Source organism: Arabidopsis lyrata, assembly GCF_000004255.2.
Source record: "Arabidopsis lyrata subsp. lyrata unplaced genomic scaffold ARALYscaffold_8, whole genome shotgun sequence".
NCBI lineage: Eukaryota > Viridiplantae > Streptophyta > Magnoliopsida > Brassicales > Brassicaceae > Arabidopsis > Arabidopsis lyrata.
The window spans coordinates 7,030,052-7,102,140 of NW_003302548.1; the positions used below are offsets into that span (position 1 = coordinate 7,030,052).

The 72,089-nt window shown below is 38.6% G+C and overlaps 2 protein-coding genes and 3 long non-coding RNA genes across 8 annotated transcripts; all 5 read right to left on the reverse strand.

Moving 5' to 3' along the window:
* Positions 1-18,066: 18,066 nt before the first annotated feature.
* Positions 18,067-19,399, reverse strand: LOC110231073. The gene is made up of 3 exons (XR_002334158.1): positions 18,856-19,399; positions 18,278-18,735; positions 18,067-18,200 (listed from the first exon to the last, which is right to left on the reverse strand). It is a non-coding gene; the product is annotated as an uncharacterized LOC110231073 (long non-coding RNA).
* A 1,064-nt stretch (positions 19,400-20,463) lies between these two features.
* LOC9301629 (tetracycline resistance protein, class E) lies at positions 20,464-27,970 on the reverse strand. Its single transcript, XM_021035686.1, has 14 exons — positions 27,590-27,970; positions 27,216-27,327; positions 26,663-26,778; positions 23,613-23,735; positions 23,325-23,527; positions 23,100-23,175; positions 22,749-22,835; positions 22,571-22,651; positions 22,287-22,319; positions 22,062-22,115; positions 21,926-21,967; positions 21,625-21,703; positions 21,458-21,528; positions 20,464-20,792 (listed from the first exon to the last, which is right to left on the reverse strand). Exons 1-14 carry the CDS (start codon positions 27,761-27,763, stop codon positions 20,724-20,726), a joined length of 1,320 nt encoding a protein of 439 aa, XP_020891345.1. The 5' UTR covers positions 27,764-27,970; the 3' UTR covers positions 20,464-20,723.
* Positions 27,971-29,450: 1,480 nt separating this feature from the next.
* LOC9301630 lies at positions 29,451-32,644 on the reverse strand. The gene is made up of 6 exons (XR_002334155.1): positions 31,856-32,644; positions 30,890-31,105; positions 30,683-30,812; positions 30,298-30,594; positions 30,011-30,226; positions 29,451-29,926 (listed from the first exon to the last, which is right to left on the reverse strand). It is a non-coding gene; the product is annotated as an uncharacterized LOC9301630 (long non-coding RNA).
* Positions 32,645-32,958: 314 nt separating this feature from the next.
* LOC9301631 lies at positions 32,959-34,122 on the reverse strand. Of its 2 annotated transcripts, XM_021035745.1 has the most exons (4): positions 34,036-34,122; positions 33,848-33,947; positions 33,430-33,773; positions 32,959-33,310 (listed from the first exon to the last, which is right to left on the reverse strand). In XM_021035745.1, the coding sequence occupies exons 1-4, from the start codon at positions 34,077-34,079 to the stop codon at positions 33,283-33,285; spliced, it is 516 nt and encodes a 171-aa protein (XP_020891404.1). In that variant the 5' UTR covers positions 34,080-34,122; the 3' UTR covers positions 32,959-33,282. The 2 variants fall into 2 exon arrangements, with proteins under 2 accessions (XP_020891404.1, XP_020891399.1); XM_021035740.1 differs by having other exon boundaries at positions 32,959-33,773.
* Positions 34,123-66,572: 32,450 nt separating this feature from the next.
* LOC110227474 lies at positions 66,573-67,705 on the reverse strand. 3 transcript variants are annotated; one of them, XR_002331173.1, is made up of 4 exons: positions 67,412-67,687; positions 67,145-67,284; positions 66,903-67,039; positions 66,573-66,830 (listed from the first exon to the last, which is right to left on the reverse strand). It is a non-coding gene; the product is annotated as an uncharacterized LOC110227474 (long non-coding RNA). The 3 variants fall into 3 exon arrangements; XR_002331171.1 differs by having other exon boundaries at positions 66,903-67,304; positions 67,412-67,705; XR_002331170.1 differs by having other exon boundaries at positions 66,903-67,284; positions 67,412-67,699.
* Between the last annotated feature and the right edge of the window lie 4,384 nt (positions 67,706-72,089).

A 72,089-nucleotide genomic window follows, 5' to 3' on the forward strand; every position in this document is an offset into this window, starting at 1 on the left:
GTAATTGCTATAACTGTTTAGATATAGCCTTCTCTTCACTCCGGCCAAGTTTTGATTTCTTGTGATCCGTTTCAGCCTTCACTTCAGTGACAGGGTTTCGGAGTTTGTGTGCTGCCATGAAACACATCCGAGAATTTTTCTGACTGCCCCAAATTGTTTTCACGCCATTAGGGGTCGGGAACTTGACACACAGATGATATGTTGATGCGACAGCTCGCATTAGATTTAACCACGGGGTTCCCATTATGACGTTGTAGATGGTAGGTCGATCGGTGACTGAGAAGTTGACAATCTTTGTTACCCCGCCGGCTCGGACTGGTAGTTGGATGGTCCCAAGCGTCATCAAAGTTTCCCCTGAAAATCCGAGGACAGGCCTCGGGGTCGGAATCACCTGTGACATGTCGATGTTCATTCGTTGGAGCGTTTCGCGAAAGATCACGTCAATGGTGCTGCCGGTGTCAATTAATACTCGGTAAATATCGTGGTCTCCTATCGCTAACGTGACGACGATTGGATCGTTATGCGGCATGTCGAGCCCGTTTGTCTCGCTTTCTTCGAACGTGATCACGTCGTTAGGTCGATCGAGGCGTCTCGTCCAGTTGCTTGGCGTCTCGGCTCGGCGCTGATAAGCTTTGATTGCCGCTACGGTGTCAGGACAGTATGGTGATCCACCCATTATGGTAAGAACCTTCTGTCGCGTACCATCTCGATCTTCGTCTTCCGTCCCTCGGGTTCTTTTCTGAGACTCCTGGTTCCTTGGTTCGGGATCTCTTCCCGGGTTGGTCTGCTCGGGCTCTGGCTCGAGGTCCTTAAGAGTAACGTTTGTTCCGAGTTCTCCAGCTAGGAATTTGGTTGCTAACTTGGCTCCGAGGCTTCGGCATCTCGAGGTATGATGGCCGAAAATTTTGTGGTGTTCGCAATATTCTTGATCGTTGCTCGGTGGCTGATCCCTTGTCCAAGTGAAGGATTCTCTTCCTCGCCCACGGCCTCGGCCTCTACCGCGGCCACGGCCTCGGGGCGTGTCAATCTGGTAGCTATGGTATCCTGAGAAATTGCGCCCCTCGTGATGCGTATACGTACCGCTCTCACGCGTCTTCTTCTGGACTGGAGGTGTCGCTTGGGCTTTCTCAGTTTTCTCGGTTTTCTCGGCTCGGGATGCCTGTTTCGTCGGCTCGTGCCTCTTTGCTAGTAGCACCATTTCTTCTTCGTGGGCGACGAAATCCGAGGCTCGATGCAGCGCGTCACGAATTGTTGTCGGTTTAGACAGGTTCAACTCTTTCCTGAATTCTGACTTGTACCAGAGAGCTTTCTTCAAAGCCGAGAGAGCTGCTACATCTGTAATTCCTTCGAGTTTGGCTAGCGTTGATTTGAAGGTCTTGAGGAAATCCCTTAATGGCTCGGTGGGCTGTTGAGACAAGGACCATAGATCCGCGTCGGAAGTTCCGGGGTCGATGAGCACGGAGTATTGTTTGAGGAACAATGTCGACAGCTCGTCGAAACTATCAATCGAGTTTCGTTCCAATCTTGAAAACCACTCTAATGCGGGTCCTTTGAGGTGTTCCACGAACAGTAAGCACAGACCTGCATCCTTTTCCCCGGGCTTGAACCTGGCTCGGGCCACAGATATCACGAACGATTTAATGTGGCACTTCGGGTCGGTTGATCCGTTGTAAGAGTCGATTTTGAACTTTCCCAGGTTGGACATCGTCGTCTCAGAAATTCTTTTGGTGAAAGGCGTATTCCGAGATTCTTCCAAAATTCGGTCAATGTTCGGCGCGGAGGATGAGACGCTATGTATCTGGGTTTTGACGAGCTTCATATCGGCTTCTGCCTTGGCTAGGGAGGCCCGCATCTTGCTTAGCTCGTCTTCTCTTTCGGATTCTTCGGCCCACCTTATGTTTTCCTCAGTTTCTTCATCATCAGTGAGATCTGTTCGCTCGGCGGAGTTAGCTCCGGCTCGGGTACGCTCATCTTGCAGATCATCTGGTTCGTCCGTCAAGTCTACTGCGTCCGGCTCGGTGGGATCATCTTGGTTCTCGCGCCGGGCAGGGTCGGCTCGGGTTGCGACTCTGGTGTTGCCGGTTGGTGTCGCGAACGTGATTCTCGTTGGGTTGATACCAGGCAAGTCCCTCCGAGCTCGTGGTGGCCGAGTCTGGAAACGTGTGGTTTTTTGTTGCCCGCGTGTTGCGATTTCATCGACTCGCTGCGCCAAGGTTTGGTTGGCTTTCTCTTGGTCGTCAGTTTTCTTCTGGAATTTAACCATCAGATCTTTCAGTTCGGCTAGAGTCGCTAGGATCGTCGGATCGGCGGGTTGAGGATTCTGAGGGTTCGGAGGGTTCGGGATTCCTCCTCCAGCTGGTGGCGTCTGACGACCGTCTTCGTTCATCATGCTTTTCGGTAATCGAGTTCTGCGTCTTAGGGTAAGAGAATTCTAAAGTATCCCCACAGACGGCGCCAAACTGTGGAAGTCGAAACTAACACAATCGAGATTTGTCTAGGGTTTTAATTTAGGGATACGATTTGCGGGAATTCTCAAAGAACGACAGAATCAATTGATACCAAAGATGGCGTTCTTGATATTATTAAGAAAAAGATGACTTTGATCGTACAAGAGTTTGATCGTAAAAGAAAAAGGTGTTTGTGCTGCGAGAGCTTTGCGTAGTGTAAATTCTAGAGCGATATTGCTTGTGCTTTCGTTTGAGCCTTGAATCTCTTTATATAGGGATGATAAACCGCCTCTCCAGCGATATTCTCGGAAGATTTCCATTTATCTTGAAGTCGGCCAGAATATCGCGGGTTTAGGACAATTTCCTTATTCTTCGGAGTTTTCGGAAGATTTCCTAATTTGAGTTGATCCTTCGCGATTCTTCCTTATCATTTCCGAGAAACTCGGAAATGATCCTTCTTTTTCGGAAATGATAACTTGCTTGGAAATGATACCTTTAGAGAAGAATATTTACTAAGTCTTTGCTTCGGGCGATGATGAAGACTTCGCCTCGGAGAACTTGTGTAACCGGCTCGGGGACAAGAGAGGCGTGGCCTAGGCTCCCGAGGGAAAGCGGCTCGGGTTCACGGAAAGAGCCAGCTCGGGGGTCTCGACACGAAACGGCTCGGTTTCCCGAAGTGAACCGGCTCGGGCATTTGAAGGGAGCCGGCTCGGGTTCACAAGCCTGCTGTCAGACCCCGAGCAGACTATGGGTGTTCCCCGAGGTGATCGATACGATGACCCGAGGCGAGAGGCAATCTGACCCGAGGTGAATGACAGTCCGACCCGAGGTAAATGGCAGTTTTCACCGAGGTGTCTTCAGAAGTTCCCTGAGGCGTTCGAGGTTCGGCTCGGTGCTATGGGATGAAATCCGACCCCAACATTTACGGTAACCCTAAACACTTTAACTCCACCACCAAACACCAAAAAGCCCCTTTCATACCAAGCGCCGTCTACTCTGAATGATACCTCCTAATGAGAAAGCTCACGCCAAACACTTAATGAATTTAAAGAGTTGATTGACGTGAATTCATGGTTTCTGTAGGTTCGAAGCGGATGGACAAGGATGAGAAAGGTGTAGGATGATTATGCGGATGTTCTAACGTGAATTTTGTTTTCAAGTGGTCTGTAGATTATATTCAAGATACGGTCACTGATAACAGGAGAGTTCCCGTGATTTTCAAACCTCTCCACCGGATTTACTCTTTTGTTTGCTTGAGGGCAAGCAAAGTCTAAGTCTGGGGGAGTTGATAACATCGTATTTTTGCCCACTTTTACTATGCTTATGTTAGGTTTACCATGGAGAAATCAAGAGATATTGGAGACTTCAAGGCAATTTTCATGTATTTGTGCTTCAAGAAGAGTTTAGGAGTTTCTAAGCAAAATGGACCAAAAGACGAGCAAAACCCGTTTCAGGACAGATTCAAAGCTCCAGAAGTTAGGCGTCCGTTGGAGTCCTTTCTGTGAAGCAGATTTGGAGATCTTGGACTCTATGGAAAGCTGGAAGAGTCACGATTACTATGGAGGAAGAATCAACTCAATCCCAGCTGCCAAACAGAAGTTACAGACGATTGAATTCAACCTGTCCGAGACCGGTCGCAAGGCGTGCGACCGGTGGTGGAACCCTTGTTGGGACCGGTCACAGCCCCACGTGACCGGTCTGGAGCATCTTGGTGAGCACGGTCACAGACCCTTGTGACCGGGCTTGGCCAACTCGTCCCCGCACTTATCGAAACTACGTAGTTTTGCCGAAAAACCCTAAACCGACCTTGTGGAGCCCTAGAAGACTTGGAGACCTATAAATACACCTTGAGGAGCCCTAGAAGACACAAGCCGGCCTCTGGCCGCACCTCTCTCCATAGAACTTGGCCTCTTGGCTGCAAGTTCTCTCTTTCACTTTCACCATAGATCTAAACACTTTTCTTTCATAGTTTCTTCGTTGTTCTTCATTCTATTGCTTCAAGAGAGATGGATCCTTCTCTTTGTATCTCATAGATAAGTATTCTGAACCCTTTTTACTTCTATATTTATATTTATGAATTTATTTTGCTTTTGCTTTCATCTTTTCTTATAGATCTAGGATTTTGTTGATGGGATTATCGTATTGATTTGTTTAGTTGCTGGATGAGGTTTGATGAGGTTTCCGGCGACTTTCCGGCCAAATTCCGTCCAAATGGCTGAACGGAATTGTCGGGTCATTAGTACAATGGAAAGCTGGTAACGAGTACTACAAGATGGTATACTCATACGTCAAAAACGGAGTTAAATTGAATGAGAAATAAGGGTGTAAAGTGAGCAACTTTGGCTGAACCAAACCAAACCGAACCGAACCGGGCTGAGCACGGGTGCGGGTTTTCGGGTCGTCGGATCGTCGTCTTGTGGGCTGTCGGGCTTGTGGACCATCGGGCTTGTGGGCGCTTGGGCTTGCTGAGTATTTTTGGCCCAAATGTTGAGAGTTGCATCTTATGGAAATATTCCATATTTTGGCAAAACTTGGAGTTTACTCCAAGTAACTTGGGGTTCACTCCAAGTAACTTGGAGAATACTCTGAGAATTTTCTCTCAAAGCCTACCTCTCTCTACTATATAAAGAGGCCCAGCCTCTCATTATTTCTGAAGCTCTCAAACAGAAAACACTCACAGTTCTAAAATCTCGCCTCTCTCTGCCTTCTTAAAAGTAAGTCTCTAGTTTAGTAGTTTCGAGAGTATATTGTAGATCAAGTTCGCTTGAGTCTATTACTCGTGTGCTCGGGTATTAGTTCGTGATCGGTTGTATCCTGGGATTCATAAATCGTGATTGCCCGAAAGCACTTACGGCCGATTTATTGAATTAAGGAAAAAGATATCATATCTCGCCTCCGTGATTTATGTTATTTAAATTACATTTTTAATTAATGTTGTTGTAATTCGTTTCTGTTATTTTAATAAAATTCGCATATTTTCTCAATTAGGATTTTGTGCTCCTACAAATTCAATTTTTCCGGTTTGATTATTTTCTCCGGTCATGCCACTAGAAAAGTTCCAATTAATCCGAAAACAACTTTTAAAACAATTTGATTGATCATTAAAGAATTGAATAGCAATGTTTAAGCATAAGCCAACAACAAAACTCCAATAAAAGATAATAAAATCCTAAATAAATCTTCTCTTAAAACGATTAAACCGCCCACTCCAACATGAACTTGTATGACCTTGGAAATTTAATTTCAAACGTAATCTTTCTCAACATCAAGCCCTTGGTTTTCTACGACGTATACACGAGGTCGTAAAGCTTGTCTCTAACGAGGTGGTTGGTTTCCCTCGTTTTCGTCCCGTTGATTTCCTCCTACATGACGCGTAGTGCACTCCCGTGCATAGTGGCCCGGCTGTCCAATCTTCCTGCAATTATTATTACCTTCCGGTTCACCACACTGATGAAAACACTTGCCTGAATCCATCCAACAAACTCCTCCATGCTGCCTATTACACCTGGTACACTTGGGGTAACAGTTCTGACTTGATTCTGCATCACGGTTATCCCATGTACGTTTCTGAGATTCAACTCCCTTTGTTACCTTTGTCTGAGCCCTCTTGAGATCCCTGGCTTCTTTTTCAAGTCCTCTCTCCATCGTAGCAGCCTCCTCGGCTAACTCAACCAGGCTAGTGCATGCTGGAATGGAGGAACGATTACGAATATCAGCATTCAATCCCCTCATGAATCTGCGAATCATGTCCTGCTCTTCGAAATTCCTCACACAGAATCTCCTTAGGCGAGTGAACTCCTCATCATACTCTCTAACAGTCTTTGTGCCCTGACAAAACTCCACAAACTCATGATCTATCTGGTCCATAGCCTCCTGCGGAAAATACTTGTTATTGAACTCCCTCAAGAAATCCTCCCAAGTAGGCACATATCCAACATGCAATCTCCTCTCAATATTTCTCCACCAATAAACTGCTTCTTCCCTCAACTAGTGCACTGCAAGATCCTTCTTAAACTCCTCTAGGCACCTCGATGTCCTGAAATTTTTCTCAAGTATTTGTCTCCAATCATCAGCCCGAACCTGATCAAATCCACCATAGAAGTACTATGTGCCCATTGTATCCAAGAGTTTCATCGTCTCAAATTACTCAGTCCGTGCTAGCGGTGCCTGTGGCTGCTTATGCTGAGGCACCTCAACCCTAGGTACTTGTAGTGGTGGTTGATGGGGCTGAGGTGCAGCAACTCCAGGTGCTGGTGGTGGTGGGGTGCATACATAGATCGATCCAGAATCTCACGCATCATATTATGGAGCTCCTGCATCTCTTCATGATTTGCTGCAATCGCTGCGGCCTGAGCTGTTGCTTGAGCCGCTGCAGGTATCTCACCGACATGTGGCTAATCTTGCCCAACAGCTGGTGCATTCCTTACTTGGTTCCCTCTGGTGTTTGCAGGACACTGCTCTTCTTTTTGGTGCCATTCTCTGTTCACACAAGATCAAACATAAGAACCACTTCGAAACTAAAGCTTTCTAGAATAACTTTAAACACAAGTCTTGCTCATTTGGTGCTTTTTTTTTTTTTGAAAAAACCCCTCCCCTTTTATAAAATATTGAAAACATTTTTTTTATAACATACTTTTCTGAAAAATAAATCATTTAAGATTTATTTTTTCATTTTTTTTCTATTATTTTTACTATTTTGAAACTTAGAATTCCCAGTCAGAACCGGATTGACTTTAACCTCCGCTCTGATACCATTTGTCACACCCGTCTCCCTCAACACTGAGACGGAGTGCGTTCACCTTACTTATCTTCCCTTTATTTCACTTTCTTAATTCATCAGGTCATATTTTTCCGGAAATCCTTTCTTTAATAAAAACTCAATAGAAACATGTTTTAAAATACTATCATAAATAGTTGAAAACCTTTTCTCAAACATAACTAAAAACGAGTTTAGAAATATAAGCAAATAATGGTAAATTAAAATAAACCCGAGATTCCCAAAATACACCACAAGCGAGACGGACTTGCGCGACTACTCACAATTCCCACCGTGACGTAGAGAAAAAGGGGAAAAAAGGGGTGAGTAAAGAATTACTCAGTGAGAGGATCCTCTCCGCCCACTGGAAATACGATACACAAAACTACCTTTACACAACAATCAACAATCACAGAAAAAGACACAACACTCATATAATCTGCACCACTATGCAAACTATAACATAAAATTCATTCTCGCCCTTAGCGAGATCTACACATCAATACCAGGTTCGATCATCTCCACTGACCTTTGAACCTATCTCGTTCCACTGGACTCTTCAGTCTTTTAGTGAGCTACAAAGAACCCGTCAATTCAATGTAGACCAGTTTCCACTTTTCCACTGTTCTACTTTTCATCATCTCAAAAGATTGTAATTCCACTTTCTCATATAACACATATAACTAAAACAATTATCATATAAACTAAAACAATTAACACAATCATCCTATAAAGCTTGTCATCTCTGTGACATTAACACAATCATCCTATAAAACTAAAACAATTATCATATCATCAATCCTAATTAACAAGTCATTACTACTAAGAAAACAGATCTAATCCTATGCAAGTGAATCATGAAGCATAAAAATAGAAACTTGTAATCACATCTCCGCAGATCACACCATCACCTTTGCCTTTTGATGACGAAGAACAGCTCACTTACGTATCCAAACAAACGCACTAGTAACTTCACAATGGACCGTTAAATTCTTAATCCCACCGTTGCATTTGAAGATTGCTATACCACGCAGCTCTCCCCAAACTTTCAGCTTGATCGGATAAGTTTTGAACCTCGAAACACTGCCCCAAAGAAGGTACCTAAGATCTGTTATTTTAGGGTTTTAGATTAACCAGTTGCAGGTGTTTCTTGCGTACAAAGCAAACGTCATAGCGGTTAGGCATTTACCTTTTCTGGTGACAACAACGGCTCCGGTTGCTTCCCTGACACTCCCTCTAAACGTACCCACTGTCAGCTTGTCCTCCCCTGCTCCGAGATGGCCGGAATATACTCTCTAAAAGGCCAACTTGAATATGAAATATGTTACTTAGTTAATTCTGGGTTCAGAAACTGTGATTTTTCGTCAACTTTAAACATGTTTTCCGGATGGAATATACCTCGTAACAACGATCTGTTGGTTGATGTGACTTCCTTGCAGCGAGATCTATCCAGCGACACCAAAATTGTGATCTGGTTCTTTCAGATCAGACGGGAAAAGTTTCACCAACATCTTTACTTGACTGATCTCTCCTTCCTCTTTTTCCCTCGAAACACAATTAATTTGAGATGTAAGCCACCAATCCTCAAGAAACTAACATAGACTAACATGAGGTTAGGCATCCTTATCCAATGAGCCAGTGACGAACAGTGATGACTACGGCTCAACGTTACGGTTCGTGAGGAGCAATTCGTTTCTCTCCACTTGTTCTTAATCGAAAACACAACTACACCCATAAACGACAGCTTTGAACTCAACAAGGTTGGGTGACGATGACTTGAGATCAAGATTTAATGAGTATTTTGATTGGTGATGGTGATGGCCAGAAGTTGCGGCAATGACGACGAAGAAAACACTATATACACACATACATACACGTTCTCTTTTGGTTTTTGGTTTTAGTACAGGTTCTCTTTGCCTTTGTTGGGCTTGTTTGGGTCTTACAATTCTCCCCCACTTATCGAGAATTCGTCCCCAAATTCAATTTTTCCAGTTTGAATATACAATCATCATTCAAATATATCTTATTTAATAAAATATGTAACATATAGGTATGCTCGACTTAACCTTAAACTATGTTAAAAGCGTTACAACATAAAATTCAACATAACACCAAGTTTCAGCTTGGTTCTCCATCAACCTAAGAATAGAACCATGCACCACGAATGCTCCTGCAGAGCTTCAGGTCTATCCAACCTCGTTTGTCAAATCAAACAATAGAACTTAGCATCATATACTTTATACAAATGTGCCATAGAAACACGAATAAAACAATAACTTACTGTTAAAATCATGATCCAACTGTTAAATATTTAGTTGTCGTACTATTAAGAGCTCCACAAATTTTGGGCGAGATTGATGAACGTTTCGACCTCCAAACGTTGCCTTAAATAAGCCTTCACAGATTTTCCTTTTATTTTGTCTCTCTTTACGCTGACGAGATCACTTCCTCCTCCATCACTTTCCACGTGAGACCTCACTGCTCCTCTTCTCCACCCAAGATTCTCTGGTAGGGTTTGTTTTGGTTCGAACTTTCTTTCTTCCGTCCATAAGGGGGACGACGATATGGACACATATACAAATACATACATGAATATACATATACTAAACAGAATACAACAGCCACCACCGGAGATGTAGGCCACTGTCAACGGAGCAGCCGTAGCCATTGTATAGGCCGTTAAAGGTAAGGAAACCCTAGATCTATATAGTAACTTGTGCATGAAATCTCTGGCCTTGTCTTATGCTTTGTTGTTTTGTTTGCTTGTGACTGTTGAACTATGAGGACCTAGCCACTCTGAGCTTGAACCACCTCGTCTAGCTGCTAAGGTGACCCATCGATAGTAATCACCGAGAAAGGTATCGGCCCGTCTCATTCTCGTGTCGTTGATGTTGTGTTGTTTAGATTATTGAACCGGGATCTTAAAGCCAATCTAAACCAAGCGATCTTACGTGTGTAATTGAGTTCTTAAACCAAACTTAATTATCGTGAGTTAATTGTGGTATTGTGCAAACGTGAAGATGAAGTTGGAATTGTTTATACCAGAGTCGATCATGTGATTATGGATTATGGAGTTGAATTTTAGTTGTTATTTGATATAACACGGATTTTACTGGTTTTAACCGTGATTTACGTGTTAAATTTAGAGTCTTTCTGTTGTTTCTAGTGTCTTTCTGAGTCTTTTCAGGTTTTGACACGTTCGGGACGAAATTGGAGAAAAGGAATCATTCTGGAGCTAAACCGAAGATTTGGAGCAGAAGAGACGAATTCGGTTCGAACCAAGGCATGAGTGTCGACCGACACCCTTGGTGTCTCGACACCATACGCGGCCCAGCAAGGAATCTCGACGGTTTAGAGTTTTAAAGCCCGCAGAATTTATCCAGAAGACTTCCCTATTTGCAATTTTAGTCTTTGCACGTTTTTGGAGACTTTATAAATAGTTTTTATGGTTTTTCTGTTTCTTTACCCGGCAACTTTTGTCTTTTGCTTCTGTAATTATCTGTGCTTGAACCTTTTGGAATATAATTGGAGAGAGCAACTTTTCAGAGATTCATTACCTTGTTAGAGAGAAGATTTCTTCTAATCCCTTTTCTTCTTTTGATTTCGTATTCTGCAATCTATTCAACATGTTATCTGTTTCATTAATTATGTCTGAGTAATCTCCTTGTTAGGTTTAGGGATTCTCATTAGGGATTTAGATGAACTAGTAAATCAATTACATGTTAGGATTAATCCATAGTGTTCTTCATCTAGGTTGTTCTAAATGCTTGTTCTAGAGTAGCTAACTAGAACTTGATCTTAGGATAGTATGTATTTGATCCGAGAGGGCACCTATTACTTGAACTACTTTAGATGAGCCTAGTTTATAGGTGTATAATAAGAATCGGCCTATCTACTAAGGTGAACTTATCAAACCTGAATTTAATGCTATTCTAGATTTAGGAATTTGCATCGAGAGGTGGAATTACTGATATTAGGCTTGTTAGTTATCGCATCGAGAGGTGGTTAGCTATTCATTTGTGATTTGAGTTCAAGAACGGTTCATTAAATAATCCTAATTAATTTGCTAGATTTATTAATAGTTTATTTCCTGAGAATTTTCCTAAACCTGATGCTTTAATCTATTGACCCTTTCACCCGATATCATTGCATGCTATTGTTCTATTTTAATTTTAATTATTTCATTTAGCCTAATTTCGAGACTTATAACTTATTGTGTGAACAAAAGAACTTTGTGGAATTCGATCCATAAGTAGTACAATTTGATCTCTTATTTCAGAGAGTAGGCTTTAGGATCAATTTGACATGTATCAAATTTGGCGCCGTTGCCAGAGTTCTTGGGAATCACCATTAAGTCTTGTTTAGAAATTTTGTCTAGATTTTGATTTTTTTTTTATACTTACGCGTTTCTTTCTTTTGTTTTTCTTGTGTTTCAGGTGCATGCCTAATCGCATAACTCGGAGCAGCAAAGAGAAGAACCTCGTCAATTTGTCTACACTCGACTTGGAAAAGCTAGAACGCACCAACCGCAGAGCTCGCAAAACATCAACAATGGTTCATGGAGAAATTAGAGCTGATGAAGAAGGGGTTTTGAGAAATGATGATGGACAAGCCTACAATGAGGCTGGACAGAGATTGGATGATCAAGGGATTGTCATCCCTGAGGATCTGATTGTGGATGATCCTAATATCCACAATCCTGCCGTTCCACCAGACGCAGTGGTAGCTCACGTCGATGGTGTCGCTCGACACCACCAGGGTGTCGCTCGACACCAACCTCCTATGGATGTGCAAATCCGAGTTGGCCAGCAGGGCCAACAACAACCGCCTGTTGCGGTGGCTCGTTAGATGACTCTGGGGATTACAACAGGCCAGACCTGTTCTATGCTAATCGATCAGCGATCGTACCTCCCCCATTCCAGAGACATGACTTCGAGTTGAAACCCGCATACTTCACTCTTGTGGGTCAACATCCTTTCCATGGCTTCTCCACTGAACAGCCTATGGATCATATCGAGCGATTTGAGGACTTGGTATCTAGCATTAAGGCTAATGGAGTTTCGGATGACTACCTTCTCTGCAAGCTCTTCCCATACTCACTTGCTGCGGAAGCAGCTTCTTGGCTAAAGCAGTTGAAGCCAGGATCTTTGACTAACTGGCAGAGTATCAAAATAGCTTTTCTCAATAATTTCTACGATGATGGCAAGTCTGAGGAGCTGTGCAACAAGTTATCTACAATCACTTAGGGACCAGCAGAAGCATTCAAAGCTGCTTGGGTTTGATTTAAGGAGTACCAACGAGATTGCCCTCATCATGGTTTCAGTGAAGTTCAGCTTATCGGTACATTCTTCAGAGGAATAGATTAGAGATACCAGATGGCTCTTGACGCTGCGAGCAATGGTAACTTCAACACCAGGTACCCCATAGATGCTGTAGCTCTCATTGAGAATCTTGCATGTGGCAACAACACGAAGAACGCGGACTTTGAGAGAAAGAAGATTGCAGGCACAATTACTGGTTCTCAGTTCGTAGAAGTTAATGCAAAGTTGGATTCAGTTCACAGCCTCCTCACGGGAAAGAAAGCTGTTCACTTTGCTGCAGAGGTTGAGACTATTGAGCCAGAGGAAGAATCTGAAGAAGGAGTGTTCTACAATGATGGACAAGGATACAGGAAGTTTGGGCCTCCTCAAGGTAATTTCGTTGGTCAGCGTTTCACAGGGAATCAGAACAACTCTGGCTTCAACAACAGGTCAGCGTTTCAGAAGACATATCCGCACACTAGTAGCTTATAGAGGACCTACGGGAACACAACTTACCAAAACCCACCTGCACCCACTCCCGAGAGTAAGATGGAAACAATGCTTGAGCAGATTTTAGAGGGGCATACCAAGCTTACAGTGGAGTTTAATGGGAAGTTTGATGCCATCTACACTGATTTGAATGGCAAGATTGACACTTTGAACACTCATATGAAGAAGCTCGGTGTTCAAGTTGCTCAAACTGTCGCCGCTGTTAAGCGACAAGATGGTGTTCTCCCTGGTATGCCTGATGCAAATCCCAAGAGGACATGTAATGTGATTCTGATTCGTGATGGAGATGATGTCTGGGAAGAGTTAGATACTGAAGACGAACTCGAGCTCGCAGCTGCAGATCCAGTGTCGAGCGCCACACGCTGGTGTCGCTCGACACCCGTCTGTTTCCCATGGAAAACGACATTTGACGAAGACTCGTCGATCGACACAACCTCCAACAGCTCGACTCCACTCCTCAGTTTCGACCAACACCATCAGGGTGTCGATCGACACCATCCATCCTTCGAAGAAGTTTCGATGTTTGACGGAGAGTTGCGACCGCTACAGTCTCTCCCAGCCCGACACCAAGCTTTGGTGTCGACCGACACCGCCTGTGTGTCGATCGACACTCTCTTGACAGCAATCCAATCTCAACTTCTGAAGGATCGAGCAATCACGATTCGGAGAAGTCGACAACTTCTGATAGTGTCGACTGACACTCATCTAGTGTCGCTCGACACTGGGTCAAAACAGCTCCTTATGCACTTGTTTTTCCACCTACCAAGCATGTTTACACGCCTCCGGTTCCTTTTCCTAGGAAGCGTCACTCTAAGCAGGAGATTCAGGATGCTCGCTACAAGGCCATAATGGAGAAGATCTTGGCTTCTATTCCTAAAGTCAATCCCGAGACATCTTCTCCAACACTTGATCGCTATGTCAAGCGTTTGGTGAATAATGGTATTTGTTCTGAGGAAGCTGCTTTGCTCACCAAGGACATCAGTTTGATTGTGCTGCAGGAAGCTACGAAAGAGCGGAAGAAGAAAGTGGTTGTGTCTGAATACGTTAGCTCGATTATCCAGAGTCGAATGTCTGAGAAGCTACATGATCCAAGAAGCTTTGTTCTTGATTGTTCCATCTCTATAAGCCGGTTCAAGAAATCATTATGTGACCTTGGCTCTGGCATTAATCTTATGCCACATTCAGTTGTTTTCTGTCTTGGTATGACGTCTTACAGGCCGACAAGAATCACTTTGCTTCTCGCGGATCGTTCTAAGCGTATTCCCGAAAGAATCTTGGAGGATGTTCCTGTGAAGATTGGTGACTCTCTCATACCTGCTGATTTCGTAGTGCTGGACTACGATGTCGAACCCAAGGATCCTCTTATCTTGGTTAGATCCTTCTTAGCCACAGCTGGTGCAAAGATTGATGTGAAGAAAGGACAGATTTCGTTGGATGTTTGTGATGTGAAGATGGATTTCGACATGAAAGGACCACGAACACCTCTAATTCTCAGTGATAAGTCCTTCTCTGTTGAATCTACAAAATAATTTGAGAAGGAATTGCAATCTACTACGCCGAAGGAACCCGACAATGCTCAGCTCACCATTCAGCCTCCTGCAGACGGACCGGTGTCGATCGACACACCTGTGTCGATCGACACCCTCGACGACCAGAGACACCGCTTTCAGCAAACGTTGCTCACGAGACTGCAAACACTGCCACAAGTTCGGGAGCTGTTCCTGAGCCATACAGATCACCTCGCCCACGCTTTCCACGCCTTGATCAGCAAAGGTATTGTTCATCTCCTCCTCATCTCTTACCTTCTTCAATTAATACTTCCATATCTTCGAAGAAGGCTTCACAAGTAAACGAGCCACGAGATTTTCGAGTGCTTGTTTCTTCTGTTGATGATGCAGGACAAGGAACTACGGACGCTGATGCTTCTACAAGTTTCTTTTCTTTTCTTTTTCTTTTATTTTTATTTTATTTTCCTTTCTTTTTCGCTAACTCCGGTTTGAATGCCACTGGGGACAATGTCGTTTAAGTCTGGGGAGGCACTTACTAATTATGTTTTTCTTTTTGAGTCTTATTCTTATTTTTCTTTTTCTTTTGAGTCGTTTTATGGAGTCAAAATTTTGTTAGAAATTATGATCTTTTCTCTAGATTATTGCCTGGCTAGTTTAATGCTGCAGATTCAATTCAATCCAACTAATGGAAAATCCAGAGAGTTAATCGATAGACCAGAGGATATCCATGTTTCCAACACAATCCGCTAAAGCCTGAGCAAAGTTTATGCTCTTCACCTAATCTGTAAGGTTAGTATTCGTAGAACTTGACTCCTCGTTCATACATGATAAATGAGACCAATGTGGAAAAGAATGGTACTCCTCTCCCTTATTCTAAAATAAAAAAAATAAAAAAAAAATAAAGATTGAGATGATTTTCTTTTGGAGTAAAGGGATAGGAAAATTTCCCGTGATCTCATTATTTTACTTGAAGAGGAATGATCACACGAAGGTTGGATGCGAGGTTAGGAAAATTTCGATGATACCATTATTCGCTTACACCTTTGAAGCTAAAAAAAAATGGTTTGAAAAGGAACAAGTCTAGGAGAGAAAGAGTACCTAAATATGTTGTAATGGTTGATTTGTCATGGTATAGTACGGAAATGAGTCTAGAAGGTTCTTGAGTACTGATTTTATTGATGGGATTTATGCGATGAGGGCTATAGGATATAGTTGTGGAATTTGGTTTGGAATTTGGAATGTTGAGAATGCTTGCGGAGAATTACATGGTGGTTAGGATTTGATGCGATCTGCTAGGCATTTGGATTTGGTTTGAATAATCAAGGTAATAGGCTAGAGAAATTGGGAGTTTCTATGTTTTCAAACTTCTTCCACGGGTTCGGTTTTTGCGTTTTGCTTGAGGGCAAGCAAAAGCTAAGTCTGGAGGAGTTGATATAACATGGATTTTACTGGTTTTAACCGTGATTTACGTGTTAGTTTTAGAGTCTTTCTGTTGTTTCTAGTGTCTTTTTGAGTCTTTTCAGGTTTTGACACGTTCGACGAAATTGGAGAAAAGGAATCATTCTGGAGCTTAACCGAAGATTTGGAGCTGAAGAGACGAATTCAGTTCGAACCAAGGCATGAGTGTCGACCGACACCCTTGGTGTCGCTCGACAACATACGCGGCCCAGTAGAGTTTTAAAGCCCGCAGAATTTACCCAGAAGACTTCCCTATTTGCAATTTTAGTCCTTGCACGTTTTTGGAGACTTTATAAATAGTTTTTAGGATTTTTCTGTTTCTTTACCCGGAAACTTTTGTATTTTGCTTCTGTAAGTCTATGTGCTTGAACCCTTTGGAATATAATTGGAGAGAGCAACTTTTCAGAGATCCATTACCTTGTTAGAGAGAAGATTTCTTCTAATCCCTTTTCTTCTTTTGATTTCTTATTCTGCAATCTATTCAACATGTTTTCTGTTTCATTAATAATGTCTGAGTAATCTCCTTGTTAGGTTTAGGGATTCTCATTAGGGATTTAGATGAACTAGTAAATCAATTACATGTTAGGATTAATCCATAGTGTTCTTCATCTAGGTTGTTCTAAATGCTTGTTCTAGAGTAGCTAACTAGAACCTGATCTTAGGATAATATGTATTTGATCCGAGAGGGCACCTGCTACCTGAACTACTTTAGATGAGCCTGGTTTATAGGTGTGTAATAAGAATCGGCCTATCTACTAAGGTGAACTTATCAAACCTGAATTTAATGCTAGTCTAGATCTAGGAATTTGCATCGAGAGGTGGAATTTCTGATATTAGACTTGTTAGTTATCGCATCGAGAGATGGTTAGCTATACATTTGTGATTTGAGTTCAAGAACGGTTCATTAAATAATCCTAATTAATTTGCTAGATTTATTAATAGTTTATTTTTTGAGAATTTCCCTAAATCTGACGCTTGAATCTATTGATCCTTTCACCCGATATCATTGCATGCTATTGTTCTATTTTAATTTTAAGTATTTCATTTAGTCTAATTTCGAGACTTATAACTTATTGTGTGAACAAAAGAACTTTGTGGAATTCGACCCTTAAGTACTATAATTTGATCTCTTATTTGAGAGAGTAGGCTTTAGGATCAATTTGACCTGTATCATTATTAAATTATTAGATTTCTTTTGGTTTAATTATTAAACCGGGTCTAATTAATTTAAATCAAAACTTTGGATTTGATTGGGTTTAGGAGATTAAATCATGGGTATTAATTATTTTATTTAATCTTTGACCGGTTAATTCACCGATGCAGACCAAGATCGTTGCTAAACCAGATTGATGATGTTGTTATCCCTAAACCGTGAATTCAGAATTGATTGGCTAAGGTGAGGACTAGTTGATGTCTTTTTCATATACCGATATGTTTAGGTAGTTAGTTTAAGGTTACGCTGATCATACTTATCTACTTAACATTTTTAAAGTACAAATTTGTTCAAAGCCAATCGGGTCGGGTATTTAGTAAGATTTTGACCCGGATTTTTTTTTGACCCGATTCATTGGCCAATCACAGCTTTCGGATCCTTTTAAATAAGACTTGCCAAAAAAAATCAAGTAATTCGACTCAATATTCGCTTATTTACTTTCCTAATCTACCAAATCCTAATAATGTGTAAATGACCCGCATTAAACGTTAGACCTACACTTATGAGACTTTCCTAAAACATTAGCAAAGATTTCAGAGTAAATATTGCCATTTAATTAACCAAAATATTGTCTAATTATATTCTCTAAATCTCGACTAATTACTAAACAAATCTTCTAAAATATATGATCTAATCTAATCCTAACCATAAACTACTACGCAATATCCTAATTTTGCCTAAATTCGTGAATCATTCATTTTGATAAAAATCAAGAAGATATGATAGCTAATATATCAAATATTTTTTGCTTCGGCTCCAAGATTTTCGAGCCAAAAACCCTAACATTATACTTCACTATAAATATCAAACCTCTCTATCATTTCTAACACATCCAGCAATTCACAGCAAACGACTAATACCTTTTTTTTTTTTTACAATGTCTCAATAGTCAATGAGACGTGTATAAACGGGTTTAGGAATCGAGCCTTCAGGAAACCCCAATGCGATTTCCACACCTTGAAGCATCCCAGCTCTAACTTTCTATTTCGTGACTGTTGGGATGTTTTCCTATGAGGAAAAGAGGAAGGAAAACCATTTTATTTCTATATTTTTACATTATTTTGTATAGCTTTGAAGAAACTAACTTGAGAAACTTTGTTTACTACTGAAAAAAGTCCAACAATGTGGAGTTCTGCCATTTTCAAGCTTTGCAGAGTTATTTTCCATCGAAGACAATGATTCAACTCTTTTCACAAAATCTCCCGCGCAGTTCACTGTAGGAAGAGGATCATCAAAAACTGCTAAAAGATTTAACTCAGATTTAGCTCAAAGAAACTGTGATTTCGTATAAATTAACATACTATTCAAATGCATACACATAAGTATAGATTCCGTCCTAATCGATAAAACAAAATAAATATTATGATCTAAAACAAAGTCTGAGAATCTATCCTTCTAGAATGATGATTTATGTATTTCTGACACCGCATCGAATTCGTATAATTCTTTCCCGGATTAAGATAATCGATGTTTTCGTCTCCAGTCTTCTTTTTGTGTTGGATCCTTCACTCATGTCTACCTTAAATCATTGTATCCGTCTTATCTTTGCAATAATTCACACCCAATTGAAGAAAGATAGGATTTGCATTAGAATTTCAGAAATTATACAGATTTGTGAACGAAACATATGAAGAAAAATTGATTGTATAAGGGTATGACTTACCGGCGATCTATAAAGGTACAACTAAATCGATGTGAATTACATAAGTCTCCAAGAAATCCCCAAGAAGGATCTAATCGGCGAAAAGAGATTATGGAAGAACATCGTTCCGCATGTTGTAAGAAACGTCTTTTTGTCTAATTGCAAAACTCATCAATTTGATGATCACTTGATAAAATTGGAGACGAGATTGATAGAATACTTAAGTGAAACAATTGATGAAGCAATTTGAAGTGAGAAGCTGATGAAAGATCCGATCTTTTGGTTTTGTGCCTTTTGTGGTTGCTTATTCAGATTTGTTGAAGGTTGAGTCTTCGATTAAGCTTGCATTGAGCAAGAGAAGACGATTAGATATGAGAGTGAGAAGATGATGATGTAGAACAATGAGACTAACAAGTAGAGGAAGACGAAGTATTGGTCATTGGTCGCAAGAGAGAATCGTGGGAAGAAGGAGAAAAAACAACAAAGGGAAGTGGATTTATGTTTCTATTGTTTTGGGCTAATATGACTAATGGGCTGTTATGTTTTTTGTTAGACCCAAGTGAAAAAATGTGTAATATAGAGTTAAAGTACTCCAGCATTTTTTGTTTTGTTGTGAATTACATTCTCTGTTTTACATTCTAACATTTTTCACACAAATTAAGAAAAGTAAACAAATTTCATTTCTACCCCTTATTAATACACTAAATAATACCATCTCTCTAATTAATAAGCTAAAATAGTGAAGTTAAAAAAGAGAATTAGTCTTTAAAACTGTATTGAAAACACAAAACGACACTCTTTATGAAACGAGATCAAAACTTTAAAACGACACTCTTTGTGAAACGGAGGGAGTATATTTTTTATATAAAAATTGTTATTATCAATATTTTTAACTTGATAAACAAATTTAAATGATCGCAAATAATGTGATGGAATGGGTTAGGGTTTTCATATATACCGTTATATAGTTTTTTACGGGTTGGTCTAATAGTATATTATAAGTAATGGGAAGATATAAAATAGCGTAAATTAATAAAAAAAAATTATTTATTGAAAATATATAATGTAAACAGAAATCAGATACCAATAAGACATAGGAGTTTGTTCTTGGTTATTCTTCAGTTGTGCCCAGAGATCAATTATAATAATTATCACGGGACGGAGTTATATTACGGGACGGGTTTTGATCGATATTAATATATGACAGTATACTACGGATAAAATCCTATAACTAACAATCAGAATACAATTATACAATATTAAACACAAAATATAACAAACAATATTAACTAAACAAATACAAAAATTTAAATTTTTAGTTACACAATGAAACCCCGAGGTGTACCGCATGGTAAATTCACCATATAAAAACCAAATATTGTTACACTTAAAATATCACAGAGTTACATCTTATTAAAAACCGTACAGAATCAAACTTACGTTACGGTACCAATAAAACAGAAAAAAATTAATACATCAAATTCATCAGTTTATAACAAAATAAAAAAATAAAAATAAAAATTTACCCGCGGTGTACCGCGGGTCATATCCTAGTATGTTACATTATAAGTAACATATATTTGGGTGGTAATTGTATATTATATTTATACGTATTTATACACAGATATATACCTATTTATAAAATGAACTAGTATTTTAGAAATGAAAATAAAATGATACAAATATTGGAGCTTTTTCGTTGCTTTAGATATCTAAATTAACTTTGAACCAAAAATATAAAGAAAAGAAGACATCTAAATTAACAGGAACGACCATCAAATATGGTGATTCCCCTAGGAGCTATTCCTGACTTTGGAAATCGTAAAACCATACACAATATTAAGGGTTAAAATAATACCAAGAATCGACTGGTGATATTTAGAACTGTATTATGGAGATCCCATATCCGATATTGGAGTTGTTGCTCTGATCATGAGGCTTTGGATGAAAGCTATAGTCTACAAAAATAATAAAGTAACGAACATTATATAGATCATCTTTCTTAGTAATCAAACCAACCAATGTAATATAATTAATCTGAGGAATAGATTGAAAAAGTTTCTATGTTTCATATACAATTTCATTTTAAGTATCATACTGGATTCAATAAAACAATTCTTTACTTGGACAACAATATTATATTATTTAAAATATATATTTAAATATATCAAACTATTTAGCTATTTTCAAAAATACATAAGCAAAACATTTAGCTAAGTTTAATACTTGTACTCATATAACATAGTGTTTTTGTTTACATGCATTGACTTAAAATATACTAACATAAATTTTATTAACTCTATTTATCCACAAAAATAAGAATGAAAACCCCAACCCCAAATAACATTATAATTGAACGTTAATTTTATTACCCCTTAATTTTAAAAGGTTGAAATGCAGCATCGTTTGGAAGTTTTGGACTAAGAGAGCGAATGGTGTTTCTAATTATGTTAATGTTCATTCAGTTGAGGGTATCAAATACAAGAACGGTAATAAATCTGAATATTAAACAGAGCTAAAACCTTTTCCTTGTATTTTTCGAAAACCTTTAAGTAAAGTATATTACCATCGAAAAAACTTTTCCTTGTATTTTTAGAAAATGCAAAAAGATAAAGTATATTACCATCATAAACCCCGCACACATTATACTGAACCCTAGGAAATTAAATGGAGCCCTTTCAGATAGAAACCAATCTAAAACAAAAAGTACCTGTGTTAGTAGCAAGTGTTGCATTTCTATCTTAATAAGTAAATAGTATTAATAAACAAGAATTATGTAAATAGTGAAACCTGTTAGAGGTGAAAATGCAAGCGGGGAAATGACATTTGCAAGGGAATCTATGCTTGAAATAATCCCTTGGGCTTTCCCCTGAATAGGTTACCATTAGTTAGAGTTTGCATAGACCATTTAACTAAATTTGATAAGAGTCAAAACCAATTTCACAAAAATTAAATAATAAGGTTCGATTTCATGTAAAAATAACAATATTTCTCATGTAAGCCACTAATCTTTTATCTAATCCTACTCCCTTTTTTTCATTCTTTGAATCATTTATACTTCTATCCGTTTTCTAAGCCAAGAGTTAGTTACCTGTTCATATGATGCTACTTGTTTGGAGACAATGCTTCGCATCTGTAAAGTTGAATTGTTGAATTACAATATTTTTCAAGATATAATTAAATTAATTATAAACTCGCATAAAAATATATCTAATATATAGACTTACACATGAATGTGGAAATACTGAGAAAAGTGAAAATATGGCTGCCATATATGGAACCTGTGTGTTTTAAATTATCTTTAGCCAATAATTGATCTCACAAAAATCTACACAAAATTAGATACACTAAAGAGGCAATTCTTATGAACGCTAAAATGATATAACAAAAAAAATAAAGTATCCAAAATGAAAAGGATGAAAAGTATTTTCTTAAAACGATATAATTAATACCCATGAGGACCATGCCACACATATCAAGAACATCTGCAAAATAAAAGATTGCAACATATAAGAAAATGTTCATGAAACCAAATTTAAGGGCTCATAATTTAGCTCATTCAGCTAAAACTATATTGGATGTTGTTTTCATAAACTATATATTTTTTGTTTAAATTAGTTAAGCTATTATTGTGAAAAAGAAGAAAAAAAAATATGAAATACAAAGTTTAGAGAACAAAAAATGGTGGGAAAAAAAATAACTGCGGAAAAGAATAAGGACAAGACACAGTTCTTACATGGGCACCACCAAAGAAAAGACCAATTGAGAGCAGTCTCTCCTCTTTTAAAGCAGGAACTAGAATGGGCATAAAAAGCAACTGTGAAATAACATTTCTTTGTAAGTTAAACAATGTGAAAAAGACTAATAACCTCCCATAAGTCGCTACAAAAGTAAGCATATTAATTGTTATTTACCTGTGAAATAGATCCGGTTGCGCCTGATATGATCATCAAGTCTGCAAACTGGTCTTTGTTAAAGTGAAACTTGGCCTTTAAATAGTACTGTGTGAAGCAATCGACAAAAATAAAAATCATTTATTTTATTAGAAATAATATCTAGAAATGCAAAATCTAATATAAATTATTAATTTTTACTAATTATAGTTTTATGAGCTACGTCATACACTAGTATCTGCCAGTTATTGTCCCTTACTAGCATTTCAAGTTACAAATGAAAAGCATGTTTCATTATTTTTTGTGGATATATTTACGTTAAAAACCAAATAATAGTCATTTATTAGCCGCATCGCATAGCTATAAGCTTACCATAGATGAAGCATGTAGACCTGCCTCAGCAAGACTACTGCAGAATGATACCATCGCAACTTGAAAAAATGGAACGCTGGAAAATAAACCTAATTAAGAAATCTATGTAAATTTTATTTTAAACTAAGAGGATAAAAATTAGTTGATTTTTTTCACTAATCATCAATCCTCTCTGATCACAAGTTATAAGTTAAGAAAGAAAAAGTAAGGAAAAAGAAAACACACCTACTTCTCAATAGAGATGCCATTTCACGTACCGAATGAATTGCTCTAAATATTCTATTTCTATGTCCAGGACAATCTTCAAGTAAAGAGGAACTCAATGTCTCGCTTATAACAATAGGAGCACCGAGGCTATTGTCTCGGATCGAATCCGGTAGGAAAAGCCTCATATACAACAATGATAAAATTCCCATTCCTGTTGCGACCTAACAAGTCAGGATATCGATGATCTTAACTGAAATATACTAACTATACATACACATATATATAACTCCGACTATATAGAGATACCTGATATGTCGCAGCAATAGATAAAAATCGAGCACAAAGATTGGCACAAACGAATGCGCATGATGTAATTCCGGTAAGTATTGCAAACGCGGAGCCTCGTCTCCTTTCTGATACATTATCAGCCTGAAAATTCGCCCAAAAAACTCTCATAAATTTTTTTGGAGTTCTCTAAAGATTTCATCAGTTATTCAGTATTAATATTTTGAAACTTTTAGATTTTCCTACCTCAACAATTTTATCTCAGAAGAGGTCATCATTTACATTAAAATCCTAAAAACAATTAGCACGAAGGATATGCTATTTATAATCAATAATAGAGCATTACAAAGATTGCTGACGAGAGAGTTCGAGATAAGCGATACTCGCCATTGACCCCTACTTTTTCATATTACAAAATGTCTTTAGTTAAATTATTCAAAATGACAAAGGAAACCATATTGGTCTATAAATTTCTAATTTAATGACTGTTTAACTAGTTGAAATGATGTTTTAGTTTTTTAAACAATTCTATTTAGAACCTGAATGGAAGGCAACGTTGAGAATATTTTTAAATAATAGACTACAAGTCTTGTTTCTATTTTATTTTAAATAGCATTGTTTAAGGAACTAAAACATCATTTCAACTATAGTTGAAAAAAAAACAATGCTATTTAAAATAAAAATCAAGGCTTGTAGTCTATTATTTAAAAAAAAAAAAAAAAAGGTTGCCTTCCATTGATGTTCTAGAAAAATGACAAAGAAAACCATATTATTGGCCGTTTATAAATTTCTAATTCAACGATTGTTTAGCTAGTTGAAATGATATTTTTGTTTTTTAAACAACGCTCCTTCAAATAAAAATCAAGACTTGTCGTCTATTATTTAAAAAAATTCTCAAAGGTTGCATTCCATTGATGTCCTAAAAAAATGACAAACAAAACCAGAATGGTCTATAAATTTCTAATTTAATGACTATTTAACTGGTTGAAATGATGTTTTAAATATAAAGCAAGACTTGTATTTAAATCAATTATCAAGGTTGCCTTCCATTGATGTTCTAACAAATTTGTATGAATCTTTAATTGCTATGAACTATAACGTGAACTAATGGACTTCTCATGAAACATTGAATTGAGTTTCGTAATTATGGCTACCCTAACAAGTCTCCTTCTCCATCTTTAAGTCTAATGAAATATTTGTAATCATTATCAGCATTTGAAAAAGAATCACTTTTAATTGTATTTCTAAAAAGTAATTTTTGAAGTTGAACCCGATAACGAATTATTTACTCTATGGACATATATTTTTATATAATCTAGAGTGATCCGGATCAGCATTGAACTAGGGTCCATGACTACAACATGACCCCATCACAATCAATTTAAGTCGTATGACTAAATCCTAGAAGCGAACCAGCCTGACAGAGAAAGGTTGTCCTATTGAGGCTTCCATTCGTCCTTGGCATCGAACTAGAGAGGTCTGCTTTAACTTGTTTTGCAGTGACCAGACAACACAATCATCCGACATCAGATACGTTCCTAATCCTTGCTTCCTAATTTCAATATTATATCTGTTTCTAGTGGAATTTGAACCTAGGGAAAGAGCGAGTTTATCCCTTACCCCAAATCCATTTGTCACTACGTCACACACAAGAAACCGTTTACTATGTTGTTTAAAAGTTGAGATATGTTCCAAAAACATAACTACGTGAAGCTTAATGAATTTGCTATAGACTTCATAGGAGTTATTTCGAAAATATATTATTTTACATTCGCTAGCTATATATGACTTAAATATTGCTATAGTAATAGTATTGTTTTCATTTAATATTTGTGTAAATTAAATGACTTATTTTTTAATGTTCTTTATGCCATCCAAAAGTACAGACCGGCCAAATTTAAAAAAAAAAAGGAAGAAAAAAAAAAGGACCGCCTAATTGGCATTAAAAAAAAAGTCAAAGCAACTAATTTTTTTTTTATTATCAGTTAATTATAGCTACGTAACAGTTAACACAATTATTATTATTTTCTTTTTTGTTAAAGAACTATTATTGTCAAAGCTGTTGACAAAAAAGAAAAAAAGAACTATTATTGTCTTAGTTATCCGCTAAGCTGCATGGAATTGGAAGCGGGTACTCGGAAGCGGAAGCGGGGAAGCGAGTTTTTCTAAAAAATTAGGAAGCGGATACATATTGGAAGCGTGTATATATATAATTCATAAAATTCTAAACATAAGGGAAAGTGGCTGCGAGAAAAAAATTGAAGAAACACAATTTAAGTTTAGGTTTTTCTATTTTATGTAACAGATATTGGGCTGTAACAAAATTTGGGCCTGCAAATACAGATTAACCCATGTTACATTTAACATATTTCCTATTAAATAAGCCCAAAGTAGCCTAGATATATTAAACGCATCTAAACCTAGCGTTTCGTTTATTATTTTTTCAGTCCTTCGTCTTTCTTCGAGCATGTCCATGGCGGCGGATCTTCAACATTCCCAACTCATCCTCGTTTCCTTGGGAGTTCCATGAAGCTTATTCAAAGACAGGTGATGGTGGGAGAGAACCGAAGAACCGTTCGGTTAGGTGATGCCGAACCGAACCGAACCGGTAACCGAATTCTCAAAATAATTTCGCCGATCGGTTCAAGCCTCCTCTCACAGTCAGCGCCGATAACCGAAATAGTCGGTTCTTTCGGTTCGGTTTAATCGGTTCTTACCGAATGCCCAAGCCTAAGACTTCATCTTCTCCAGTCACGATTCCGATCTACATCACCGGTGCTTCCAATCTCGAATCGTACGGTTCCAACACGCTTCCAAACGCCTCACTTTGGGAATCGCGATTCCAAGACGATTCCGAGCGATTCCCTGCGATTCCGCTTCCGCTTCCGCTTCCGAAGCGAGAAACGCATCACTTTTGGCGATTCCATGCTTCCTAGGTTATCCGTTAGGATGTTCTTCTCGTTAAAGACTGTTTGCTCTACTTTAATTGTATTTATAAATCCTTTCTTGAAATATCTTAAGTCTTAACACTTAATGACAAAAAAAAAAAAGTAAGGAGGAAAATGGCATACCACGTAAGCAAGGGCAAGACAAAAAACAGTTCCTTCACAAACTATCGAAGTGGAAGTCTTGAGTACATAGTACATGTAGAAGATGGTCGTCCCTCTAGTACTATACGCTAATGTCGCTGTAATTATTACAAATATTTCTTTCAGCGAAATAATACATTTCCGACCATTCATTGATGTTTTTCAATAAAATGAAACGTTAATATATGACATTAGATTCGTACTTGCATGTGCACAGCACAAGATGATAAGTTTTGTAATATATTTGTATTACTGTGATTGTAATTAAACTATTGACTTTATTAAAAAAAATTACATGACTTTGAAACATAAATTTTTTAATAACCAAGACTACAAGTTATTTTCAATATTAATTATCAAATAGCTATTTGCAGTTTCTCTTAACTTTTATAAACAAATTAATGTTTGTGAAACATTATAGGATGAAAAAAACATTATAGGATGAAAAAAACATTATAGGATGGTTTTGCTTTCAAGCAAGGAATATTAGACTTGGAATAAAAAGCTTATATAAGATTCAAAGTAGGGACCCTACCAAGAGGCAAAATGTGGAGTGTCATTGGAAGAGTAAGCAAACATTTTCTACCATGCTTGTCCGACAAGCTTCCCATCAATGGCATCATCATCAACGATCCCACTCCCGTGATCTAATAACCATATTTTAAATATTTATTTATAGAAAATAAGGCCTTTTTCTTGTTTTATACGATATTTTTGTAAAAATTAAGAAAATAGACAAACGATGGACGGTTAATACTTAATTGTGAAAATAAGTTAAAATTTACAATGGAAAAACAAATCACTTACTTTTTGTTTTTTGAAACTCAAATAATGTAAGAATATTATTATTTAAGGGAAACTGAAGGATTATGAACATTAGTAAAGGTTTAATTTGTAGATAGAACGTACAACTTGTTGAAAGCCGGAGAGGTAAATGGCGAGAGAACACTCGTCTTTTCCGGGACATAGCGCAGCCATGCTGATATCGGTTATCGCAGGAGCCACGATGAATGATGAGAAGCAGTACAAGAAGATTGTGAAGAAGAGGTGTCCTAGTCCATGAAAGGTTGTCGTTTCCTCCATTGTTAAGAGAGCTAGGTGATGTAAGCAAGTGAAGAAAAAGTGTTAGCAGATGAAGAAGCCTGAGAAGTATTAATACTAAGAATGAGTAAAGAGGTGTTGCGTCTTTTGTCTTTTATTCGCTTTCGATAATTACTTTTTGTATGCTCTTAGTTTCGTTGGAGTGTAAGCAAAAGCAAAGAATCACAATATTAATAAAAAATTGTCGACTCAAGCCTCATTTCAAGCGAGACTATATACTTAATTACAATTGAAAAATTGTCTACTCAAACCTCATTTAAAGCGAGACTATATACTTAATCACAATTGAAAAATTCTAGACTCAAGCCTCATTTCAAGCGAGACTATATACTTAATTACAATTGTACAACCAAGAGTTGACAATCGTCATATATTATCTTATGCATAGATAAAATTAGTTTTTTTCTTCTTCTTTGAATAGGTGCATTAATATTAAAAGAAAGTTATACAACCCAAATAATTGGGTTGGTTTACGATCAGTTTGATTAAACCAAGGTTACAAAATAACCGATGGACAGAAAAGAACCATCAAGATTAATCTGGTGACTAAACCGGAAAAACAGAAAACGTCAAAAATCGTAGTTCTTTGGTGAAGTGCTAATTTTGAGCCACCATCAAGAAATATTTCTAATTCCATGTATAATCCAAAAACTTGCATGCATGAGGGAAGAGAGACATAAACGAATTAGTAACAAAGCAACAAAAATATACATTAATTAATAAAACTGTTTTATTCTTTTAATATTTCAATCCTACCGATAATATAATCATTAATCAAATTCAAAATTCGTAATTTGATCCGAGTATGATTCCCTATCCCTATCCCAAAAAATTACAGAAAACCAATAATAAACCAGTAAATTTCCTGCAATCGATTAACAAATGAAGACGTAAACAAAAAAAACAAAAGCCACACAAAAAATTAGTATAAGCACTTGATAACACCATTATCTTCAGTTCCCAATTATTTTTAGAAGAAAAAAATGTTAAAGAATGGAGTTTATTAATAATCTGATTTGACCATGATGCTAATTAAGATCCAATATCTTGTTTTAAGCGAGCCAGTTTGTAGTTCGGCCCGTTTATTTGATAGTATGTTATCGCCCATTAACGCCCAATATCTATATCTATGTATATCTCCTTCTCGGTGAGAAAACGAAGAACGGAAGAAGCAAAGCTTGAGCAATAAAAACCCTAGCCAATATGAACCAACGGGTTATAGAGTTCGATTATCACAACCGTCAAGATTCAGTGACATTGTTCTCGAGAATACACTACAAGAAAACAGCCGTAAACCGACGGCCATATCCGTCAGGAAACCGTCAAGAAGAGCTCTTTCCGACGGATTACGGAGAGGTGAAGTTCGTCGGTTCTAGAGCGTCGGGAACACAAATCCGTCGGGAATTCGTCGGTGTTTCCTGATAGCTTACTGACGGAGATATTCCCGACGGCTTCCTAAAGGTCGTAAACCGTCGGCAAATTCCGTCACGAAGTCATCGGAAAATAACCGACGGGTATTCCGACATGAAACCGACGAATTATTCCTGAGGCTTTTCCGACGGATCTATTGCCGACGGGTCTCCGATGGACTGACGATGGAGACTAACGGTTTAAAAATCTCAGTTTTTCTGACGGATTCCCGACGGACTATGAATATTTTACATTTGAATTTTTTTTTGTTTAATTAAACATAATTATAAATGTTAATAAATACTTTTTGATTTCCTAAACTTGAAAATCAAAAACACAATAAAACAAAATATTCCTAAACTTGAAAATCCAAAATACATTAAAACCAAATATTCATAAAAACAAATGAAAGACATGTTCTTAAAACTTAAAAATTACATAAATAATAAAGGGATAGATTTAAGAACTTGAATTTGGTGGTAACCTCGACAACACGTCTTGCATGAACTTCGCCATCTCCGCATCTTTCTTCGCAATCTCCTCGTCTCTCTTCTTGTCCGCTTGTTCCTTTTCTTCCATCAACTTCTCGAGAGCTTCGATACGGTCGTCTTTCTCTTGAAGGGCTCGCTCGAGTTCGGGATCGCGATTATACATATAGGATGATGTTGGATGTGAACGAGTTCTTTTTCCAAGTTTTCCTAACCCAAAGATACGTCCCTTGGTCTTTGGAGTTTCCTAAAAATTATGAACAATTAGTTAGGAATAAATATTTTGAAAATATAAAAATAATGTAATAACGTAAATCAAATACATAATTACCTCAAGAACAATTTGGTTCATCAATTCCAAAGGGACTTTTGGGGGTTGCCCATCATCATCGAGAGGAGGTTGAGATAAGATATACTCATCTTTCCTTTTCCGACAAACTTCGATTACTTGCTTAGCTACTTAGTCTTGAATTTCTTTGGTCTTTTTGTTGGTGTGGGTGTCCTCTATAAGCGTTAAGTGATCCGGAGCCACACCATCTCTAGTAGTCTTTAGAAGAAAAGTTTAATTTTAATTTTCTTAAAAAGATAACAAAGCAAAAACCAAACGTGATAACTTACAAGTTGTTTTCCACGAGTAAAGAAGCTTGTTGACCCGGCATTGTGCGTTGAGATCCCTTTTCCACCTCGTCTACTATTCCGATTGTTGGAATTGGTAGATGAAGTCTTTTTTGTCGCGGGTTGTATCCAATGATCTTTCAACCCTTCATACACCTTCTCGTTTATACTCTTCGGAGTCTCTCCGAGGACCCACTTTTGCTTCCATTGGTTTACCGTGTGGGAAAACTCCCTTGCCATCTCCACGTCAAACATTCGACGGACCTCCGTTGTCAAATCTCGTTCCCAATTGAAGTCTTGCTACAAGATTAAAAAATTCAATGAATTAATATGTAATTAAAGAAAATAAATTCTGGAAATTTAAATTTGATAAACAAGTAAAATATACCGCAAACTGTTTGAACCACAAGTCTGGGTCCTCTCACGGCATCGACATATATCTTGGATATGGTTCTTTGAGGAGTCCATACATCATCCTTAACATAGATTTGCTAATACCGTTTCCCGATTCCTCGAACCTACAAAAGTTTTAGCCAACATTAGAAATTGAGAAGAAAAGTTAAAATTGCTAATGAAATAGATGTGTTATACTTACCATGTAGAATTGTCGATGTAGAGAGGATGGAGACGGCGGAGTCGTTCTCGTCCGGGTTGAGAGACAAAATCCTCAATGGACATTATAGGAGGCGCAGCAGATGTGGGAGACTCCGAGACATGTGTTGAGGGGGTTTGCGACGAAGCCCGAGAATTATTTTGTTCTACTCGGTTTTGAGTGGAACGGTTAGTACGACGTTGAAATTCTCCGTAGTTCCTTCAAAATAGTTGATATAAGTAACAAATCATAATTACAAAAATCTCTAAATAACAATTATACAATCAAAAACTAAACAACAATCTCCTAAACGTATCCTTTAACAAAAAACTCGTTAAAATTCAAAAACGAGATAAAAGACATAGAAAAGTCTTTAAGTACAGAAATTCAACAAATCAATATAAACAAAAACAAATCTAAATTAGAGTTGTGGCAGCTATTAGTACTGGAGAATCAAAATTTGATAAAATGAGTATTAATTTGGCAATTTATTAAAAAATAAAGTGAAACCGTGAAAACTCACACGATCTTCGTCACTGTGTACACAATCTATTAGCACTTCATCTACTTGCAGACACTTTTCCCATCTCAGTCCAAACCAAAATTTACTTAATTTTAACCCAATTATCAAAAATTGATAAAATCTAAAAAACATCACCTAATCTAACATAAAATCACGAAATCTAACATAAAAAACAACTAATCTAACAAATTTCAACGCAAAATTCTAAGTATCTAACCATCTAACCTAAGAACTCGATGAAATACCAATTGAATTCAGGAAAACAAGCTAAAACCTAAAACTATAAAACAAGACCAGAGAGACGAAGAAAGACTTATTTGTTTCAAGCGGCGAAGACAAGACTATTTATATGCAACGACTGGCTTAAGAAAACCTAATTTGTATATTCTAAATCCAAAAATCTGATGTAAACATGAAATAGATAGTTCAATGGATGAAAAGCTTACATCGTTGAGTGGTTAAGGAGATGAAATTAGGAAGATTCGAAGAGAGAAGTTGAGATATACAGGGGAAAAAATTCTGGGTTGGAAAGTGAGAGAAAGTGGAGAAAATGGGTCGGCAAAACAGACGGTTTTTGTATTTATAGTCGGATTCCCGACAGACACACTCATCGGGTTGCCCTCGGTTTATTAACGAAATTAAATAAACCGCGATTTCCAAATATTTTGGGAAATGTTCCCGGGTTAAATTTCGTGGTTATAACCGACGGATTTCCGACGGAAATCGAATTTCTGATCAAAATTCCCGACGAATTACCAAGGGATTACGGGATTTTAACACAAAACCTAAAAAAAGTTCATAAATAGTTTCAAAAATCTATTTGTCACTCACTTACCACTAACATTAGTGTAAGTTCTCAGCTTTTATACATGTTTCTTTAAACAAATTCTCATAAATAAAAAAAAAGTTTAGAAGACTCACAACATCAAACACTTAATTAGTAACATTATAAGTATATATAGAAACACTTTTATTGAAATTCTTTGAACATTAACAAAAACTTAAATTATAGTCATACAATGGGTGTAAACCAATTACTAGAGTTTAAAACTTATTAAAATATGTTTTACAATGCGCTAAGTTATAAAGTTTCTAAATTTGATACCCTAAACCCCAAATCCCTCGGTAATCCGTCGGTATTTTCTGAGGGATTCCCGACGGACCGCAATCCACGTGTAACCGCCGTAATCCACGTGTAACCGCGTTCACCAACCTTAAACCCGATGAAAATCTTATGTCCGTCGATAATGGCAAATTTCATATTTATTTTTTAAACTCAGTTCTCAAATTAATTTATTTATAGACTTAGTTTCCAAAATTATTTGATTTTATACTAATATTTCCAATTTATTTGATGTTAATATATATTTGAAGATTTATTTCAAGTTCAGATTTTTTCATGTTTATGCCAATTTTCCATCAAGGTATCAAAATACATTTATTTTAAAATTAGTCTTCCAAATTTATTAGACAATCTCATGTGTTCTTGTCTTTTCTAATTTTGTTCCTCTGATCCCCATTCTTTTATCATTAAATAAATCATAGCTATTATAAATAATTTATTATAAAACGTAGTACCAAATATTGTCTTACATAAAGTTAACATTTATTATCTACTCTGAATCTGTTGAATAGTCAGAAGGAATTGAGTCTATATCATCATCAAATTCTCCAACTGATTCCTCTGACTCTGAATGCACTATTTCATCTTCAAATAAGGTGAAGTCAACCATAAGATCAACTTCAAGGGAATGCTCAACTGAAGCCATCTGACAACTTCCGCTTGCCTGTAGAGGCTCGTGGGCTGCAACTCCATATACTTGACCTCTTGGGTTTACCGACGTCACTGTTATCCATGGGTCGTTGACGCGCGTCACTCGAGGGTAATTGATATAGCATACCTGTAACAATCAATAGAAATATTTAATTATATCATCTATGATTTTGTAACTGAATGTTCATAAATGAACATACCTGGTCTGCTTGTGATGCAAGTATAAATGGATCGTATTTCAATAACCTTCGTCTTGAGTCTATTGATGTAACACCGAATTGGTCAACTCGTACACCACTACCAACCACGGGATCGTACCAGTCACACAAAAATGCAATGCATCTCATGTTCAACATTCCTGGGTAGCAAATTTCCAATATTTCTCTAAGGATACCATAGTATACAACACCACCAGCTTGAACAGATATACCAGAATTAGTTGTGGTCCTCCTAGTTCCATCCTCATAAATCCTAAAAGCATATCCTCTTGTGCAATACCTCGGGTAGGATTTTGCAATATACTTTGGTCCGCTAGAGAACTCTAGTAACCATGTTGGAAATGATTGACCTTTAGAAACTCCATCTGATACCTATAACATTATTATGGTAGTTAATTAATATAGAGGTTACCACCGAAATTTTTAAATTTTCTTTTATAACTTACATAGTATTGCAACCAACACGAGAACTCCTTCTCTTTAAGGTCAACAATTTGATCTTCTGTAAACTCCGGATAATAGGAGCGTACTACAGCCTTGTAAATCCTGTAAAAAAAAAAAAATAGTTAAGAGTTATATTCATTAATTATAAAAATTTAATTATTATTAGACATAAGCAAATTTTAATACGTACCTCTCATATTCAAGAATATCCTCACAGTTTGTGAGAATATACATATGCAAGTGCGTATACTCCTGCTCTGATAGTTTTCGTTTCTTCCATTTGTCACTAAGGCGTCCAATTTGAGTAAACAAGCTTGGGACGTAGACAGGATACGTTGGTTGCTCGCCTCCATCGTCATGACGAGAAGGACGTTGACTCTTAGTACGTACTTCTGACGGAAAGTAATATTCCGCAAAGTGTGAGGCTTCTTCATTAATGCTTTGTGCCACAATAGAGCCCTCGACTTTGCTTAAATTCTTAACCTTCTTCTTGAGGTGAAACATGTACCGTTCAAAAGGATACATCCATCGATATTGGACAGGACCACCTAGTGCTGCTTCTCGCGGTAGATGAATAGGTAGATGTTCCATAACATCAAAAAAAGACGGTGGAAATATCTTCTCAAGATTGCAAAGAAGAATGGGTATATTTTGTTCCAAATTTCGGATACCGTCAACCGTAAGTGATCTTTTTGATAAGTCGCGAAAGAAAGCACCAATTCCTGCATGTTTAAGCAAATTTAATATATATTAAAAATAGTAGATACAATTAAACCTATATAAATTAATACTCGATAAATTAATAAATACGATAAAATAATAGATTTGAATATGCAAAATTTTTGTTATTCATTGTCAAAAAAATTATTTCTTTTAGAAATATTAAATTATTAAGTCTAAAACTATAAAATATATAACTTTAAAAATATTAATTTTATGTAGATCAAATGTTTTAAATCATAATTTTATAAAAATATTTTTACAATCAAAATAAAACTTTCAATAAATTAATATCATTATAAATTAATAAAATATTTTAATCCCAATATTATTAATTTATAGAAGTTTTACTATATATAATGATATATTTGCAATTTAATACTAAAATGTACCTGCAATTGCTTCATGGACGTTTGCTGGTAGAAGATGGGCAAAGGCAAATGGAAGAAGTCGCTGCATAACAACATGACAATCATGGCTCTTCATTCCTGTAAACTTCCCTTCTCGAATATCTACGCAATTACGCAAATTCGATGCGTAACCATCGGGAAACTTTACCTCATGGGTAATCCAATCGAAGAATGCCATCTTTGAAGCCGCATTTAACCGATAGGTCGGAATTGGACATCTCCCGTTCGCCATTACCTCAAGCTCACGCCGAGAACAAATATCTGGCAAGTCTAATCTAGACTTCAAGTTGTCTTTTGTCTTCCCTGCGACGTTTAGAGTGGTGTTCATGATGTTGTCAAAGAAGTTCTTCTTAGTGTGCATGACATCTATATTGTGTTTCAACAAAAGATCTTTCCAATACGGCAAATCCCAAAAAATGCTCTGTTTGTGCCAATTGTGATTTACACCAGCACCATCAACAGGATCATGCCCATTACCACCAACATCAGGAGTCCTCGCTGCTCCAAAATCTCTGAATTGAGTCAATATACTCGCACCATCTACATCTGGAGGTGGATCATCAAACACGTACCTATTCTTCTTAAACAAATTTCTTGTGCGACGATAAGGGTGATCGGGAGGTAGGAATCTTCTATGACAATCAAACCAACATGTCTTCCGTCCGTGCTTCAATTGGAAGGCATCTGTGTTATCTTGACAATACGGACACGATAATCTTCCATGCGTTGTCCACCCAGATAACATACCATATGCTGGAAAATCACTTATGGTCCACATTAGTACGGCACGCATCTGAAAATTCTGTTGATATGATACATCATATGCTTCAACACCGTGCTCCCACAACATTTGCAACTCATAGATCAATGGCTGTAAGAAGATATCAAGTGATCTCTTTGGATGCTCTGGACCCGGAACGAGAATTGAGAGGAATAAAAACTCTCGGCGCATGCACAACGATGGTGGCAAATTGTAAGGTGTTAGGATTACCGGCCACAACGAATATTGCCTTCCGTGCTTCCCAAATGGGTTGAAACCGTCTGTACATAATCCCAAGTATACGTTACGTCGCTCGTACGCAAAATCAGGATACACTGACTGAAAATGTCTCCATGCTTCTGCATCTGAAGGATGCGTGATCTCTCCATCTCTTCTATGCTCTACATGCCATCTCATTGCCTCAGCCGTACGTTCTGATTGGTATAATCTCTTCAATCTGTCAGTTATTGGTAAATACCACATTCGCTTATAAGGGACTGAAACTCTGCCAGATGTTTCCTGAAATCGTGGTTTGCGACACCATTTACATCTTCTCCGGTTTTCGTCTTCTCTCCAATATATCATACAATTGTCGACACACACATCTATAATCTGATACGGTAAACCAAGACCAGCTACCAGTTTCTGAACCTCGTAGTATGAAGCTGGTGAAATATTCTCTTCAGGCAAAATATCTTTCACAAAATCTGTTATCGCATCCACACAATCCTCAGCCAAATTGTAGTCTGTCTTTATCGTCATCAATCTACTTGCAGATGATAAAGGCGAATGACCATCTCTACAGCCTTTGTATAGAGGTTGTTTAGCTGCGTCTAACATTCCGAAAAACCTTTGGGCTTCTAAGTTAGGTTCCTCTATTCTATCTTCATCTGCACCAGTCAACTGTATATTTTCTCTATAGGCATCATTAACCATCTGAACAGTACCTACACCAAAATCTACTTCCGTTCTACGTTCTTCTACGCTATCCACAATATATGGTTCGCTAGTACTAGCATAATCTGGTCGTTCTCCATGAAGAAACCAAATCTTATAACCCGTCATAAATCCATTGCAATACAAGTGATTCCAAACTAAATCAATCCTAATATTATTTGCATTCCCGCAAAGAGAACATGGACAACTTACGGGTTTTCTTTGCTTCTGGTTGTTGACAAACTAATTCCATGAACTCACATACCCCTTGAGCGTATTCGTCTCTTAATAAGTTTGACTCTGGATCCATCATTGGTTCGTCCATCCACGATCTAAAATAAGACATATCTTTTTTTGTTTCGTTATTTTCTTTTAGAGAATGGAAGAATGGTGTTAGAATGAGTGTGTTGTTGAGAATGAGTGGGTATGCATATTTATAAAAAAAAAATTCTAGCGGCGTCCGTCGGATATCCGTCGATATTCTGTCACAAATATAGGTAACAGATATATTCCCGACGGATATAGGTAACGGATATATTCCCGACGGATATAGGTAACGGATATATTCCGTCACTGATATAGGTAACAGATATATTCCGTCACGGATATAGGTAACGGATATATTCCGTCTGTATTCTGTCGGAAATTAAAATATTCAAACGGTTATAGTAACGGTAACAATAAACTGACGAATTTCCGACAGATATTACTAACGGACATATGCCGTCAAAATGCCGTCGGGTTCTCGTTACATATTTCCGACGGATGTAACGCCGTCAGAAATTACTGACGGATTACGAACGAGTCTCGATGGCTTGAATTCCGTCGGTAATTCGTCGGTAATTTCCGACGGATTGTTGTCTGTCAGAAATACCGTCAGGAGTTGCTGTGTTTTCTTGTAGTGATAGTGTTATAAAGAGCTCACGCAGAACCATGGTGGGGAAGACGGTGATCTCGTCATCACAACTGTTGGTCAGCCACCACCATAGTGCTGTTGCCAATGCCGTCAGAGATCGACTATTGTCACCGGAGAAACCGTAGCACATAGGCCATAAAGGAAGAGAGGGCAGTTGTGAGTAGGGGTTTTGGACAGTTATTTTCCGTCAAACCAGAGGAACTTAGATCTCAATTTAGTGGTCTCTAGAAATTTCACGTTGCCTATAATCCACCGAAACTTACTGAGCTTCACTCGGGTTTATATTCAAGAAGTTATGGACTTTACTTTCTGGTCAAGTAACTACAACAGCTGTTCAATCCAGAAATGCCTAGGTTTGGGTTCTGAGTCTGTTAACTTGTGTTGTAATCCATCTGATACTTAGATCTAAACCCGGTATTGGTTTTAATTGTTTAAACATGAGGACCTAGCGACTGTGTGCATGATCCACCTCACGCAGCCGTCCATTTTTGTTCGTTCGAGCCGTCGAGTAAAAATGCAGAATTGCCGAGAGTGATCATCGAAAAAGGTACTCGGCCACTAAGCTCTCTTGTCTGTTGTGTTTGTTTGTTGATTATTGAACCATGAGTCTAAACTAGGTTAAATGAAACATACCTGCACGTTATGTTATGATATGAGTAACTGTATTTATTTGCTGAGTGTATTAATATTAGTAAGTATATAATTATCTTATTATATAAAATATGGTTTTCAAAGTTAGTATTTAGTAATTCATAGGATTGTGCCACGTGTCAAGTTTATTGATCAGATGTTGACATGTGTATATACTAACTTATATGTCTATATCTAAAAAAAAATATTTTTCTTAACCAAAAAGAAAATTAACAAATATGTTTTTACATGTGTTATTGGTTAATTAAATTTAGCATATATTAATTTTTAAAAAAATATTTAGTGTGGATAATAACTAATTAAAAGGCCATTAAAGTTTAAAATAACAATATAATTTATTTCATATTAATTTAATTGGATAAAATTGTATGTATCATTGTAATATAGTGGTTTCATTCTTTAAATTAAAATATAAATTTTTTTAAAAACAAATTAATGAGCTTATGAGAATAAATTTTTGAATACTTATGTTTTATTCTAAAAATTTAACGCATCCTATGATGGAAGGACTTGCATCTTCTGATGTGTTACCGCAAGCTTATACTTATGTTTTATTCTAAGAATTTCAACGCATGTAGTCATAAGAGAAAACACAATTTTTTGGGAAAAATCGCTTATAGGATTTGACTTTCAATTACTTAGTGAGAAGTTAGTATATTTTTATTTCTTAGTTTTAACTCATTTAAAATTAGTTTGCATGAGGTAAAATTAATTATGAGATTACGCCATATATAAAAAAATATATTTAAAATAATGTTTGTTTTTCAAATATTTCTGTGGATTTCTGTTTTTATTATTTATATTTTGTTAATTGTTAATTATTTTTAATATGAACTAAGATATAGATTTGTTCTGATATAAATATTATTTTGATATAAAATTGTTATCACTTAAGATGAAGTGTGTAGAATGATAATCGAATTTAATATGATGAAATAAATAGATAAAATGTATTGGAAAATTCAAATACTATCGTTAAAAATTTTCATTTATATCTTACACACGCCTATTTAGGCGGGCCTTATCTAGTATTTTAGGTAAAATAAAAAGAAAAAGAACTAAATATTAGATATAAAAATTAAAATTAAAATAAATACTTTCATGTGAATTGTGTGATTGGTGAAATGTATATTATTGTGTGGTAAAAAATATTCCAAGTGTGAGAAGATTAAGTGGCAAGGGTATGCATGTCAATTTGGCTAGCCTAGTCCAGTTAGGTCCGAAACCCGTAAAACCAACATATTTGAATCCAATCTAGCCTGGTGATGTATGCCTCGGGGATGAGAGCTACGAATAGAGATGGTGACGAGCAAGCTGTCATTCTCTCTCTCTTACTAATCAGATTGATGGAGTTGAGGTGGAGGATTGACGAGCTCGGTTTTGCACTCTCTCGTGAATCCAAACAGATGATGATGAATGGAGATTGACTCGCTCAATTGATGGACGATAAAAGCGTTTGAATCACTTAATCTATCCTAATTCACTTCTCAATAGATTAGAATTGATTTACACACTTAGAGAATCTAAAATAAAACAAAAAGTAAATTAGACTTAAAAAGGGTGATTTGCAATATAAGGCATTTTGGGCATAAGTTATTTCAAATGAGGCACGTTGGACATTTTGGTGCTTCATTTGGCACACCAAGTGTTCGATTAAATTCCTTATAGATGTTGAAACTCTAAGCTTTGAATTTCTCCGGTTGAATTGAATTTCTCAAAGGAGTAAGAATCTTCCTTTACGGACATGAAAGAAAAATTAAAAGATTATCTTTGTAAGCTTATCTCTGAAAAATGTCATATATGAACACGTACTTACGGATTGTCAGCCATAGAAATCCGTCCATTACTCGTCGAAGATATGCTCGCGAACTTATGAAGTGTTCTTGTATTTGATTTTGGTGAACAATGTATATTCATTTCAATCTAAGAGTTTCAAAGTATAGGTTTAGTATCCAGTTTACGTCACCTTAAGGTGAAAATTAAGTTATGATATTTTTGGTCTCGGTTTGTGATACTTTTTTTAAGTTTAGTTGGATGACTCCGTGATCTTCAAAATGGACAGGGCTACAACCCCTACAAGCCTGCTCATCCGAATCTATCCTATCGCAGCACGAATGTCGCCAACCATCACGATCAGGTTTACTCTCAACAACAACAAAATCAGTCCAAGCCTTTTGTACCATACAATCAAGGGTTTGCACCAAAGCAACAGTTCAGTGGAGGTTATCAACAACAGAATCCACCACCTGGTTTTGCATAACAACGACAGCAAGCTCCACCTGCACAAGATAAAGACATGAAACAAATGCTTCAGCAGCTTTTGCAAGGTAAAGCAACTGGTGCTATGGTTCTTGATAAGAATCTAGCTGAGATTCACAACAATGTAGACTGCTCATACAATGATCTTAATATCAAGTTTGAGGCTCTAAACTCCAAGATGAAGTACAAGGAGATTCAGGGTGCTCATACTTCTGTACCTAAGAATCCAGGACAACTGCCAGGGAAAGCTATTCAAAATCCGAAGGAATATGCTAACGGCATTCAATTTCGCAGTGGTCGAGAGCTGCAAGCTCGACCTACTACAGCTTCTGTCACTGAGGACAGTGAGATTCAAGAAGGGGAGAATTTCATTCAGAATGAAACTCAAGTCGATGACACCTCTGGGCTCGACCAAGAGGCTGCACCTAGTGATCAAGCTAAGAGTCTCTAAATCGAGAAAACCATTGTTGATAAAGGTAAAAAGAAAGCTTTCATCCCACTGCCTTACAAACCTAAGATACCATTTCCTAGAAGGTTCAAGAAGGATATCATTGAGAAGTACAGAGCAATGTTTGCTAGGCATATCAAGGAGATAGAAGTTAAGATGCCTCTCATTGACGCTTTCATGCTGATACCGGATTCCCACAAGTATTTGAAAGACAGGATAATGGAGAGAATTCAGGAAGTACAGGGAATGGTTATGCTGAGTTATGAGTGCAGTGCTATCATACAGAAGAAGATTGTACCAAAGAAGCTAGGCGATCCTGGTTCATTCACTTTGCCTTGTTCACTAGGTCTATTGTTCTTCAGCAAATGTTTATGTGATATGGGGGCTTCAGTTTGTCTCATGCCACTCTCAGTAGCAAGAAGACTCGGGTTCAACAAGTACAAGTCCTGCCATATCCAACTAATTCTTGCTGACAGATTCGTAAGAGTCCCTCATGGCATGCTAGAAGATCTACCTGTGAGAATTGGAAGAGTAGAAATCCCTACAGACTTCGTTGTTCTAGAAATGGATGAAGAGCCGAAGGATCAGCTCATAGTTGGGAGACCTTTCTTAGCAATTGCTGGAGCTCTCATTGATGTCAGAAGAGGTAAGATCGACTTAAACCTCGGAGAAGACTTCAAGATGACATTCGACATCACTAAAAAATGAAGAAACCCACCATTGACGGATAAGTCTTCTGGATTGAGGAGATGGGTAGATTAGCCGACGAATTTGCTTGAAAAACTTTCCGAGGAAGATCATCTACAGAGTACTCTAACCAAAGATGGAGAAGAAGGGTATTTGTACTTAGAGAATTTGGGTTATAAGAAGTTTTTAGACTCACATAAAGAAGAGGAAGGGTCAGAATTCTTTGAAAAGCTAGTTGTGCCAGAAGCAGAAGATAATGCAGTGGATGAGAACATTTCAGTGCAAGCTCAACCTGCAAGCTCAACCACCTCTAGTCGAGCTCGACTTCCAAACTCACCTGTTGAAGAATCCAAGGGAACAAACTCGACCTGCAAGCTCGATAACCCGTCGAGCACAACCTCTCCAACTTCAGACGACTGGTCTGAACTTAAAGCTCCGAAGGTTGATCTCAAACAGCTCCCTCAAGGTCTAAGGTACGCAATCCTTGGAACAAACTCTACCTACCCTGTGATCATTAATGCTAAGTTGAATGATGATGAGGTGCACTTGCTATTGAATGAACTTAGAAAGTATAGGAGAGCAATTGGTTATCCTTTGTCTGATATTAAAGGGATCTCACCTAGTTTGTGCATGCATAGGATCCATCGTATAAATGAATCTTACTCTAGTATTGAACCTCAAAGGAGTTAAGAATGATATACTTAAACTATTGGAAGCAGGTGTAATCTACCCTATTTCCGATAGCACTTGGGTATCTTCTGTTCATTGTGTGCCTAAGAAAGGTGATATCACTGTTATTAAGAATGGCAAAGATGAATTGATTCCCACTAGAACTTAACAGGACATAGAATGTGCATTGATTATAGAAAGTTGAACGCTGCCTCTAGGAAAGATCATTTCCCTTTGCTTTTTATTGATCAAATGCTTGAAAGATTAGCTAATCACCCTTACTACTGCTTTCTAGATGGTTATAGTGGGTTTTTTCACATACCTATTCATCCTAATGATCAAAAGAAAACCACTTTTACTTGCCCTTATGGAACTTTTGCTTATAGAAGAATGCCTTTTGGATTGTGTAATGCACCTGCTACGTTTCAGAGGTGTATGACTTCAATATTCTCGGATTTAATTGAGGAGACGGTGGAGTCTTTATGGACGATTTCTCTGTCTATGGCTCCTCTTTTTCCTCTTGTTTGTTAAATCTATGCAAGGTTCTAGCAAGGTGTGAAGAGACCAATCTAGTGCTAAACTGGGAGAAGTGCCACTGCATGGTCAGAGAGGGTATAGTACTGGGATACAAGATATCCGAGAAAGGGATTGAGGTTGATAAGGCCAAGATAGACGTTATGGTGCAGTTTCAGCCTCCGAAAACCGTCAAGGATATCAGAAGCTTCTTGGGCCATGCCAGTTTCTACAGAAGATTCATTAAGGACTTCTCAAAGATCACTAGACCTCTAACTCGACTACTTTGCAAAGAAGCTGAGTTTGTGTTTGATGAAGAGTGTATGAAAGCTTTCCTGCTGATTAAGGAAGCTCTTGTGTCTACGCCAATCGTCCAAGCACCAAACTGGGATCATCCTTTTGAAATCATGTGTGATTCTTCAGACTATGCAGTTGGGGCTGTGTTGGGTCAGAAGATAGATAAGAAACTGCATGTCATCTACTACGCAAGTAGGACCTTAGATGATGCTCAAGGAAGGTATGCTACAACAGAGAAAGAGTTGCTGGTTGTAGTCTTCGCTTTTGAGAAGTTTAGAAGCTATCTAGTGGGTTCCAAGGTGATAGTATACACTGATCATGCAACACTTAGACACATCTACGCGAAGAAAGACACCAAGCTAGACTGCTAAGATGGATTTTTTTGCTTCAGGAGTTTGATATGGAGATTGTTGATAAGAAAGGTATAGAGAACGGAGTAGCTGATCACTTATCAAGGATGCAGATTGAAGATGAGATCCCTATTCACGACTCCATGCCGGAATAGCAGCTGTTGGCTATCAAGTGTATGACCATGGATACACCAAGAATGAACTCGAAGAAGCATTGGTTGTAGAAGAAGAGAAGTTCCCATGGTATGCTGACTTAGTAAACTACTTGATCTGCGGAAAGGTTCCTAAGTGTCTTGATACCTACCAGAAGAAGAAGTTCTTTAGAGACATCAACCACTATTATTTGGATGAACCCTATTTGTACAAGAAGGGTTCAGATTGCCTATTTAGAAGGTGTATTGCTGAAGATGAAGTTCAAGGGGTGCTGGAACACTGTCATGGTTCTGCAATTGGAGGGCATTTTGCTACTTTTAAGACAGTTCAGAAGGTATTACAAGCTGGACTTTGGTGGCCTTCCATGTTTAAAGATGCCCATGGATTCATTGGTAAGTGTGATCCATGCCATAGGATGGGAAATATAACTAGGAAGAACGAAATGCCACAGAACCCGATCTTGGAGGTTGAAGCTTCGACGTTTGGGGAATTGACTTCATGGGTGCTTTCAATCCTTCTTCTCACAGGAATAAGTATATCTTAGTTGATGTGGACTACGTATCCATATGGGTTGAGGCCATTGCTTCCCCAACTAATGATCATAAGGTGGTGTTCAAGCTGTTTAAGAGCATCATCTTCCCCAGATTTGGTATCCCTAAGGCTGTGATCAGTGATGGTGGTTCTCATTTCATCAACAAGGTCTCTGAGAGCTTGTTAAAGAAGCATGGTGTGAAGCATAAGATAGCTACCCCTTATCATCCTCAGACTAGCGGGCAAGTAGAAGTATCCAACCGTTAGATCAAAGCTATACTTGCTAGAGTTGTTGGTGTTTCAAAGAGAGATTGGTCTACTAAGGTAGACGATACACTTTGGGCTTACCGGACTGCTTACAAGACACCAATAGGAAGAACTCCATTCCAGATGCTGTATGGGAATACAAGGCGATCTGGGCTACTAAGTTGCTGAATCTGGATATCAAGGAAGCTCAAGAGAAGAGATCGGTAGACCTGCACGAACTTGAGGAAATAAGGCTTGAACCTTATGAGAGTTCAAAGGTGTATAAGGAAAGAACAAAGGCTTTCCATGACAAGAAGATTTCACCGAAAGACTTCAAGGTTGGAGACCAAATCTTACTGTTCAACTCCAGACTCAAGCTATTTCCCGGAAAGCTCAAGTCAAGGTGGTCTGGTCCTTTTACTATCAAAGAGGTTCTACCATTTGGTGCGTTATCGTTGTTTGCTAGGGATGGGTCAGAATTTAAGGTGAATGGGCAAAGGCTTAAGAAGTATCTTGCGGATAGCATCATTCATGAAGGAGCAACAATTCATCTTCAGGAGCCTCACCTCGCCTAAAACAGTATGAAACTCGAGCGAAAGACTTAAAACAAGCTCACTTGGGAGGAATTCCCATGCTTATCTTTGTAAATAGGGAAAGTTACTCAGATGTTATACAAATTAGGTGAAATGACCAGAAACATACAAATCTTTTTTTATTACTATCATATTTCGGGTATATTTTTTATACCCAGCGTGCCCCTGTTACACGTTACAGGAAAAAACGTAATTACATAGAATGCCACTGCCACATCAGCAAAGTCGCGTCGCCACGTCAGAAATCGCTGACGTGTGTGGATGTAGGATTCACACTCGATTATCTTTAAGTATTTCAGTGGAGAAAAACTCTTAAAATCAACAAAAGAATATGAGAATTCGAAAGGGAAATTACCCAAGAAAAGAAAGTAAAGAAACTTGACCAGAACTAAGTGCAAAAAGCCTTGCAAAATAGTAAAGAATATTGTATTGCTTAGTAGTAGTGTGTAATAATCTATGAGAAGTCTCCCCCAAACACATGCGTTCGAGGTTGTTTTTATAGAGAAAGCATGATTAATGTGGTCAATCACTGTACATAATTATATTGATCCGCATTAATCATGTAAGTTATAATTTTGACCTAAACGGCTCGAATTTGAACTATCTTGGGCTTCACATGGGCTTTCCGAACTCTTTCTTGTTGACTCCGAACTCCCGCGCTTTGATGCTACTGCGAGCCTCGAACAATATTCTCCTCGCTTCGGCCTTTCTCTATGCGAACTGTATGTTGAATAAGAGTGAACTCCATGCTGGTAAAGATCAAACTCTTTTAGTGAACTGAATCTAACTCCCAACTGGTCAAGTTCAATAAAATATCTTGAATTCCGAGAGGATTATTATGTAATAATGACGTGGACAGATCCAAGTGGATCCTACCAAAAATGTGTGGGATCCGACCCCAACATTTAGCCCCCCAAGTCTTCCGAGCTGAGTGCTCGGCTTAGAAGACTTAAGTAAATAGTAATTAATGAATCGAGATCTTCGTCATCTTGGAATTTTTCCATGTTTTACGCTGTTACGCCGATCTCGGATAATCAAATGATTTGATTTCCCTGACAACCGTGATCATTAATTTCCTAATTTTATATTAATACTACGGGGAAAACTGTCCCAATTCCCAAGATTTTCGAGGCGGTCTTCCATCACACTTTAGGGTTCTAAGAGGTAATATTACTTTTCCATTTTATCTTCTTTACCTAGAAAACTTTTACTCTTATTGCAGAGATTATTGTTTTCTTTCGGTAAAAACCACTTTCGTAAAATATCGAACCTTCCATCTGAAACTCGCGAATATAAGGTTGAAGACCTCAAAGCTTTCATGGGTGAGGAAACCGAACCTCATACCCAAACCGGAGATGGGTTTGATCTTCACCCTCAGAGTCAATCGACTGTGATTCTCCTAATGATCTTCGTAGATTATGCCACATTCCCTCCGAGGTGGAGATGGTGGTTCCGGAGCCCTACGAGTCTCCGGAGTCGGGGCGAGAGGGTTATTGCTGCGCCTATGAAATTTATTTCAAAAGATGCGTCTTATTCCTTCCCCTTCCCGAGATACTTCTCGTTTACCTCAACCATCTGGGAATCGCTTTCTCTCAGATGTTGCCCAACATGCTCCGGTATCTTATGTGTACCTTTACTGTTGCGGCGGAGGCGGGTTATTCGGTGGGACTTAGTGAGCTCTTGGAATTCTTCCAGGCTCGTGAATCCCGAACTTCTGGGTATTATGCCTTTTATCCGATCGTGGATCGGAATCTTATTGATGGCCTGCCCTTAAAAGACAATGCCTGGAGGAAGTTTTGGTTCTTCTTCCGCATAAATAGTTTTTCTGTTCAGAGTTCTTCTGAACTCCTCCGATTTCGCTGGTCATCGAATTTGGGTAGAAACTAGGACTTAACTGAATAAGTTTCCCATGTTATTTCGAACTGCGCTAACATTTTCTCGTTTTTCCGCAGGTCCCCAAATTCGGCCAGTTCCTTCTGTTGATTTTTTAAACTTTTACAAGGCCGTCTTGGAAAGGCCAGTTAATTGGAATTCTTTTACTTTAGAGAGAATTCACGGTGCCGGACATTCTGTCAGAATGGGCCTTACTCATCCCGTCGACCCTTCTCCTGCTAAGATTGATCTCTCGAGTTTGAATGCCCGAGATAGGAGAAGGATCAGAGAAGCAGACAAGAAGGTAAAAGATCAGATCTCCCAGATTGGAAAAAACAAGAAAAATGCATCCTCCGCCGGGGACGACAAAATCTACCAAAAGCTCTTTTAGTTGACGACAGGTCCCTTGAAGGTTCAAAGTCAATGGCGGTTACCATAAACAATGCTCCTCCCTCCACCCTAGCAGCGGACAATATGATCGCTACTACTGCTGAAGAGGAAGGTATTACAGGCGATTCTTCTTTCATGAAGAAGAGGAAGGCTGAGGAACTCGAACCCCCGCTCTAGGGACGACCCAAGAGCACAAGGAAAGACAGAGCCGCTCCTTTGAACTCGTCAATTCCTGAATCTGCTGAAGCTCATGATGAAAACCCTGATTCAGGAATTGTTTTAAAGGAACCACTGAGTTCAGGGATGCTACCCCCTAGACGTATTCGAGGTAATACCTCTAGAGCTCGATCATCTCTGAGCTCATGACTTGTTTCCATAGCTTCATCCCAATCAGGTAACCTTCAATTAACATTTTGTTACTTGAGATTAACCGACCTTTTAGGAGGATCAATCCTCACATAAATATCTTTCTTTTAGATAAAGAGAAGATTGGAAATGTTTCACACTCGCTTTGGGAAGAAACTTCCGTCCTTTGAGTGCTGGAGGCCTGACATCAAGAAGATGTATATCAGTCATTCATTCCACTGCTCCCAGGTTTGACTATTCGAATCCTTAAACAACCGATTTTGAATCCTTTTTTTTTTTTAATGCATCTTCTTTTATCAGGCAACTCTGGATGTGAACAACATCATCAACCATTACGAAGAGGAGCTTGCCAAAGTTTCCAAGAAACCTACTTTGCTGAAGGAGAGATCGAGAAACTATAATCTTCCAATCGGCATGTGCAGGAGACTGCTGGTCTCGACTCGGCTCATCGGGAAGAAATCGAGCGACTCGAGAGATCTGGCGAGGAGACAAAGAAGAATTTGACTAAGACAGAGCAAAAACTAAAAATTGTCCTTGCTGATCATGACTTTGCGAGAGGTAAGATCGAGATTCTGAAATCAGAGCTCAGTAAGGTCAAAACAGTCGCTGAGGAGCTCGAACGCAAAAATGAGTCTTTTTCCACACTGAAAGATCAAAATGTTCGCAAGATATCTCATGATGCTCGGAAAGAGGTTAAAGGAGCCGGACAAAAGTTCCTTCTTGCTGTGCAAGAATTTATCTTCGCGGACAAAGCTTGGAACAAACTTAAATCCGAGCTTGATGAGATGAAGAGCAATCTTGATCTGATCAAGGAGATAGAGGAAGGAACAGTCAATTTGGCCGAAGAAAAGGAGACAGTTAGCGCTGAACTCGCGGAGTTTGCTTCTCAGTTCGCTGATTCCCCTCCATTGACCGAACCTAATACCGGTTTGTCTTTGGATGAGATGATGTTAACTGGTTCTCCCCGTGCTCATTTTAATGAGTTCGGAACCAATGTTGACAGAATTTCTTTGGGACGAACTCAGGGGTTCCCTGGTCAGGATCCTGCCATCTCCTCGATAATAGGAGATGACTTTGAGGAGAGATAGGCTGATCAGACCTACTTGCCTTTTTTAAAGAAAAAACATTAGAATTTTTCCTCGGTCTCTCGGTTGCGAGGTTAGAGCTCGGCTTACAAGAACACTTCGCGATACTTCAAAATGTTTTCGAAAAGAAAACTTTTCAGTGAGAACTGTTTGCCTTTCTTAAAAGACGAAAAAGGTATGATACCATTTATTGATTGTCCTTGAATTTCTCGTTCGAAATTAAGTTCGCCTACTAGGTGTTAAGTGGTACTTGAATAACCTATATTTCGTAGGTCTTGTTTGTGCATGTACGCGAAAATCGAAAGGTTGTAACTGTCAGATCAGTAGATTGACGTTTAACTTCCTTTTTCAATAAATACTCAAGTGAGTGCTCATATATATTTTTTCTATATAAGGAGAGTTTTGGAATTTTTCCAATAAATATTTTCTTCGTAAGGAACTTTGCAGTTCTTCTTTTCTAGATTCCTTATTTACGATGGCCTCTCCCCCGGGCGAACCTTCTGATCCTAATCCACCACGATTCCCTTCGAGTGAATCCCTGTTTCCGACGGGGGATGGATTTACTCCACACGGGGTGGCCATTCCTTGTTTTGTTTCTTCCATGTCTAAGGAAGGAAAGATCTAGTGCCATGAATTCATGGAACAGGTTTGACCTCGATACTAGTTGTTTCAAGGTTTTACCCGATAGATTCGTAATGCATCTGTTCTTTGAAGATCACCGAAAGGTACGTTTTCCTCTGCTCCGAAAGGCAACGCCTTGGAAGGAAACGCCATGTCCTCGAGGACAGGATTGCTAGAACTAAAAGGAAGATCCGACGTTTGGAGTCGGATGTTCATAATTGGGAGAGGAGGGGATTTGACTCTATCGCTCGCATTCCCGGCTGCCTTCGAAAACACATCAGGTTTTTGAAGAAGCATTGGGATATCTACCAGAGGAGCCTCGAACCCGGCGAACGCGAAAGCGGTTCGTCTTCTGACGAAGTTCCTTCTGCGAACTCTCCTCCCTCTTAGTTATTATTATTATTTTGTAACAGACTATTGGGCTAATGGCCCGGCAATATTAATTATATTTCCCCTTTTGCTTTAAATTTGCCGATTTACTTAAATCTTATTTAACGCGTTTAATCTAGGGAATATAATTAGCGATTAACTCGATTACATTTTCCATGAAGGTAGTAATTTCAGATTTGGGAAATCGTCAATTAATCCTCTTAAATGTGGTTGAGTATTTTTCGATTACAAAGTAGGTGTAGTTCATTATTGAATTTTATCAACAATAATTCTACAAAAATGTTCGAGGAAAGTAATTCTTCAGAGAATCCCTCCGACTCATTCAAAACGATAAGCAATGATCTTCCGGGAATGTCAGACATCGAGCTTGTAAAAGCAGAAGCAACTAGCGAACCAGAAGAGTCACGTACATTAGGGTGGGGAACCAGCATTCAGGTTCCGATCGTGTTAATCGAGAGATTATCAGCTCAAGATCGTGTCAAGGCTGAAGAGTTTATTACCAAGGTATTGTCCAACCTAGTGATTTTACTCCCTTTGTTATTACTAAACGAAGCGTCTTATTTTCCTCAGCTTATCACTCGACACAACGAGCTCGAAGGTGACAAAATTGAGATTAGAAAAAGAAGAATGGAACTAGAGAAACGTCGCCTCGACATTGCTCGCAAACTTCATGGATCGAGATACGCATCCAGGAGTAAGGAAACATGCTGGGTTGCATTCTGAGCATCGTTGACCTCGCAGGCCAAGGAGCAGATCTATTCCGTAATCCAAGACCCTTCTAGATCTGGTTTTTTGCTTAGGTAAAAATATTTATTTATACATTGTTCGCAACGTATTTAATATTTATGCTAAATGACCGAGTTTATTAAAAACAAGACTCCATGATTGGAATAATATTTTTATTTTTATAGTTGGACTCGTGTTTAGCGAGCTGTCTACGTACCCAAAATAGGATCAAGCCAAATCATAGTTCGATATGTTTGTTTTAGCAATAGAACTTTTTCAAGTTGATGATGTTCCAAGGCCTTTGAACGGGGTTACCGTCAAGGTCTTTTAAACGGTATACACTATTTCGGATTCTTTCTGTGATTTGATAAGGGCTTTCCCAGTTAATACCGAGTTTTCCAGCTCCTTCTTCTTTTGTGTTATCGAACACTCGCCTTAAAACAAAGTCTCCTACATTTAAAGGTCTGTTTTTCAACTTTGAGTTATAGTATCGAGCGGTCAACTGCTGATAGTTCTGATGTCGAATAAGGGATTGGTCTCGCCTTTCATCAATTCTATCGAAAACTTCTTCTAATAACTTAGAATTTAGTTCTTCGTTAAGTGGAGCTTCGCTCCGGCGTAAACCGGGAACATTCAGCTCTGCTGGGACTACTGCTTCCATCCAATATACTAACGAGGATGGAGTTTCTCCCGTTGCTCGCCTTGGGGTTGTTCGATATGACCACAACACAAGTTGTAGCTCGTCATACTAACCACCTTTTCGAGCACTCAAACGTTTTTTAAGATTGCTGAGAATGGTTTTATTGGAAGCTTCCGCTTGCCCATTTCCTTGAGGATACCTCGGCGCTGAATAGCTAAGTTTTATCCCCCAAGAGGAACAAAAATCTTCAAAGTCATTGAAATGAACTGAGGACCGTTGTCCGTTACAATTTCGTAAGGAACTCCATGGCGACAAACAATGTGTTTCCACAAGAATGTCTTTACCACAGAATCTTGTATGTTTACGTAAGCTTCAGCTTCGATCCATTTGGAAAAATAGTCCGTTAGAACTAATAAATATTGGACACCTCGCGTTGAGCGATGCATCAGACCAACTATATCCATTGACCATCTCATGAAAGGGTATGGAGCAGTTATAGATGATAAAAATTCAGATGGCTGGTGAATGAGAGGAGCGTGCATCTGGCATTTTTTACATCGTTTGGCGTAATCGATGCAGTCAAAAATCATAGTTGGCCAGAAATATCATAACCGTTTGATTTTAAAAGCCATTGCTCGTCCCGAAGAATTACTACCGCAAAGTCCTTCGTGGACATCGCTTGTAACTTTTTCAACTTCGGGCCCGAAAATACAAAAAAGATAAGGGTCACTGACACCTCGCTTGTACAATGATTCTTTTACTATGCAATACTTAGCGCTGATGATTCTCAATTTGCGAGCTTGCCATTTGTTCGATGGTAGTTCTCCATTAAGAATGAAATTTTTGATGGGTACCCTCCAGTCAGCCCCCCAATCATCAGCAGAAGTATTATCCTTGAGTATAAACTTCCTTGATTCCGGCTCGGAAGGAATATCAGGATTATTTTCGACTGTTACCAGAACTTTTTCATTATTTGCGGTATCCGGAAGTGACTGTTCAGCTCGAGATGGTTCTTTAATGGGAACCTCTTGATCTTTTAGTTTTCATCTCGGCTTTGTTTTAGGAAGTTCCGGTTGTGGAGTAAGTTCGTCATCTTGAGACTTTGTTCGTGATCTAGTGACAACAAGCGAACTGTTCTTCTTGTCGAAATTTAATTCTGGAGCTTCGATATGCTCGAGTTCCAAAATATTATCATTTCCTGTTTCTTCATCTGAAATACTTCGTGAAGTAATACATTCAACTTGGAATCACTCGCTTGAGTTCGGGATCTGAGGGAGAAGCTAGGGCAGCTAAAGCGTCTGCCAAAGTGTTCTCGCCTCGAGGTATTCGAACCAATTCCAATTCTTTGAATTTTCCGGCTAAATTTTTGACAGCCGAAAGATAAGCTTCCATTCGAGCCTTAGCTTCGTAATCTCCAACGAACTGGTTTACAACTAGCTGAGAATCACAATAAGCTATTATTTTTTTTGCTCCAATTGCAAGAGCAAGCCGAAGTCCTGCTAAGAGAGCTTCGTATTCCGCTTCATTGTTCGAAGCCGGGAACATTAATCGAAATGATTGTTCGATTATTTCCTTTTTCGGAGTTTCGAGCCTAATACTGATTCCGGATCCTTGCTTAGAAGAAGAGCTATCTACATGTAATTTTCATGTGAAGTCTGTTTCGATAAGGACTCCATCATCTAATGGTAATTCGGTTAGAAAACCAGCCAGAACTTGTGCTTTTGCGCTAGTTCGACTTTTATATTCTATATCGTACTCACTGAGTTCGATTGCCCATTTCGCCAATCTACCGGACTGACTTGGTCCGTGAAGAATTGAGCGAAGTGGATGAGAAGTTAAAACTTCTATCGGATGAGATTAAAAATAATGTCTGAGTTTTGTAGCAGATACGACTACTGCTAAAGCTAATTTTTCCATCATGGTATATCTCGTTTCTGGACTAGTAAGAGATTTACTTACGTAGAAAATCGGCTTTTGGTCACCTCGGTCCTCTCGAACTAAAACCCCACTTAAAGAATGAATAGAAACTGAAATGTAAAGATAAAGTTTCTCATCTGACTCAGGTTTTGAGAGAACCGGCTTTGTTGTCAGGTAAGTTTTGAGTTGATCGAAAGCTGCTTCGCATTGATCATCCCACTGAAATTTTTTGTTCCCTTTTAAAATTTGATAAAAAGGGAGACATTTATGTGTCGATTTCGAAATGAAACGATTCAGCGCAGCAATTCTACCCGTCAATCGTTGGATTTCTTTGATGTTTTTTGGTGAAGGCATTGAAAGGAAAGCGTTAATCTGATTGGGATTCTCCTCTATTCCTCTTTCTGTGATTATGTAACCTAGGAATTCTCCGGAAGGCACACCAAAAGAACATTTAGCTGGATTTAATTTCATTCCAAACTCATTTAAAATTTGAAACACTGCTCAAGATGAGTGATGTGCTCGGATTTCTTAAGAGACTTCACGAGCATATCATCGATATAAAGCCCAAATGTTTTGCAAACATTTTGTTAACTAAACGTTTGTATGTTGCTCCGGCATTTTTTAAACCGAATGGCATAACTTTGTAACAGTAGATTCCTCTATCTGTTATGAAAGATGTTTTCTCTTCATCTTCGGGATTCATCATGATCTGATTATATCCAGAAAATGCATCCATAAATGATAAGAGTTCATTTTCGGCCGTTGATTCTACAAGCCGATCAATATGAGGGAGAGGAAAGCTGTCTTTCGGACATGCTTTGTTAATGTCAGTGAAATCGACGCATACTCTCCACTTTTCATTCTTCTTTTTGACTACCACGGGGTTTGCTAACCAGTCCGGGTACTTTACTTCTCTAATGGAACCAATTTTCAAAAGCTTATCAACTTCGTCATTGACCGCTTGAGCTCGGTCAGGACCCAGTTTTCTTCTTTTCTGCTTTATTGGTTTAAAACTGGGATCGATATTTAATTTATGGGTAATGATACTTGTGTCGATTCCGGGCATATCTTTTGCCGACCAGGCAAAAGTATTTTTTATTTTCCTTTAGAAATGTTACCAAATGATCTTTGATTTCTGAATCTAAAGTAGTGCCGATTTTTACTTTTCGATCTGGAAATTCGGAATCAATTTCCACTTCTGTGTTAACTTCATTCGAACTGAGACCACTTGGGTAACGCGAGGTGCTTCTCTGCTTTGCGTTTATCATTAATTGCTATTTGAGCTTTAAACGATGTCACATGAGGTAGCAAGAACGCGATGTTTCCTGATCTCCTCGAATGGTTCCGATTCCTCCAGGAGTCGGAAATTTCACACATTGGTGATAAGTTGAAGGTATAGCCTTCATTTGGTTTATCCACGGAGTTCCGAGAATTATATTGTAAGCGACCGGTCGGTCGAAAACAATGAATTCTACAATCTTTGGAACCCCTGCGGCGAGCACTGGTAATTTTATGTTTCATAAGGACATAGATGTGTCACTTGTGAAAGCTACCAATGGTGCCGGTGGACCGATAATGTCGGCTTTACTGATTCTCATTCTCTGAAAAGTGCTTAGAAATATGAGATCTACCGAGCTTCCAGTATCAACTAGACATCTTGTTACTTCGAAGTTCGTAACATCTAAAGTTATCACAAGAGCATCGTCATGAGGCCCTGTTACTCCTTGAGTGCCCGAACTGTAAAAAAAGATAGAAGGTGTTTGTTCATTTGACTGAAAACCCATAACGGTTTGAATTGCTTCTGATTTCTTGTGCCTTTTGATTGATCTGATCGAATCTCGGCATAATTTGGATCCTCCCATTATAACATCAATCCTTTTCTTAGGAGTGTTTCGAGTTCTGGGCCCATTGGGCTTATGTTTCTTTTCAGGAGGATTAGAAGATTTGGAATCTTCTTTTTCTTTGTGATAAGATTCCACAAACTCCTCGATATTGAAATTAGCGAGCTCTCCAGCTACCCACAGTTTGGTGAGGTGCTTTTTGAGTACGCTACAATCTTTGGTGGAATGCCCGTTTACTTTGTGAATATCGCAATAGGCACTCTCATCTCTAACCCAAGTATTAGGAGATTTGTATCTTCCTCTACTTGGGGAGGGTTTTCCTACAGCGTTAGTAGCAGGATTAACTCCGAACCGTTTTTGATCTTTTGGTTCGAACTTTTTCGTTGGATTTCCAATGACCAATTTGGCTGGCCGATGCTTTTTAGCGAGGCTGAGCTTTTCTTCTTCTGCCTCCATCCAACTATTAGCTCGGAACAAAGCATCCTGGATGGTACTCGGACGATTGACGATGATTTCTTCCCGAAATCAAGATTCATGCCAGAGTCCATTCCTTAAAGAAGACAGGGCAACAGTGTGCGATACCCCATGAATTTTGGCTATTACTTCTTTGAATTTAGCAATATATTTGCGAAGTGGTTTATTTTGATCGTGGGTTAGATTCTAAAGATCTGCATCGGAAGTTGCCTTTTCCATGAACATGGAATATTGTTTTAGGAATGCAGAGGACAATTCCTTAAAACTATCAATAGTTCTAGGCTCCAACTGAGTAAACCATAGCAGGGCCGATCCGGATAGACTCTCGGAAAATAGTTTGCAATATCCGGCATCTTCCTCGTCCGGTTCTAGATCAATTCTGCCAGCAGCGATCTGAAAAGCGGCGAGGTGATTTTTAGGATCTCCTTTACCATCATAAGTCGGTAATTTAATATTTCGAGAATCCTTGATCCGAAGGTTCGAGATTCTCGAGGTGAAAGGTGTTCGCCGAGTTTCTTCGATTACTCGATCGATCTCAGGCGCCGAACTGGTCGCCTAATGAAACTTCGACTTCATTTCGTCAAGCTCTTGTCGAACTTTGATGAAATCATCTGAAAAGGTGACATCGGGACTTTCCATAAGGAATCCGTCGTCAAAAACAGGGTCTTCCTGAACCTGGGAAATTCCTTCTCCGGTTGGGTTAGTTCCATCCCCTGCGGCTGCCTGATTGCTAGCACTAGCCTATGCTAATGTGTTGTTGCCCGCACAGAAGGCAAAGTATCTAAACGGCTTGAAATAACGTTCTACGCGTTTCACAAATTTGTTTGGGTGGTTTGAATACTCGTCGAGGTTTGCTCGATTGAGTTCAACTTTTCACTAAAAGTGGTGTTGGCATCAACAAGTGTTCCCATCTGACTGGTCAGATAGGTGGTTGTCTGATTAAGCAAAGCAATTGCATCGCTCAATGCTTGCTGCTCAGCCATAGTTTCTTGGTTCGGAAAGAAGGATTTTGAGATTAAAGAGTTTTGTGGTAGATCCCCACAGGCGGGGCCAAAATGTGGATGTAGGATTCACACTTGATTATCTTTAAGTATTTCAGTGGAGAAAAACTCTTAAAATCAACAAAAGAATATGAGAATTCGAAAGGGAAATTAACCAAAAAAAGAAAGTAAAGAAACTTGACCAGAACGAAGTGCAAAAAGCCTTTTGAAAGAGAGAAAGTATGTTGTATTGCTTAGTAGTAGTGTGTAATAATCTATGAGAAATCTCCCCCAAACACATGCGTTCGAGGTTGTTTTGATAGAGAAAGCATGATTAATGCGGTCATTCACTCTACATGATTATATTGATCCGCATTAATCATGTAAGTTACAATTTTGACCGAAACGGCTCGAATTTGAACTATCTTGGGCTTCACATGGGCTTTCCGAACTCTTTCTTGTTGACTCCGAACTCCCGCGCTTTGATGCTACTGCGAGCCTCGAACAATATTCTCCTCGCTTCGGCTTTTCTCTATGCGGCCTGTATGTTGAATAAGAGCGAACTCCATGCTGGTCAAGTTCAATAAAATATCTTGATTTCCGAGAGGATTATTATGTAGTAATGACGTGGACAAATCCAAGTGGATCCTACCAAAAATGTGTGGGATCCGACTCCAACAACGTGTATTAATGAACTCAGCCGTAAAGCGATACAGAGGCAGTGACGGCTGAGTTACGGTATGTTGCGGCTGATTTAAGAAAAATGGCTTAGTTATGAGCAAACGGTTGACTTACTAAAATCTGTCTGAGTTATGAGAAAATGGCTGACTTTCGAGCATAACCCAGCCTAAGTTACAGCTGAGTTTTCACCCGATGGTTGATTTGTCAAATTTTTGGCTGAGTTATTGCTCGACACGGCTGACTTAACTTTCTCCGGCTGGCTGAGTTATCAAAGACGGCTTAGTTACGGGATGACTTACAGCTGATTTATGTTCGAGTGTCATAAATCAGCCGTAATGAGCTGGATTAACGGAAAATTTGGCCTTATTACGGCTGACTTAGTTGCGAAAGATTAATTACTAGAATACCATGCAATGACGGCTGACTTATTAAACGTTACGCCTGAGTTAAAGATTTTTGGTTGAGTTACGACATTAAACGGCTGAATTTGGCTGCCGTTTTTTCGTTTTTTAATTACTGTAATAGTATTCATGTTGCGACTGAGTTAAAGTTTTGTTTGATGGCTGGTTTAATTAGGCTGATTTACATTTTCGTTTGGTGGCTTAGTTGCCACTTCATCAATTAAAAAATGACGTGGATGCAACATTACATGTCATCATTCCATGTCATCATCATCAAAGGACAAAAAAATAGGGCCAAATTTTTTCAACTCGTCTTCTTCACCTGAGTTTTTCACATCACCGGAACTTCCAATTCCTCATCGTCTTCCTCATTCTTCTTCAATTTCTTTAATCCTTCTCCCGATATGGTTGATCCGGTTCCGGTAATTGTTGTTTCCGGTAATTGTTGTTTCCGGTAATTGGGTATAGAAACACAAATACGTATTTAACAACGATGAAAGAGGGTGTAGAGTTCTGCAGATAGATGCGGAAACAGCGCACGAAAAACTTGTGAAGTTGGTGGTCGATGATAAAGTTAAGACGAAATGTTGCGTCTCTTATTGTTTCGCGGCAAATTTACATGTCACGGCTGAGTTATATGCTTAAGGGAAGACGAAAGATTCGGTCAATTTACATGTCACGCCTGAGTTATATGTTCCAGGGAAGACGAAAGGTTTGGTAAAATTACATTACGGCTGAGTTACATGCTTAAAGAAAGACGAAAGGTTTGGTCAATTTACATGTCACGGCTGAGTTATATGTTCCAGGGAAGACGAAAGGTTTGGTAAAATTACATTACGGCTGAGTTATATGTTTAAGGGAAGACGAAAGGTTCGGTAAATTTACATGTCACGGCTAAGTTATATTCTCCAAGGAAGACGAAAGATGGGTGTAAATTATGTGTTACGGCTGAGTTATATGCTTCAGGGAAGACGAAAGGTTTGGTAAATTACATGTCAAGACTGAGTTATCATTCAGCGAAGACGAAAGGTTGTGTATATTATATGTTACGGCTGATTTATAATACAGATCGGAAAGCAACATTTTTATGGAGAAGACAATATGAAATTTATTGGTCAAATAATAACAATCAAATTAAGAAACGTAAAAATATGTTTGAGGGATACAAAGGAGGAAGACTAAACCGTATGAATCAAAACATAGATAGAAGTAGAAATATCTCCAAATAGATCGATTGAGAGGAAGATTAAACGAGAGACATGTAAAATCAAAGTAAAAGAGTAGCTATTCTTAATTTCAACTCAAACGTGTAACGAATCATGTAGAATTCCATAGATCCCTTTGATTTGGGTTTTGAGTTTTGATGACTTTTTTCGTGAGCGAGGTTGCGAGTAGATCTGACGAAGCTTTTGATTTGGGACCCAATGGCAAGTGTTGTGGCTGTGAGGTCTAGGAAGATCCAGCGCATTCCTGGAATTTGAAGATCTCTGTCAATGTTGTACCCAAGTTAGTTGCAGATTATTTGATCTAAAAGCTTTTCTTGGATTTGGAGACAAAAAAAGATAAGAGGAGAAATAAAATAAGTTTGAGGAGCGTGAAATTGGTGATGTGGATTAATGACATGGATAATCAAATTTTTATTTATTATTTTTAATTAAAAACAAATTAAAAATTATTAACTAAAAAAAAAACTAATGAAGGGTGTTAACTATAATTAAACAAATGCTCAAAACATATGAGTAATTTTTAAAAGATTTATGATATTCTAATAATAATCATACTTTTCTATAACATCTGAGTAAATTTTTCTTGTAAATATTGCTTTATTTCTTGTTATTTTTGATGTGTTTTTGTAGTGTTTATGAACCTCAATGCTTGTAAAAATTGTGGCTTTGATACATTCTCTTCAATCGGTCACCAATAGGTAGATACCACATACGACTATATGGTACTTTGGTTCTTCGACGGTCATCCTTAGGCTTCCATCTTTGTGCACCACAAAACCGACATTGATCTTCTTTTTCATTTTCTTTCCAGAAAAGCATACAATTGTTCATACAAACATCAATTGTATTATAAGGAAGACCTAAATTGCGCATCAATTTCTCGGTATGGTAATGCGAACCGGTTGCCTGGTTTCCTTCTGGTAAAAAATCTGTCAACATTTGGCAAACCGAATCCACACATTTTTCACTCATATTATGATCCGCTTTGTTTTGCATGACTCGAGCAGCTAACGATAACTGCGACTGGCCTTCACGACAACCATCATATAATGGATTTTTTGCACCTTCAAACAAGTCGTAGAATTTCTTCGAATGGTTTAGTACCGGTTCTTCCACATTCTGATAACTAACATTGATATGTCTATAATTTGCATGTTTTACACATCCATTTATGACCATTTTGAGTCTAGTTTCATTCATCTTTCATATAGCATTCATCATCATTTTGCACATTTCGCATGTTTAAGTGTGTCTAGCATTAGTCTTGCATGCATTTTGCATTCTAGAGTTGTTTCAGGTGCTTCAGGGCTATTGGTGTTCAGAAAGAGGAAAAACAGAGCTGAAAATCACATTGGGACCATTCTACTCGATCACCAGTAGCAGAGAGGGAAGCAGTCAGCTCAGCAGACCATCAGGACTGTTCTACTCGATCACCACTAGCAGAGAGGGAAGCAGTCAGCTCAGCAGGCCATCCAGTCTACCCTTATACTCGATCACAGGGCAGTCCATCCTGACAGACTACCCTTATACTCGATCACAGGGAAGAGAAGGCAGTCCATCCTGACAGACTACCCTTATACTCGATCACAGGAGAGAAGAAGCAGTCCAGATCATGCCATCAACCATTCTACTCGATCACCACCTTGACCCTCTGATCAATCCGCACTCAACCAGACAACCTGAGCATAGGAAAGAGAAGAGGAGAGAAGGAACCACTTGATCGCGGCTTCGATTCACGCTCGACCATGAAGCCCACTTTGAGCCCATATACTCGATCTCCACGTTCCATGGGCCTGTTAAGCGGACTCGAAACCCACTTACTTATCTTTGTCGTTTTTGTATAAATAAGTCTCTAAGGGTTTCCCCTGAGTCATTCACGTTTTTAGACTCGTAACCTAGTATCGTTTTTCTGAATTCAGTAGCCGCTTTTGCTTGAAACTTTGTATTTTCGATTTCTTCTAAGTATTTAAGATTTTGCTTTCATTCCCTTGTTCATTTCTGTTTTATATTCCTTTAATCTTTGAAGTTATACAATCATCAATCGTTTCTATGTCTTTGAGCATGTTGTCTGAGTAGTGACTAGGATTTCTGAGGATGGGATAGAGTAGATGTGAGACCGTTAGTCGATTCTGATGGTTAAGTGTAGTTTTATTGAATCCCTTCTGGATTAGTTGTGTTTACTGCTTATTTCTTTCTGATCAACTGGAATTCGATCCTGTGTCCTGACCTTGATTCTTGGTGACAGGAGTTCAAGAAGACCTTTTGGCCTGTTAGAGGATCTGCCTGTAATGATCAACGAAGTAGAAGTACCTACCGACTTTGTGGTGCTAGAGATGGATGAGGAATCTAAGGATCCTCTAATTCTAGGAAGAACTTTCTTAGCTTCAGTAGGAGCGATGATAGATATCAGAAATGGGAGAATTGATCTCAACCTTGGGAGGCATATCAAGCTGCAGTTTGACATCAATAACACTCCGAGAAGATCGACAATTGAGGGAAAGACTTTTGAGATCCAGAGAGCGGTCTCAGGAGAAGCATTTAAGACTACAAGAGTAAAGGAACCAACCCTAGCTCAAACTAAGCTTTCAAGTTCAATTACTAAATTGAGTCCACTCTTAGCACCCGATTGGCTAGAACTCAAAAGAAATTCTGATCTCCAAGAGAGAACCATACAGAAGCTGGCCTACACTGTCAAGGAGCTTAGAGACACACTGAGTCGATTTCAAAGGGAAGTTCAACCTCAGCACAACATTCACATTGCTTCAAGAAGGATGCTTACTCCGGAATGGTCAGTAGAGAAAGACTATCTACCAGAAGAGGAAGCAGCCTACTTTGAGGAAAGAGGAATTGAGTACTCAACTGCTGAGTATGATGATAAGCTCAGTGAAGAAGAAGACTTTTTACACTTTCTCTGTCACACTTTCTCTGCGTAATAAGTGTGAGGAGTCAAGCTAGAGACTTAAAACAAGCTCACTTGGGAGGAAGTCCTATGACTCTCTCTGTACATAAATTTTTCCTTTCTTGTTATTTTTGATTTGTTTTGGTTGTGTTTGTGGTTCTCAGGAATGGAGAAACAATCTGGAGATAGAGTAAAAATTCAAAATGTTACTCTACCAAGGACCCTGTGATCGAGTACCCTGCACCAGAGGAGGAAGAGCAACAACAAGGTCCCAACATTCCATGGGAATACACCAGAGAGGAGATGGACGACTACATCTCCAAGACCTTCAACTGAGGTACCACACCCAACCATCATTGTAAATACCATTTTCTGTTTTTGTTTTGTAGTGTCTCTCTTGAAATCTCCTTTAGATTTTTACTACACAAGGGACTGTGTAGTTTAAGTTTGGGGGAGGATTCAAGACGTATTTAACATGTTTTCTTTGAGTCTTGTTTTCAAATTTTTGCATTGTATATACTCTTGAGTCTGCATTCATTTAAGGCACAGAAAAAACCATAAAAATTTGAAAAATTTCTGAAAATGTATTCCACAAAAACAGAGTGTTCATTTAGTTGCATCACATTTAGGATCGAGTCTAGTATATTTTCATATAGGATTGTTGCATATGCATAGGGGATTATGATGAGATAGCCTTGTAAGCATGTTGGTTCAATAGATAGACTCAATGCCCTCGTTTCTAGTTGTCTGATGCGTAGTCAATGAAATTGAAGTAAAACTGCACCATGTCTTGAATGCTCTACTCGATCACACTGTCATGATTTGATATCATTCCCTATCAATTTGAACCTGAATCTGATTTACAATTATCATGTCTTAGCATCAAATTTGAACTCATGGATACCATATACATACTTGGGTTTTCTTTCAACTTTTCACCATCCTTGCTAACCCAAGTAGCTGCTTCCACCATAGGAGCAGTTTCCCTAGACCTTAACCAAACCTTTCTTTTAAGCCCTGTTATATCTCTTGTGTGATTGTGAGGCCTGTTTCAGGATTGAGCTTGGTAGAAAGTGTTAGGTTTGAACCGACAAGAGTAGTGTCTCATGTAGTTCTAGTCCATGTTTTCTGGACTAGATAGGACTAGGTGGGAGTCTATTTTTGGGTGGGGATCGAGTATATGAGTAAAAGAAGGAAAAGGTTGATGCTTTTAGGAGAAGGAAGTTGAAAAACAAGTTAGTCTAGTAATGGATTTTGGGGAATTAAATAGTCGAATAGATAGGCTCTGTAATAAAAGAAAACAAAAGTCTAGAGAAGTCTTTATCATAAGAAGATAACAAGAGCCTTAGTTGTCAAAGAAAACCAAATCCACTAGACCCATTAAAGTAAAAGAAAACTTCTCTTTAGAACAGACTCAGAGAAAAGAAAGAGTTGCTTGATCCAAGAAAAGAATGACTGGAAAAAAAAAATATCTTGAGTGCAAAGGGTAGAACTAGGATCAACTTCTGTACTTGAGGGTAGTACCATCTGCTGGTGTATACACGGTTTATGTTATTGGGTAGATGAGATACTATTCTTGTATGCATAGGTTGGGTCTTACCTTTAGCATTCTCCTAAAGCTCAGTCCATTTCTTTTGAGAGTCCCCTGTTACTAAACTTGAACCACCTAAAAGGGACTGTCTTTGTCTCCTAACCTTCACCTTAAGCCAAATGAGTTCATTGATGGTGCATTGCTTGATTCACGTTCTGAAATTAATGAATGTTGAAGGGATTGGTCGATTTGAAAGCATGTGTAGATCGAGTATAAGAGTAGGATTGAATTATAACAAGGCATGGATAACGTTTTTGAGTAGAGATCGATCATATCGCATCCTAGAACTACCAACTTGGACCTTGATTTTATCTGTTTTATCTGATGCTTTGGTTCTGAATCCCCACCTTCAAACCTCTCCTTCATCTTATATTTACTTGTTTGCTTGAAGGCCAGCAAAGACTAAGTTTGGGGGAGTTGATATGTCTATAATTTACATGTTTTACACATCCATTTATCACTATTTTGAGTTTAGTTTCATTCATCTTTCATAGCATTCATCATCATTTTGCACATTTTGCATATTTAAGTGTGTCTAGCATTAATCTTGCATGCATTTTGCATTCTAGAGTTGTTTCAGGTGCTTCAGGGCTATTGGTGTTCAGAAAGAGGAAAAACAGAGCTGAAAATCACCTTTGGACTATTCTACTCGATCACCAGTAGCAGAGAGGGAAGCAGTCAGCTCAGCAGACCATCAAGACTGTTCTACTCGATCACCACTAGCAAAGAGGGAAGCAGTCAGCTCAGCAGGCCATCCAGTCTACCCTTATACTCGATCACAGGGCAGTCCATCCTGACAGACTACCCTTATACTCGATCACAAGGAAGAGAAGGCAGTCCATCCTGACAGACTACCCTTATACTCGATCATAGGAGAGAAGAAGCAGTCCAGATCATGCCATCAACCATTCTACTCGATCACCACCTTGACCCTCTGATCAATCCGCACTAAACCAGACAACCTGAGCATAGGAAAGAGAAGAGGAGAGAAGGAACCACTTGATCGCGGCTTCGATTCACGCTCGACCATGAAGCCCACTTTGAGCCCATATACTCGATCTCCACGTTCCATGGGCCTGTTAAGCAGACTCGAAGCCCACTTACTTATCTTTGTCGTTTTTGTATAAATAAGTCTCTAAGGGTTTCCCCTGAGTCATTCATGTTTTAGACTCGTAACCTAGTATCGTTTTTCTGAATTCAGTAGCCGCTTTTGCTTGAAACTTTGTATTTTCGATTTCTTCTAAGTATTTAAGATTTTGCTTTCATTCCCTTGTTCATTTCTGTTTGATATTCCTTTAATCTTTGAAGTTATGCAATCATCAATCATTTCTATGTCTTTGAGCATGTTGTCTGAGTAGTGACTAGGATTTCTGAAGATGGGATAGAGTAGATGTGAGACCCTTAGTCGATTCTGATGGTTAAGTGTAGTTATATTGAATCCCTTCTGGATTAGTTGTGTTTACTGCTTATTTGATAGTAGGATTTTAACTAAGATCAATTATCCTTAAAGTACTATCATGTCATTGCGGTATTTAAGGTGTCAATCCAAATGGGTGTGATGCTAGCAATAAAGATGCAATCAGATTTCACAGAGTCAAGCCAAGCAATAATAGGTTATAATGTTGTTAACAGTTCCAGTGATCATACCGAAAACAGTAATTCTAACAGAAACAGATAACACACTCGATCACACAGCTTGATGCCAAGCACTGGATGTGGTCGAGTGCCAGGTCGAGTACCAAACAGAAACTGCAACAAATGTACTCGACTGCATAGTCCGTTTCCAAACCGCTCGGTGTGGTCGAGTACTTCAAGTGAAATAAGTAAAAATGCGAAAACTAAGCAACAAGTAACGAGATCAAGCAATCAAAAGCGATGTAAACAAAGAAATCAATTGGAAGAGAAATTCCCGAGGATGGGGTAATCGAGTAGTGAAGTCTCCTTAATATAACAGGTGGTTAACATGCTCAACAAACTATCCCTAGACAACAAGTTCAATAACCAAATCAAAGTGCTACCGCAACAGAGATCCTCAAGCAAAGCTAGTCCCATACTCAATCACCATTGACGAGAGCTAACTTAACAGGCATTACGAAACAACAAGTCTAAGCCAAAACGCTCCCTGTAACCAATACCTTGGTACAGAGCCACGAATCTCTGGAATTAGTGGTTCAGACATTTCATCGAACACCTTTTGGGTGCGGAAATGTCTGGGCTCAGATTCCAGTTGATCAGAAAGCAATCAACATTAAGAACAACTAATCCAGAAGGGATCTACCAATCAAAGTCAACCACCTAGCAGATCAAGGATTCTAAACTACCCTAACCCATCCTCAAGAACCCTAATCACTACTCAAAATTCATAACCAAGAACACAAACCCAGAAATGCATAAAAACTTCATATTAGCAAGATCTCAACAAGATGAACAACTTTGTAGAAGAAATCAAAAGCAAATACTCAATAGATTAAGAGAAATCTGGATTACAAATATGAAGAAAGCACTAATTGTTCTCCAGAATAAAACTTAGTCTGAAACAACCTATTTATAGTAAATCCTAGGAAACCCTAAATCACAAGACGACAAAGTATTAAGGCGGTTTACGGAGACATTCGGCTTCGTGCAATCGAGTGATGAGGTCGAGCAAAGCTGGCTCTTTTGCGGCTTCTTGATCTGGTCGTGATGCGATCGAGTGACTAGGTCGAGTATGCACTCGAGTCCCGCTTCATCTTCTTCTCTTCCTTATGCTCAGTGTCTGGTTGAGTTGGGATCTGAGAAGCCTCTGAAGCGTGCAGTCGAGTGCTTGGTCGAGTAAGTTGGTGGAGGATACTCGACTGCGTGCTCGAGTCGTGATCTGGAGTCGTGGTCGAGTTGGTGAAGGAGCTGGTACTCGACCACGAGGTCGAGTGGTAGGTCGAGTTGGTGAAGGAGAGGATACTCGACTTTAGAGGTGTCAAGCGGGCCGATAGCCCGCGGGCTTTGTCCAAGTAGCCCACAGCGGGGCGGGCTTGGACATCATTTTTCATGCCCATAAAATAGCGGGCCTCGCGGACAAGCCCAGGGAGATTGCGGGTTTTTGCGGGTTTTATCCGCGGATTTGCGGGCCGGCCCGCGGACTACAAATATTTAATAAAAATAAATAATTAATATAAATAACACGACAGGAAAATCAAGCATTGATAACGTCCAAAAAACGCTATTTATCGCAAGCGTAGCGTATTTAGAAACGCTATATCATCGACCGCGACAATAAGTCAAAGACCTTTCATAGCGGTTTTACGTTATGCTATTGTAGTATTTTTTTAATATAGCGTTTTAATATATGCAATTGTATTGTTTACAATAGCATTGCATTTATGTTATTATTTATTTTATTTTACGTCATAATTGATACTTATATTGTAGCATTTTTTTGGTTTGCTATAAATTTTGATTTTGAATTCCTAAAACTCCGATTTTACTCTATAAAGGAAAAAAATAATCAATAATTTGTGATAATAATAATTAACAAAAACAATTCTCTAACGATAATAATATATACAATTCAATTAAGTTGTCAAATTACAGTTTAAGAAGACAAGATACTGATTACGTTAATGTACCCAGACCCTTCTCTTCTCTCCCAAACCCTCTTTAGACTCTATTCGTCTTCATCGCTTAAGTTGTAGTCAATAGCTCTTAGAATTTCTCTTCCAGTTCCTTTGTCTCCAAAAATCTTCATTCTTCTTTAGAATTTGAGCAAATTCCTGAAGCAAAGAACATAGGTATTAAGAACCAACCCAAAAATTTCAATTCATAATTAAGATTCAGATCCTAACCTATTTTTTAGAGAAAATCTTCTTGGAAACAACGACAACAACTTCTGGTTTGAGGTGCTTCTCGGCTTCGCTTCTAAATACATGAGAGGATGAAGATTGTACCAAATCCGAAAACCTTAATCCCACACCATAAGGATCTGATAAGAATAACAAATGCAGAAAAATAAATTATGACATATAGTTGAAATATCTAAATTGAAATCTCAAACACTAAGAAGAATTCAGAATAGAGTGAGATTCACTAGCAAAGATGTGAAGATGGCGACAGATCTCGGAAACAACAACAGAGACGAAACGGACAGAGGAGATTCGAGAATCAAAAACATCTCTCACCACGTCTTTCTCAATTATTTTCGTTTTGGAGATTTAGCAACGACCAGATCTAAAGAAAAAAAATCAGATCTAAGAAAGAAGGGAGAAGAAGAATAGGTAAAGACGAAGAAACGAGAAGAATTAGTTTAGTAAGGAGACGAAGAAGAGAAGAAGAGAAGAGAGAAGAGAAGACTTACTCTGGGGTTTCGAGGTTTGAAGTCGAAGGCGGCGAGAAGAAGAAGAGATGAAGCGTTAGGAGACCGGAATCAAAAGCTCTCTATCTCTTTCATGATCGGCCATCACAATTGTCGGCTTCTCGTCTCACATCGCCGGAAAACTCAAGTCGGAGAAGAAGAAATAAAAAGAAGAGAGTAGAGAAAGTGTTTCACGAGTAATTTAACCTAATCAATCTATGTCTCTTCTAATTCTTTCTTTTCATTATTTTTTTATCATTATTATTTTGTTACTTAGAAAATTTTTGGAGACAATAAAATTTCCATTTTCCCGGTTATCCCTACGATAACGTTTTTATTGTCTCTATGCTATCGTAGAACTAAAAGCTAGGCGCCATTACGAAATATTTTCGCGGTCATCCTACTATAGCGTTTGCTTTTTCAGAAACGCTATGAAATTTTTTCTGAAACTCAACTATAGCAGAACTATCAAAAACGCTATTATGTACTGCTATCAATATCCTCATTTCCTGTAGTGTAAATAAATATTTTTACATAATTCTAAAAATATATATGTGAAATATATGAACATATAACGAAATTTAATGTATAAAATTATAAGATTTACAAAAAAAAATCAATTCTAAAGTATTTTTTATTGAAAAATTGTTAATTTTAAATTTTAAAAATTAATTTTATTTTTTTAATTATTTTTAAATTATTTAAAACTAAGCCCGCGGGCCGGCCCGCTAACCCGTTGGGCTTAGCGGGGCGGGCCTGGACATATTATTTTTGTCCGCGGTCCTAGCGGGCCGGCCCGTTTGACACCTCTACTCGACTTGGTGATCGACTTGGTGATCGACTTGGTGCTCGAGTTGGTGCTCGAGTTGGTGATCGAGTTGGTGATCGACTTGGTGCTCGACTTGGTGCTCGACTTGGTCGTGGTCGAGTGCATTTGGAAGGTCATGATGATGGTGCTCGACCTCGTGGTCGAGCATACTGATGGGTTCTGGTCCACTTCTTCCAATTTGCTCACCAACAGCTCCAAATCACCTGAAAACAACTCAAATATGCAACATGCATGCAAAACTATCCTAATCATGCAAAGTGATGACAAATGATGAAGAATGGTATGAAACAATGACGAAATGATGATAAAGTGATGCTAAATGGATGCTCAAAACAAGTAAAATATAGACATATCAACTCCCCCAAACTTAGTCTTTGCTTGCCCTCAAGCAAACAATTAAGAACAAGCTGGAGGAGAGGTTGGAAAGCGGGGACTCAGAACCAAAGCATGCAGACAAAGCAAATGAACTCAATGTCCAAGTTACTAATTGTGGAATGCTTAGAGACCAAACTCTACTTAAAAACTTTAGCCATATTCATCACAAGACAACCTAACATTTGTTCCAATCTACACACACCTTCAGATCATCAATTCCCTTTAACATTGATTAAGCTCAAACCATGAATCAAGCAAAACATTGTTGAAGAACTCATTTGGTTTAAAGGACAAGGCTGAGAAACAAAGATGGTTCCTTTGCAAATGGTTTCAGACTTTTTCACAGTAACAGGGAACTCTCATGAATGGACAGAGCTTTTAGTAGAATGCCAAAGGTTAGAACCAACCTACGCATACAAGAACAGACCCCATCTACCCAAATAACCATAAGTATATCAAACTCCATAGATGGTCCTGTCTCTAAACCCCAAAAATGATCCTAATTCTACCCTTTGCACTCAAGGCATGTTTCAATAAACTTTTGGATCAACCCATTCTTTCTTTTTGGTTTTGTTCTAAGGAGAGGTTTTCTTTTAGAGTTTCTAGCGGATTGGGACTTTCTTTAACAACTAAGGCTCTTCTTTTCATCTCATGACTTAAGACAACTCTAGACTTTTGCCTTTCTTTTTACTTTGCTCAGAGCCTAACTTCTTTTATTTTCAAGCTTCCCAAATCCTTTACTAGACTAACAAGATATTCTTTTCTGTTTCACTTCCATCTCCTAAGAACAATAACACTTGTCTTTCTTTCTCATTTTCTTTCCAAACACATTCCAAAACCCAAAGTAAAACTCCCACCTAGTCCTATCTAGCCCAAAAAGCGTGGACTAGAACTACATGGGATACCATTCTTGTCGGTTCATACCTAACACTTTCTACCAAGCTCAATCCGGAAATAGGCCTCACACACACACAAATTTATTCAGGGCTTGAAAGAAAGGTTAGGTTCAGGGTGGGGGAAACTGTTCCAATGATGGGAATCAGCTACTTGGATTAGCAAGAGTGGTAGAAGGTGAAAGAAAATCCAAGTATGTGTATTGGTAGCCACAAGTTCAACAACAATGCAAAGACATGATAATTACAAGTCAAGTTCAGGTTCTAATAGATAGGGAAAAGAATCACATCAAGCGTGCTTCAATTAAAACAAGAGAGTCAAGTTGTGAATTCCAAATATGGTGCAGTCTTAATTCAAGTTCTATCACATGCATTAAACAACTAATAACGAGGGCATTGAATTCATTCAGTAAATGAGCATGCTTACAAGGTTATCTCATCATCATCCCCTATGCAAATGCAGCAATCCTATATGAAACTTTCTAGACTCAATCTTAAAATGAAAATGCAACTACATGAACACTCTATTTTTGTGAAATCATTTTCAGAAATTTTTCAAATTTTTAGGGTTTTTTCAATAACATAGATGAATGCAGACAATATGTACAATGCAAGAAAAATTTGAAAACAAGAACAAAGCAAACACATCAGATACTTCCTGAGCCCTCCCCCAAACTCGAATCACACAGTCCTCTGTGTGATCAAACTTGGAAGAGAGTACTCAGGACAAAAACAACGCAGAAACAAAATAAACAGAAGATGGTATTTGACAATGGTGAATGGTAGTGCTTACCTCAGTTGAAGTAAGAGCGCAGGTGATCGTCAATCCCTGCCTGTGACTCGTGCCAAGCTCTAGAAGAGTCATCCTGTTGTTGCTCAGCGCCCTCTTCTTGTTGGTACTCGACCTCTCTTCTCCTATTGCGGCCAGCACCGCGGTCGAGTGACCTTCTAGCGTTGAGAAGGCGTGATTTCCTACTGGAGCGAGCGAGCATAGCTTTCTTCCTTCTCTTGTGATCCCGAGGCTCATGTGATGAATGCCTCGCAGTGATGTGTGAGACATCATGCTCACTAGGCTCAGGCCTGTACTGACTCGGCTCAGGCTCATTGTATCTTTGTGAAGGCATGTCCTGAGGAGGCTGTCCCTGTTGCACTGCTGTGCTGGAAGAGGAGCAGCTAACTATGGCTTTCAGAGACTTCATACCCTTTATACATTTGGTGATGAACCTGTCCTGCTTTTTGCACCACTTCTGCAACAGGCTCTTGTTTCTGTGAGCTTCACTCAAGCTCTTACTCTCTCTTGCTGGAGCCACATGCTCACTGAAATGATACATACTGGTATCATATGGCTCTTCCCAGTCTTCCTCCATGTCAACAATCTCATCATTTGTAGCTTCTTCTTCTGCAGGGACATCCTCATGCATTGGCTGAGCCCTCTCGACATACAGGTCGTCGACTGAAGGCTCAAAGTCTATGTTGTCTCCCTCTATGATGCGTGTGAGCTCAGGGCGGGGGAGAAGGATGTTGGCTCTCTTGGTTGTGGGATGCTCAAAGCGGTATCTATACATGTCGCCAACCATCGCACGCTCCAGGAATTCAATGCGATGTAGGTGGTAAATATCCATCCACTTTGCTTCATGTCCCTTGGAGACGATGGGGACTCCACATGCAATCAGAATTGGTGTCACCACACCTCCTATGCAGAGAGAACCTCGTGCTCTCTTGTTATTATTGGAGACAGCCCATTGCTTGTAACCACACAGGTGGAGCAACAAGAGAATAACAAGAGGTGTGTCATTGGTATCGCCGTGCAGAATCTGATTGTTCTTGGCCCGATGGAGAGTGCCTTTGAGAGCCATGGAGATCATCTCCATATCAGTGTTGGTGACCGTCCCTGTAGCTTCTCTGGAGTAAAGAACATGAGCTACTAAGCGTTGGAAGTACCTGATGACGGGGCTGCGTATTTAATTACTCTTTGATCTCGAAGAGTTAAGCGCTGAGGTGCTGCCAATGGTGAGCCATAGATTCTTCAACTCGCTTCTATCAAACCTCTGTTTGGTTCCCGTTCCATTGGGGAATGCAAACAGTCCTTCCAACCGTTGGATTGTCAGCATGTAGTCCTGCCCATGCACTGTGAATGTGATGAAGCCCAACCCGTCGATTTCTTGGTAGATTTCCACTTGTAGATTTCCACTTGTAGGATTTTGATCACACAGCTTGATGCCAAGCACTGGATGTGGTCGAGTGCCAGGTCGAGTACCAAACAGAAACTGCAACAAATGTACTCGACTGCATAGTCCGTTTCCAAACCGCTCGGTGTGGTCGAGTACTTCAAGTGAAATAAGTAAAAATGCGAAAACTAAGCAACAAGTAACGAGATCAAGCAATCAAAAGCGATGTAAACAAAGAAATCAATTGGAAGAGAAATTCCCGAGGATGGGGTAATCGAGTATTGAAGTCTCCTTAATCTAACAGGTGGTTAACATGCTCAACAAACTATCCCTAGACAACAAGTTCAATAACCAAATCAAAGTGCTACCGCAACAGAGATCCTCAAGCAAAGCTAGTCCCAGACTCAATCACCATT

Bases quoted from the DNA above. Each gene is read 5' to 3' on its own strand.
- LOC9301629 (XM_021035686.1), bottom strand. From the start codon at position 27,763: ATGGAGGAAACGACAACCTTTCATGGACTAGGACACCTCTTCTTCACA. The intron at 23,736-26,662 runs GTATGCCATTTT...GCGAATTTTCAG, and splicing joins GTCTTGCCCTTGCTTACGTG to GCTGATAATGTATCAGAAAG. The intron at 22,320-22,570 runs GTAAGAACTGTG...TTTATTTTGCAG, and splicing joins TTTTCTTTGGTGGTGCCCAT to ATGTTCTTGATATGTGTGGC.
- LOC9301631 (XM_021035740.1), bottom strand. From the start codon at position 34,079: ATGTATATTCTCACAAACTGTGAGGATATTCTTGAATATGAGAG. The intron at 33,948-34,035 runs GTACGTATTAAA...TTTTTTTTACAG, and splicing joins GATATTCTTGAATATGAGAG to GATTTACAAGGCTGTAGTAC. The intron at 33,774-33,847 runs GTAAGTTATAAA...ATAATGTTATAG, and splicing joins CGTGTTGGTTGCAATACTAT to GTATCAGATGGAGTTTCTAA.